This window comes from Thalia democratica, chromosome 3 (genome assembly GCF_965202585.1).
Source record: "Thalia democratica chromosome 3, ktThaDemo2.hap1.1, whole genome shotgun sequence".
In the NCBI taxonomy this organism is placed as follows: domain Eukaryota; kingdom Metazoa; phylum Chordata; class Thaliacea; order Salpida; family Salpidae; genus Thalia; species Thalia democratica.
In genome coordinates, this window is record NC_139167.1 from 53,451,592 (window position 1) to 53,512,539 (window position 60,948).

General features: G+C 26.0%; 2 protein-coding genes and 1 pseudogene across 3 annotated transcripts; all 3 read right to left on the bottom strand.

The window, feature by feature from the left end:
* Positions 1-31,229: 31,229 nt before the first annotated feature.
* LOC145831482 (ADP-ribosylation factor-like protein 3) lies at positions 31,230-37,691 on the bottom strand. 2 transcript variants are annotated; one of them, XM_082938753.1, is made up of 6 exons: positions 37,674-37,691; positions 37,353-37,379; positions 37,145-37,288; positions 36,489-36,656; positions 32,088-32,273; positions 31,230-31,657 (listed from the first exon to the last, which is right to left on the bottom strand). In XM_082938753.1, exons 2-6 carry the CDS (start codon positions 37,353-37,355, stop codon positions 31,598-31,600), a joined length of 561 nt encoding a protein of 186 aa, XP_082794879.1. In that variant the 5' UTR covers positions 37,356-37,379; positions 37,674-37,691; the 3' UTR covers positions 31,230-31,597. The 2 variants fall into 2 exon arrangements, with proteins under 2 accessions (XP_082794879.1, XP_082794878.1); XM_082938752.1 differs by lacking the exon at positions 37,674-37,691 and having other exon boundaries at positions 37,353-37,428.
* Positions 37,692-37,715: 24 nt separating this feature from the next.
* LOC145831480 (carbonyl reductase [NADPH] 1-like) lies at positions 37,716-42,237 on the bottom strand. Its single transcript, XM_082938750.1, has 2 exons — positions 42,194-42,237; positions 37,716-38,913 (listed from the first exon to the last, which is right to left on the bottom strand). The coding sequence occupies exon 2, from the start codon at positions 38,894-38,896 to the stop codon at positions 38,069-38,071; it is 828 nt and encodes a 275-aa protein (XP_082794876.1). The 5' UTR covers positions 38,897-38,913; positions 42,194-42,237; the 3' UTR covers positions 37,716-38,068.
* Positions 42,238-42,242: 5 nt separating this feature from the next.
* On the bottom strand, positions 42,243-43,408 carry LOC145831481 (carbonyl reductase [NADPH] 1 pseudogene; annotated as a pseudogene).
* Between the last annotated feature and the right edge of the window lie 17,540 nt (positions 43,409-60,948).

The following is a 60,948-nucleotide window of genomic DNA, read 5'->3' on the forward strand; positions in this document are numbered from 1 at the left end:
CTCACTTTAACAACTGCTTAATCAAAAACTACAACTATGTTAAAATAAATTCTTGTGGTATTTTAATGATTTTTTGAATAGTGAATATAGAAATAACACAGTATACAAAAATTCTAATGTCATAATAAAATCAGTTGTAGCTGGTAGAGCTTGAAATAGGGTTGATTAAAAGTTAGATGCTAAGGATAATTTGAAGTTTTAAAAATATCAGGATATTTTTTTATTTTAAGGATAACTCAGGCCTGTATGGTGTTATTCAAAGAATATCAGGGTAATTTAAACATTTTTTAACATTTATAAATCCTAAGTCTTTTTTTATATATCATGAATTGTAATTTCATATTTAAAGGTATATTATTTTATAGCCAATTTTTTTCAAACACTTAATTTTTATTGATGTTGAAGAGTTATGATAAAAAAATGTTATTTAAAAATTATGTATAGGACTAAAAATAATTCAGGACAACCTAGGACAGTTTTATGTCACTCAGGACAGATATAACTAGGTTGTTACACATTTAAGATAACTTTTTGATAAAGATTTACAAATAAAGTGTTTTAAGTTTTCCAACTTAAACAGGTATAATGATAACTAACTCAATCTATTAAATTTTAGCTAGTTATTAAAGAAATCATAGTTTAAACTATAACAGTTGTTTACAAACTAAATGTTAGGTATGGATAATGTAGATATTATTAGAGAGTACATCAAATTGTTTTTATTAATTTACAATTCTAATTTTTTTTTTCAACAAAAAAAATCTTACTTTTTTGAGTAAAACATTTTTAAACATTGAAGAGCAGTGAGCAACAACTTTGAATTAGGAAAGTTACAAACTCAGGGTTCTCAGAATATTTTTTCCCTATTTTAATTTTATAACTAGTCAGGATAATTCAGGCTAGTTTGAATTTTATAAGCCTCAGAATGAGTTAGGCAAGTTTGTAGTTTTTATAAAAAACTTAAAATAGATTTTAGACTTTTTTAAAATCTCAGTTTATTTTGCTTTGTTCACTATTAAATATGTTTATTATTTATAACCAAACTGTTCAAAAACTTGATATTTTTAATTGATTACTTATTAAACTTTTTTTTTAATTGTTGTAGGTGTTTTTGATAGTGTTTAAAAACTCATGATTACTCAGGACAGTTTTTTGAATCAAAGAATGGCAATCATGTTAAATATAAAATTGATAAAAGATTTGAAAAAACTGTAAAAATAAAGTATAGTTTGATGTTAAAAACAGTTGTTCTGATTTTTTTCCAAAAAAAAGATTAAAAACAAAATAATTTAAATTTTTCCAACTTATGAGAACTATGGGAATTTGAAGAATTTTGAAAAAAAAAAAATTAACAAAAATCACTAAAGAACCTGAAATTTTAAACAATTTTTACATGTTAAGTAGTAAAAATATAATTTGACACAAAAAATCAAACATATAGATAAAAGTAAAACTTTTGTCATCAATTTTTTTTTTTTTGTGAACAAATCATTTAGAGAGTTTTCCAGTATCTTTTCTATGTTGTTATACCTCTAACCCAACTTTAAACTAAGTAAACCCAAAAACCTGGAAGAGATTCAGAGAACCTGGAAGAAATTTCTCAAAAACCAGTGGCAACCCTGTATTTAGTGAGTACAAGAATCAAAACTTAAAAAATTAAAGTAAAAGACCTTGGGAATGTGATTTCATATAACCCATCTGGTTTAAAAGAATTTATTTAGTCAAGTTGATGTCAGGTTTATTTAAAGCTTAGCACAAAGTATTTAAAACTTGTTTCCTAGAGTCTTTGCTACCATTTTTAAAAAGAAGAAAAAGTATAAATACTTTCACTAAATAAGTTGTTTGGTCAAAAACTGCTCCTATGTTAAAAGAAGTGATTGTAGGTATTTTACAGATTTTGGAATAGTAAATAATGAAATAAGAATATATAACCTTTATGGCATAACAATCAGGGTTGCCAATTGTTTTATCAAAATTTTTCCTGGGATTCCAAATTTCTTCTAGGTTTATAAAAGTACACATGTTTTGGTCTATTTTTTTTTTTTTTTTTTTTTTTTTTTTTTTATGGTAAAAAAACATCAGCAGGGTTGCCACTCTTTGAGCCATTCAAATCTTAAAAAAAAAAATTTCTCTTCTAACATAAATTATTAATACCTCATTCTCATTTTTCTTCTTTAATAATAAAAGGAAGGTTGTATGTGTATGCTTCTGCATTAAATTTATGAAAAAAAAACTGTTTTCAAAAACTCAATCTTAAAAGGTTTAAACCAATTAAAAATTAAAAACTAAATTTTTGCACAACTTTGTGTAAATTTGTTAGTTAACTTTCTACATAAAAGAATGAAGTTTAATTTGTTTGACATTTTAATTGACAAAATTAAATTATACTATAATAATAATTTCACATGAAGAACTCACTTAAATGCATACATAATAACTTCATTATGACTTGTATGTCTTTCCTAGCAACTGTTCTGAATGCAGTAAATAAAACTTAAAAGCTTAACGTTATTGTAAAAAAACCTGAAAAAAGAAAGTTTAAAGAAATAGCTAAAGAAATATCTCATATCAAAGTACAACTTAATACCTAACAACTGATACAAAATAATCTAAAAATAAAATATTTTTATGTCTTTTATATGTTCATACACAATCTATTTTAAATAACTGAAAACATAATTTTGATTTTAAAACAATTTCACATTACCTAATAAAAAAATCTTAATACTGTTTTTTTAAGTATGCAATTTCTAAATCAATAGTTTTAATTTTATTTTCAAGTTTATTTGCGTTGTTCTTAGCAGCTATTCCTCTTGCTAATAATTCTTTCATTGCTTCTAAATCAGACTGTTTGTTGGCATCTGCAGTATATTTGTCATAGTCTTCATTCAAACATTTGAGTTGCTTTGTAAGTTTACTTTTTTGTTCTCCTAACTTGCTCAAAGCATCACCTATATTTGGAACATTTTTAGCAAAGCGCTGTTGCTCAAGATATGCCAAATATTGGGCCCTAGAAGATTTTACAAATTTTAACAATTCAGAACTTAGTTCAACTGTGCTTGGTTCTAGACTGTTTGCATATAGATGATCTTTGATCATCCTTATTGTCATTTCTCCTATATTAGTTGATATTACTTCCTTATTTAAGCTGAAGCCCCGTTCAACACTTGCCTGGCCATTGTGAAGCACAAAAACAGCCTCAAAGACTCTTGTTAAATCTTTATACTTGCTTGGGATATCGAGTGTGTCAAAATAAAAGGTGTCTAAACTGTGACTTTTTTCAAGAAAATTTTCAAAAAGTATTTGAGTGTTAGAAGAACTTAACAAACTAATGTATTGATTAATGCTGTCATCACCCTCTTTTGCTTTTAGTATCTTCATGCTGACAAGTTGTTGGACCAACCTTGTAAAGTTTCTGACACAACGGTCTTTACCCAATCCAATTAGACATGCCGGATTTAAAACAGCAGCCCTTCTTAAAAAGTTCAAACCAACAGTCATTCTTGTTTTAATTTTTTTATTATAGCAAATATAAAAAGTTTACATTCATTGTGAAATGACTTAAACAAAATGTTAGAAACTTTACCTTGATTTAGCAAATTTTGAATTAAAGTAGAAGCAGCACATCCTAACTATACATCTTTTTTATGAAAACTTTTATTTTGAAAATGCTCATTATTTAGTTTAAGTAGCTTTTTTCCATTTGAATGGGCTTCCATGAAAGAAGTAGTAAAAACAATATTCATTAACTTGTATACTAACTTTATTACATTAACTAATTCTAAATAACCACTTAAATAATAAAAATTACTACTTTTGAACAAAATATTGAAACTGGATTAACTAAACCTCATTCTAGATCTAGAAAAAAATTTCCCTGAGATTTTCAAAAACTTCCCTGAAATTTAGAGAAAAAATAAAAACTTCCCTGAGTTTCCCTGAGTTAAAAGAAAAATGCCAAAATTCCCTGAGTTTCCCTGAGATTTTCTACAGTTTGAAATTTCCCTGAGATTCCCTGAGTTCCCTGAGTGTGTGGCAACCCTGCATCAGTCTCAAACTCTACCTCTTAAGTCAAGTTTAAGGTACAAAACTGTGCTAAATAGTATAAAAAACATTGAAAAGATACTATAAAGCTTCTTTAAATATGTTTTTTGTAAAAAATTTTTTTGATGATGACAAATTTTTTTTATTTATATGATAAATTTTTTGAATCAAATTGAAATTTTACTAATGAAAATATGGAAATTGTAAAAGTGCCAGGTTTTTTTTAGTGATTTTTGTTCAAAATTCCAGGTTTTTTTTTCAAAATTTCTCAAATTCTAGGCTTTTTGCCTAAAATGTCAAATTCTAGGTTTCCAGGTAAAGTGGCAACCTTGTAACAATGCAATCAGTCTGGTAGAAATAAGAGTAAGGCCATTGAATAAGGGTTTCCACAAGTCCACAATACCCAAGACAACTTGAAAATTTTTAAACCCCAAGGTAACTTAAGATATTTAGGGATTGTATGAAAATTAAAAACAAACAGTCAGGATAACTCTTTAAATATTTAAAAACCTAAAGATCACTTAAGATATCTAAAAATAGTTTGAAGTTATAAAACACTCTGGAAAACTCAAAACAATTTGAAATAATTTTAACCTCATTGTAACTCAGGCTAGTTTGTTTTTATATTTAAAATGATTCAGGCTAGTGTGATGTTTTTATAAAATATTCAGGGTAATTTTGTGAATTTGAAAAAATCTCAGTCCTTTTTTCTTATTCTTGAATGAGACATTGTTGTTTAATTTTTACTGATATCATACTTTATAATCCAATATGTTCAAAAACTTCTGTTATATTGAAAAGTTGTTAGATTGTATATTAAATTGGGTTAGAATTATTCAGAGGATTTAAAATTTCAGGATGTCTCAGGACATTTCAAGATCAAACAGGATAGTTTTAAGCAAGGTTGCCACACAAAAAAGCTCAACAAATAGTAAATCACTATTTAAAAAAAAATCCCCGTTACTGGACTTTTTATTCTCAAAGATAAATAAACTCTTACAAAGTAGTTATAATAAATATTTTTTATCTTAAGATTGGTTATCTCATTTTAAAGATATCAAAAATTATTCAAACAAATATCTTTTCAATTTTATCATTAAAACCTTTGATTTATATTATAGCCACAAACTTACACCATGAAGATATTTCTTTTAAAAAAATCAGTCTACTAATTTATAACTCTCACTTGTGGACAAAACAGGCAAAAAACAAAACTTATTTTCGTATATCATTAATAAGACATATATTTCTATAAAAATGTTATTTAACTTTAATTTATTAATAAAAAAAATCAAACATTTAAGTTTGCTGTACCTTGAAGAACTTATGTATTTAAATTTTAAAAAATGTTGATTTAAAAATAAATGGTAGCCAATAAGTAACTATTTTTAAAAAAAAGGTAAAGTTAGAGAAGAAAATTATTTTAAACTTGTTGTTCTATCTTTTTAAAAGCTTTGAGCTAAAAAATCACTTTAGAAGAACTTCAGTTTTTATTATTGAAAAAAAAAGCTAATATGTAAAATATTAATTATAAAGTGTTTTCATTTTACAAACAAGATGTTAAAATGGTAGGTACATTGTAAATTAAAGTTTATGTAATTTAACATAATAGTTAACTTATAACAGCAAAAGTGAAAAAAATTACTTATGATATTTAATAAAATGTAAAATGTGAAAAAAAATAGCTTTAATTTGTTACTTATGCTTTTTGGTTACTATGGCGATAAAACAGCTGTAATTAAAAAATTTCAAATTTTACCATACCTTGTTGCTACTCTTTGAGTATAAAAAAATGTCCTGAGTGACCACAAACTGTTTTGAGTCATCCTAAATCTTTTTCAAATCATAAAAAATAACTCAAAAATAGTAAAAATCAATTTTTTCAACAAAATTGGCAAAAGAATAACAAGCTTATAACACTAAATCAACTAAATCTCATTTGAAATTAAAAAAAAACTGTCCTAAGCTTTCAGAAAATATTTTCTAAAAAAGCTATCCTGAGTTTTTTTTTTTTAAACCAAGCTATTCTGGGTCAGCCTTATTTATCCTGGTACTTTTGAAAAACTTTTGATTACCTTGAGTTATCCTGAGTAAATTGAGTGTGTTGCAACCGTTATGAAATAAAAAATACATTTAAATTAAGTAAGTTGTAGTTTTTCCGCCAAAAAAGTAAAATCTGAAGCATATCTACTTATTCTAAAAGTCAAAGGTTAGAGTAAAGATGTATAAAAATGGTTGATTTCAAAAGTTTGGTAGCAAGCGGGTTTTAAAATAGTTTTTTTTTTCCATTTCTATAAATATTCTATCTAATTCGAAATTTTATATATTTTTGTATTAGATTCTATTTTAAAACTATATAGAAAGATATAAGTTAATAAAATAAGTTTCTGCAAAATATCTTCGAAGTTGAAAAATACTAAATCTTGTTATAACCTAAGCTTGAAATGTCATATTTTTTAAAGTTTTTTGTATCAGAGGGATAATAATGTTTCAAAGAAACTTCTTTACACAAACTTAAACTCATCTAATTTTTAAGCTTATTTTTAGAAGTTCAAGTATTATTTGTGGTTTATTACTCAAGGACCTGGAGATCTTTTCCTACACGAAGTCAATTAAAGTTCAAAAACAACTTGAAAACTATCTAGTAATTTAACAGAAATATTTTACGTATAAAAAGTGTACTTTTAGTTCTCTTTAACTTTATTTATATTTAAGCTGTAATATAAACAAAAAATATCATCTAGTTATGTTTTTAAATTAGTTTTGTGTTCTTTAGAGCAACCTTTAGAGAAAGTTTTTTATGATCAAGTCATTTGCATTTGTTTTGCACTTCATAGACAAAGTAGCTTACAATTATTTAATATAAAAATAAGTGCTAAATATTTAAAAAAATAGTGTTATTTTATATTTATAAATAATGTTAAATAAAAACTGTTCGTTTGCTGTCAAATTTTCTAAAAAATTTAAAAAACCATAATGTATCAAGTGGTAGAATTTAAAATAAAAGTGTTTTCCCTAATATTTGCTGAATCATCAATTTTTTTTAATATTTCTAACCCTAACCTACCTTACCCAAAATTTTTCTATTTTATTTATACCCTTAACCCTAACCCACTTTACCAAAACATTTTAAAAACTAATTAAAGCATAACATTTTAATATTATTTTTACGTTGACTCAGCAAATATTGGGGGATTTCAGTCACATCAACAAAAGGACTCCTTTTCTATGGGCTACAACACCATTTATACGGACCCAAAGTCGAAGAAATAATAGTTTTGAAACTAAATACATTAAGCTAAAAGGTGATGTATAAAACATCATATAAAAAGAAAATATAAGGATGCGAGTAAGCGTGGAAACTGGTCGTCATTTTTGTTTCTAAAAAAAATTACACCAAAACTTCTTTTAGTTTAAAATTGAAAAAAATTAAAATATTTCTACTTACAGCTTTAAGAAATTATAACTATTTTAAGTTTTAATAAAAATGTTTGAAGAAAAGAAAATCGAACGTGAAAATTTTGATAGCATTCATGAAAGTTGTCACAGTTTAACAAACTTTGAATTTGTAAAACGAACTATTTCAAATGCTTCAAAAAGTAATAAAAGTAAAAACTTAACATCCTTGGATATATTCTATTCTAGGGAAGATTGCATCAAAGCCTTGATGATTAATAATTTTAAACATCAAACTAAAAAAACTACAAGGCAAAGTTCTAGCAGTATACCATCATATGACCCATTAGTTGGAGGAGGTAAATTTATAAACAACTTTATACTTTGAGCGTTTATGTTATTGTACAAATTAAATTACTATTTTGTATTTCTTGCCCAAAATTTAGTCTAAGTCCACATATTTTTATTATTACTAACATTTTTAATTGTTTAGAGGTTTAAAACCTCAAATTTTTACAGTGGACTAAAAATAAGTCAAGCTAAGATAGACTTTTTCAGTGACTAAAAACAATAATCAAGTGGTTTGATTGTACTGTATTTCTTGTTTTAAAAGCCGGTTTTTATTTTTTGTACTTTAATAATTTTCTTCAAGTTGTTTAATGTTAAATGGAATAAGTTTTTGTTTTTTTCAGTTAAAAATTTACTTAAACTTTCTCAATTTTTGTCAAAAGTGGCTTGAAATACTAAACAAAAGTACTTGAGCTACTTATTAATCCTTTTTACTTCATTTTTATATGGTTTTAATATTTGTTGTTACTTTAAGCTCTTCTTTAACTTGAAAATAAGAAAATGTTTGTCACACCTCAGCTTACTAACTTCTAAATTACTTAAGAAAAAAAGTTTCAAAACATTAAGTCCAGTTCTATTCAATTACAGTGCTTCCTCACTTATCCGGTCCTTACTTATCCAGTTCCGCACTTATCCGGCCGGTTTAAGTCATAAAAAGAATTTTATTTTCGATCAGCTAAAATAAATACTTTAATTTAAAAACATGAATAATTAGATTTCAATAACTATGGAAGCAATCATATAATAACATAATAAGTTTATTAAAAAAAGCTTATATAAATCTACAACTCATACAATTATAAGAATATCAAACCGGGGCTACTCCAAACATCAAGTTTTATATTGTGATGAATAATTTTTATTGAGATGAACAAATTTTATTGCAACAGCCGGGTTGTATTTAAGAACGTTGCATTACTTAAGCAATGGTACACAACCGGCCGGATGAAACAAAAACCATACCAGAAAGTTTTTAAAATTTATCCGATTCTGTGAGTTTTGTGCTAAGAAACAAAAAAGTTAAGTCAGACAAACCTTCATTCTTTCCTTTTACAGAAAGAGCTCTGATATTAGTTAAAATGACCATGATTTATCTTGTTTTCGTTGAAATAGTTTTAAAATTTACATAGTTGAGTTTCGTTTGTTTTTAGTCTTTTTTAATTCTTTGGTTCATTGAAAAAGTTAAAATAAATTTAAATAACAGTAATTAAGTGTACGTCTTATAATATGCATTGCCTAATATTAATGAGGTATGTTATTAAAAACACAGAGCCAAAGGATTATCTGGCTATATTTACAAAAAAAGCTTGCCAAACATGGCCGGATAAGTGGGTTAGCATTGTACTTTTAAAAATTGTAGATATTTAAGTCACTAAAAAAGTCGATGTTAGCTTGCAAGCCCACTATGTAGTAAAAGCTTCTCAGTAAAGTTTTACTTATTTCTTAGCTAAATTTTTAAATATATGACTACATGACAATTCGGATTCCGACAACTCTAATTCCTACAATTATAATTATTAGAAATTATTTAAAGGTCCATAACTTAGAAAGTAACATATTTTCTATAAAAATAAAAATTGCCTATGTAGGTCTAATAAATATATACAAATACTTCTTTTGATTTATAAGAATATTTATTTAATATGAAATTTTAAGAATATTGAAAATTATTACATTTAAATACTTATTATAATCATTAATCAAAAAATATTGTAGATTTTACAAAAAAAAAACGGATTGTAGGTATCAATTATAACTACCACTTTTTATTTTTACAAATTTTTGAGTTGGGGACCTAAGTATTATTTTTTAAGAATGTGAATTGTCCGAATTTGAATAGTCGTGCACCAAAAATGTTTGTGCAAGTTTTATTTTATAATTTTTTACAAATTATTATTTTGAAATACTTATAAAATTGAATGCATTGTGAACAAAACATTTGAAATAAAAATACACTAGTATTTAAAAAAAACAAGTTTAATATAGTTTAGGACTTTAGGTGAAGAAAGTTTGTTGTGAAGAACATACATTGTATGAAAAATAAACATGTGTACGTTGAACACTTTCAACAAAATGTTTTAGTAATAAAGGCAACCACGTAAAAATACTTTCTTTTAAGAACTGTTTACATTTATTTTATGATATTTTTTTGTTTTGTGTTTCAACAACTTTAATATGAGTTTTAAATATAATTAAAATTGTAATTGTTGATATTTATCTCAGTTAAAGTTTCTGTTTATAACTTTCGTTGTAGTTTAAAAAGTTACCTCTATAAGCTTACATTTCATGACATTTAGTTTGCTATAAATAATAATTTACATGTATATTTTTTTTACGATTGCTTTATTTTTCTATATTGTACATTGACTATATTGTACAAATTAAACGAATAAATACCTAATTTTAAAGGGGTTCTAAATAAAATATCTTAAACATTATTTTAAAATTGATTCTAAAATTTATCTTTTCTTAAATTAATCTATCATTTTTTAGTTTTTATAAGTATACAATCAACTTTTATGTGATCAACAAAACTAGTTATAAAGTTAAACCGTATATTAATTTTAATGTTATAAATTTTTGATACTATTGCAACAGCACTAAATAGTCTACTCAATAGTTTAAAACAACTGATTAAAAAAATCTTTAACATTTACTAGTAATTAATTGTGTTTCAAAATGCAAGTAAGCGATTAGAAATAAACGAAGTAAGGAAGAAATTTTTATTTACAAATTTTTAAAAGTTAAACTTTTTATTTACAAACCAATAATGATGTAATAAGTGGTTTTTCTTTTAAAGCAAGGATAAAAGTTAAAAATTTAGCTAAAATGTTTAAGTCGAAGAAATATCTCTTTTTTTTATTAATAATCGTAAATTTCAACGTTCTTTATCACTACTCAAGTGAATGAGATTTTTTAGATGATAGCTGTTTATAATGTTACAACCAAATATATTTACTAGCTAAACTAGTATATAAATGGTTATGCAAAAATACGATTAATAAATTTTGAATAAACCGTATGTTTTATCATTATTTTTTAACAACAATTTACTGCTACAATAAAGTACTTAAAAGAAGGTTTTACTCACTTTTATTTTCTATAATAACATTAGTTTCAACTTGAAAAACTGAACTAAAAAAATTATTTTTGAGAAATTTTTATATTGAAACTACAAAAAATAAAACACTTACTAAAAAATCACGAAAAACAAACTAAAATCTCCTACTGTGTTTAGTATAAAGTAAAACAGTCCTGAAAAGGACGTTAAAAGGTATCCTAGGTGTGCTAGTTGATACCGAAAAGTTCTTTGTACACCAGGTTCTAAAACAAAATATTTTTAGCGCTTTTATTGTCGCTAAATAAACATCGAAAAATGCCTTACTTATTTGAAAACAGCTTATTAAAAATGTATAATTTAATAAATTTATACTTTAATTAAGTTTAAATTGTCTTTAAAATATGGAAGCAAATCCTTTTAAAGTATACAATTATTTTTAGAAAAACAGTCGCTAGATGATTGCAATACAGAGGTTGAAAATGAAAATATTATTACTGAGTTTATTAAAAGAAAGTTGAATTTAGCCAACGTAGCCACATACTATCAATTATCAGGTTTTTTAAGACTAAAAAATCTTGAAAAAATGTCTTTGTGCTACATACAGCGCTGTTTTACATCTGTTTGTGAAACAAAAAATTTTGCAGAACTAGACTTCAATAGGATAAAGTTTATACTTTCCAGTTGTCAGCTGAATATCACTTCAGAGTTGGAAGTTTTAAACGCGGTAATTTCGTGGCTCGAGCACAAAGTCAAAGAAAGGAGCTGTTACGCGAATGATCTTTTATTTAAAGTTCGTTTTCCATTACTTTCCAACCACGCTTTAGAGCATGCTTTAAAAGCAATGTCTTCACTTTCAAGAAGTGAAGAATGTAGCACTACGATCAAAGAATATTTAAACAAAGATAAAGTAGGTACTACACGAATAGGTATTGCAGACAAAAAGAGTTTAGTTTTATATTCTTTGGAGGTTTTATCTTAAATGGCAGCAAGGTCAATTTGAAATGCTTTCAAATAGAAGGAATGAATTTCAGAAATGTCACGGCGCTCTCCCCACTGACAAGCGGGATGTCGAGCGCGAAAATCGTGAGCGTTAAAGGCCAAGGTTACGTGTTTCACCCGGCGCACTATCCTTACTGTCTGAACATAGTCGAAGAAGAAAACCTGACACTGGCAGACATAATCCCGCTCAGCATCAAAAAGTACACGCCTGCAAACAAAACGTGGGTTGACTTGCGACTGGAACGTCCAAAATATCTGGAGAATTTTGTTAGTTTTCACGCCTGCGCTTTCATGGATAAAGTGTACGTCGTCGGCGGTGAAGATGTGAAAAAAGAAGTTATCCAGTCTCACTGCTTGGAGTTCGATTTCACTGGCGATGATCGAGTGAAATGGAAAAATGTCTGTTGCATGAACCAGGGGAGACTAGACCTGTCTTGTACTGCATTTAACGGCAAAGTCGTCGCCTCTGGTGGAATGGATGAGCGCCAGTGTTTGAAAACTGTTGAAACGTACGACCATGTGGCTGATGCGTGGAATTACATGGCAAGCATGATCGCAGGCAGGTGTCTTCACAGCCTGGTTGCCATTAGCAACAAGCTATTTGCGGTCGGAGGAAGGTACGTGGAAGATAGCGAACCGCAATGTGAAGTTTTTGACGTTCATTGCAACAGGTTTGTTGCCCTGAAAATCAAATTGGAAAAGTTTGCAAGACCGTATATGGCTAGGTCTATCGGAAAAAAAGTTGTTTTAATGTGCGGTATGGAATCATCTGTGGCATTATATGACGTTGAGAGTGAGAAATGGTCAGAAGAATGTTGTGAAGAAATAGGAAACCTTATAAACTTTACTTGCTTGAAGCTTCCTCATTTTTAGTAAAACTAAAGAGAAAATTAGATGTCTTTTTAAACTTGTTGTTTTCGAATAGTTACAATATACAATGTATAATAAATGAATTTTCATCTATAAATTATATTGATATTATTCATTTTGTTTATGGTTATACCTAACCTAACAACTTACAATATTTCAAATGCATTATTATTAAATTTTATAGCTAATTAAATTTGTTTAAAGCTTTTTAGACTAAATAAAAGCCTAGTTTTATGCATATTTAGTTTTATAGCTAAAGTTTATAGAAAAGTTGTAAAAAGATAGTCTTTTTTGTTTGACCGTTTAATATAATTAAGACAAGGTTTGTAAATTAGTTTTTGAGTTGCTTAAAAAATATATAATTTTCTATTGTAGAGATGTATAATTTGTAATATAAGTGATGCTTGTTTTCACTATTTTAAACAGTTTACGCGATAGAAATGATCAACTTAGCTCAGGGTTTTCAAAAGTGGGCAAAGTGGCCCCTTAGGAGGCCATGAGGTCATAATTTAAAACTTACACTAGATATTCTGGAGTTGTTGATGAAAAGCAAAAAAAAAGGTGTTAGGTGCTTTTAATGGTAGTTTTTTGAGTAATCTTGTTGAAAGGGACCACCGCTTTCAATTTCCTTAAAGGGAAAAATAGGTATACCCTATAACAGGGGTCGGCAGGCAGTTGGTCCTCACAGGCCGAACTTTGAAGTTTTAAAATCTTCGCTGGTCGCAGTTTTAATTTTAGTGACATTTGAATAGTATGTTGGTTTTAGTCAGACACACAAAAAAAGTATTACTTTTATTAACTTTATAAAACTAAATGACTTTTAGTTACATATACCTAATAAAATTGTACACATTTATTCGCTTAAAACTTTCATTCGATAATATACTTTAATCTTAATAAAATGCTTACCTTTAGACCACTAAATAACTTTTATTTATTTAATTTTTTAGTTGCCTACTAACTTTCAATAAAAACCGAGTTTAAAAATATTTATAGGTCACTTTTATAAATATTTCATATAAAAAACTATTTTTTCATGTTCATTTTTAAATATTACCTATTGAAAATAGTCTTTGCGAACTAAATAACTTGCTTTCTTTAAAAAATACAGTAATCTTGTAACTAGTTTTAACTATAATAAATTTTTACCTGTTTGTATTGAAAGAAATTAAAACAAAATTTTTAACACAAGTATTGGTTTAAAACTATAAAATAAACTTTATTATCAATATAGTCTTATACACAGGGTTGCCATTAAAAATAGCTGAGTTACATCAAACAAGCCTAAGTTTATTGAAATTTGAAAATACTAAAAACTGATAGAATTGCTGTTAAATACCTGAAATACGATTGTCATAAAAAGTTATATAATATGTAGCTAGGCTAGAAAAAAATTACAGTTTATAAACTACAGTTTTTAGAATTTGAAGATTTATTTAAAGTTGTATAAATAGAAACTTTAAAAACACTTGAGTTTTTTCAAAGTTATTTAAGATACAAAAATAAAGAAGAATCGAAGTAAATTAACAGTTAAATAAATGTATACAGCGATACACAAAAGTTTAATTATCATAAGTTAGCTTTGAAAGGACAGATAAGTTTCTAATATAACTTTTCTAAAGTATAAAAATTATTAACCGACTACTGAAGTAACTTTTTTTTGAGCATTATGGACATTTTTCATTGCTTTACCTTTTATCTAAAATAGAATATGTGTAAACTATTCGAGTTAACAATATACAGATTTAATAAAATAAACATACCTAAATCAATTATACATAAAAAGTTATTTTAAAATAGTTACATCTATGTATGTTAGAGTGCAATGCTTAGGAATTAAATCAGTTTATATATTATTACAAAAAAAACGTATGGTTACATGACAATTAAAACTCCTAAAATTCAAATTCTTAAAAAGTTATATAAGAGACAATAGTTAAAAAGAGTAATATGTAATTAAAAAAATAAAAAATACGTATGTAGGTCTAAATAATTCTTTTATTGCAAAATTTTAAATAATTTTTTATATACTTCAATATTACTATATTTTAAAACTTATTTTAACCATTTCTCAAAATAATAAAAGATACTTTAATAAAGAACAAAAAAAAAGCTGTTAGTTATTAATAAGACCTACATACGTTTTTTAATATTATTTGTTTATACATTATTTTTTGAGTTGTTGCCCTTAAATTTTTTTTTTAGAATTCGAAATGTCGGAATTTGAATAGTTCGAACTAGTATAGTTGTGTACCTAAAATGTATATTGAACAAAAAACTATTTTAACTTATGTCATATACTGTTTTCGGTGTGTCTGTACACACTTAAATACTTTATGTAGAAAAACTTTTAATAGAAAATTTTACTTAATTACACTTAATCTATCTAAACTATTACAGGGTAGTTTCCCTTTAGTCAAACAAATATGCTCTGAGTGACTTAAGTCAGCTTTTTTTATTTTTAAAAACTTTTTTTTTCTATCCGATATCAATAAATTCAAGCTTTTAAACAATGTTGGCTTGAGAAACAAAATTGAGAAAATTACTAGTATGAAGAGTTTAGAAATCTTAAAACTATCGTGATCACTTTATAAAAACCTAAACTAGCCTGAGTCACCCTAAGATTTTTTAGATATTCGTAATATTCTGAGTCATCTTGACATTTTCAAAAGTTTCAAAATATCCTTAGTTTTCTAAGTGTGTGAAAACTTTAGTATTATTTAAGAGTTGTTTTCAAAAATTAGCATCAGTGTACGTACTTTAATGTGCATATAAACTAGCTTATGTGCACTGAAAGTTTTGTTTTTAAATTTAATGATGTATTCTAAAAAAAAAGTTTTACCTTATGCCATTTTCATACTTTGTTTACACACTTAAAATTAATAAGAAACTGCGTACATTTGAGTGCATAGAAATTAATTCAATTTGCACAAATTGAAAAAAAAATTAAAATGTATTCTAAACCAAAAAGTTGTTTATCTAATGTTTTTTTTTTATTTTGTTTAAATTGTGCCTGTCTGCACTTAAATATATAAAAGTAAAAAACAATAACAATAGAAAATTAGGCTAATTGACCTTACATTTAACCTAAATTAAGTAAAAGTTAAGTAAAGTAAGTAAAAATGTAAAAGTCAGCCTCTTTATTCATTGGTGTGATGAATAAATATTAGTTTAATGTTTACAATAAAGTTATTTTAAAAAGTGAAAATGTGTTTTCAACAAAAACTGTTGTATATATGCCATATTCTTATTTTGTTTAAAAAGTTTCTCTACACACAGAAATAACAATATACAGTAAATAAACTTATATATTCTTATGTTTTATTATTATGTTTTTTTAGATGTTTTTGTTCACACTCAAATATAAAATATAGTGACAAAAAGTCTATAAGAGAAACTTAAGTATAAATTACATAAAAAAAAAGTTAAACAAGAAAAAATATGTTAAATAATTACAGTGAACAATCGAATATACTTGCACTTAGTTTATCTATTTAATATGTATGTACTACAAAACTAACTTTTTCTAAGTAATTTAAAAACTTTATTTTAGTTAACCAGTTGCTATTGTATGAAGGAAGTTAGTATATTCTAAACAGATAACAAACATTTCTAGAAAGCTAACCTGTCTTTTACATAGTTTTAAGTCAAAGCAGTAAACTTATTGATGGTATCAAAATTTTATACAGGGACGTAAAACTAAATTAATCAAATTACTAGAAATCACCAAAAATAAATAAAAGTAAATTATATTTTGTTCAGCGAACCACATTTACATGCTCTCGGGTAGCTGAATTTTCTTTCGCGGGCCGTTGTTTGCCGACCCCTGCCCTACACTAAACTGTTTGTTACTAATGAAGCACTAAAGTTATTTATAAAAGCATAGTGTTCAAAATTCAAGAAGGGTCAATTTTGCACGAAGACACTTTTCCACGGGTTGAAAGTTTATTTTGTTATTATATTTTTTTATTAATTTAATTTTTTTTCTTTTATATTTTTTAACCTTGGTTGGTAACATTTTTTTCTTCTCGATTTTTTTGTTTATTAAAAAAAAAACACTATCAATGTTACTCCTAACCCTTACTCCGTTGGTCGGTATTTTTTACGTTATTATTACTTTTCTTGATTTTTAACTTATCTTTTATTTTACTTTTTACTAACACTGTTACTCCTAACTCTTACATTTGGTCAGTGTTTTTGAAATTTTGTTGTTATGTATTGATTTTTTTTGTCTTTTAAAACTTTATTTACATTTAACTTAGATAAAATTTTCATTCGTGCAAAACTGACTCCCTTCAAAGTATACAACAACATAGTTATAAACTTCACTAGTTAGTAGTTAAATTTAGAACATTTTTAATATATGAGTTATTAAAAACTGAAGATTTTATCTAAACTATAAGCAATTATCAGAAGAAAGTTATATTTTTTAAAAGTATATAGTTTTTTATTTTAATAAAATTTTGAACCTGTTTGAGTAAATTGTGTTCTTACTACGTTTCTTAAAGTCATAATCAGTCGTATAAACACAAATTTTTACAAGAAAATGAAGTACGAATATGAGAATCAGAGAAGACGATTTATATCCATTATATATGTTATTGTTAATACTAACGATGGTATGTGCTTAGTTATATGTATAACACGAGCCTGGTGGTTAAGTGAATATAACGCTTTAATATATATAGCACTGTCCTAAGTTAGTCATTAAACTAATTCCGTTATTTAATCTAATTGGTTATAAAGTGTTTATTTGACTTATACCGCTATTCAAACTGAAATCGAGCTTGTGATCAAAAAGGTGTATAATTGTGAACAGAAAGTAACGATAAACAAACACAAATAATAACAAATACAAGAATGTTATAACTACCAAATAAGTAATAAAATGCATAAAATTATATATACTAAACAAAAACATCTGCGTTAATTGTCCAAACAAGGTAGTTAACGTGTTTTCAACGAGTTCATTTTAGTTGTAAAATTTTGAACTATAAGAAACTATTTATTATTCTCAGAATTTATAGATGAAATAGTTCGTATTGCTGTTGCTGCTTTAAAAACAGATTAAACTAAACTAAAAAGTTAAAAACTAAAAAAACTTTTAAACCTCAAACAATTATTTTTTAAATGATCACGAAAAAAAAACATGCAACAATATTTTTACAAGCAGTTTCAAAGGTTATTACCGGTTAAAGTAAAATTAAAACCAATACTTAAAACAAAATCAAATTAAACTTAACAACTTTTTAGACAACATTTTAAAATTATATTTGACTTATACTATAATTTAATCTGAAATAAAGTCTATGAGAAGAAAGGTTTATTCTACAATGATTTATTGTGAACAGATAGTAAAGATAAACAGAAACCAAGAAACGAACAAAATAAAGAAGCAACTTCAATACAAACTGCGTTATCTAGATCTGGTTTAAATTAAGGCCATAGGGGGGGGGGTTCAACATTTATTATTACTAAAATTAACTTTAGCTTTTATATGAAAGCTTTAAGTACGAACTACAAGCCAGTTTTTCTAGAATTCAAAAATATCATTTAACTTTTGAGATATTTAATTTTTTGTAAAAATTTTCCAATATAAACGTATGGACCGCAAATTTTTTGGGGTCAATTTTCCCGGAAATTTTAAAATTCACTAAAAATCTATCTCCTCCTTCATTTTTCAAGCAATCTTCTTCAAAATTTTAGGAAACGTTCCTTATAATAAAAGTAAAAATCTTTACTTTAGAATTTTATTAATTTAAAAAAAAAATATCACAAAAATTAAAATCAAAGTGTTTTTTTTTCAAAAAAAATATATTAAAAAAATTTTTTTTTTTAATTCTAAAGTAGCGTTTTTTTGTTATTTTATAAAGATTAGACTGTAAAAGTTTGAAGAAGATTGCTTGAAAAATGTTGGAGGAGATAGATTTTAAATGAAATAGTCTTTTTTCGCTGTTTTAGTTTTCCCTTCCCATAGGGAACCTTTTATGCGGCCCGACTTTGACTGGTCATATTTCAAAAAAAAATCGAATTTTTTTAAACGATAAAAAGCATCTTGAAGCTTGGAAACAACTCTATAAAATAAGATCAACTTGTAAAAAAACATGGTTTAACCCCCTATGGCCTTATTTCCGACATAAAGCGTGCAGCCCAACAGCTTAATCTCTATATAGAACAAATTCAAATCGTTTTGATAATAGAAAGGTATTTAATTAGGGACATAAAAATTCACTTTTAAATGTAACGAATTCGATGGACCCAAATCCAAAGTTTTGTAAACTTTGTTTTTAAAAATAAGTAATCAAGCAAAAATCCCGGTTTAAAAAAGTTGAGTTACCTTTTGTAATAAAAAAAAAGTACCTAACTCAACTTTTTTAAACCGGGATTTTTGCTTGATTACTTATTTTACAAAACAAAAAGTATGCTAAAATAAGTTAGACTTGTACAAAATTTAGACCAGTGTATAAAGCAAATTTTCCAACCTAAGACCTTCATACCTATAATTTCGACTATTTTTTGTATTGTTCAAATTCGTTATTGAATTAATTATTCTTCAGTTTGCATACCATTGACTAGCACATGAGTCGGCACGTATTAAAAAAATCATCACTTAAAATATCAGTAAACATTAACATAAACAAAAGAGAAATGTAAGGTTCTAAAGGTTTAGAACAGTGAAATAATTGTCATTAGGAAACTACTTATATTACCGTTTATCATCTAAATTTTTCTGGACTAAGTGGAGTAACTTAATTTCACCCCTTACTTATATTAATAATAGTCTCAAATGAGCCACTGATGGTTCTACAAAACTTTTTATTAAACTATCTTTATTTGGATACATTTTTAGAAATACCAATTTCTATATAAAAAAACGAGCTTACTTTCTTTCCTTTACTCAAGATTAATTATCTTGGAACTTGGGAGAAAGGTTTAGAAGTTTCAATAATATGAAGCAGTCTTATTTTATGTCATAAAAAACGTGCTTATAAAACTATTGAGTTTAAGTAACGCATATAAACAGACGATGAATATTTTTTTTTAGATAATTTATTCTACGAATGACACAGGACAAGAAAGGGAAGCTAGGAGAAGTAGTGTTCAGTTTAAACACAATTTAAAGCATTTTAGAACCAAAATTTATAAAGAGTTAGTAAAGTATAGAAACAAAGTTGCAGGAACTGTTTAGTAAACAAAAACTAAAAACACAATTGTTTCATATAAAACTAAGAAGATGTAGAAGAAAATAAGTATGATCTCTTCTTTTGACTTTCATACGGTTTCAAATTCCTCCGTCTTTATCTTCATCAGTTTGCTTGGCTGTAAAAAATATAGTTAAATTTACTATTAAATTCATAATTAATTACTATTGTTAAATTTTTTGTAAAAACCAAGCTTTCATAATTACAAACAAATCTGAAAAATAATACATTATTCAAAATTTAGTATACTTTTTAATTGTATGAAGAACTTATTTCTAATCAGATACGTTACCAATAAAATTTTGAGTTTTTAAAAATTTAAAAACTAACAATAAAACAATAATATAAACTTTAAAATTAACGTGCATTGTTTAAAATAAAAAGCTTTGGAAGTCACCTTTTGCGAGGAGAATATTTTCTCTTTCAACCACATTGTCAGTCGGCAGTCCTGCCGATTCCTTTTCACCTTCCGCACCAGTCATGGGAACAATTTTTGCGGTTTCCAGGTTCATCTGCACAATGCCTTCTGTTAAATCATCAACTTTAACAGGAGTTTCGGAATTTGATTGACCTATTTTTTTTTTACTTATTGTTATGTTATAAAAATTTCTAAACTACTGCTAAAATTCTAAGTGTTTAGTTCAATAACATTCGCTTTCAGTTGCAAATAAGCTTACCTGCGGAATCACTTTTTTTCGTTGCTTTCTTAATATTTCTTCTCATGTTGACCTTTTTTCTGTCTCGTTTGGTTTGGGATCCATCACGGTAAGCAACATCATCTACTATAAATTGAAAAAATATCGGGTAGATTTTAATCGGTTAATCATTTATTAGTTAATAATAACACTTGATTTTTTTTAAATAGAAAGTATTTTTTAATTGGAAATAAGATTATGTAACATTAAGATGTAGACTAAATCTACAAAAAAAAATGTTTTAAAACATACCACATACACTTTGTTTAACTATTTAAGTTCTTTTGATGTACTAAAATCAAAACATAGCTAATTAACTTAAGATAGCTTTATTTAAATAATATTTAATCAATAAAATTGCGTAAAGATTTTAAAATAAAGTTTTTTCTTCACATATTATTACAAACAATGGGTTTTATTACTGTTTGCTATTGAAAACAACTATAAGAGTTTAAAATACCTCAGACTTTAAGAAATCTTTTATGTAGAAGTTAAAATAATTTAGACATCCAAGACTAAGATTTCAGTAAAATAAACATACCAGGGATACTATTTGAGACGTTGTTTTGCATGTCGCACAAGAAAAAAATTTCTTCAACAATATCATCAAGAACTTCTTGGATAGATTCGTCGTCAACTATAATAAAATAGTTGGTTACTATTTTTTTTTTACCTCAAGTTAATTTGTTATTAGGTTAAATTTGTTTAATTGCTTATATTAAAACCGACATTTAACTTGCAATACACATAGAACAATGCTATATATAGTCAAAACTCATATATAATCAGGTTTGCTATTATTTGAAATTTAGATTGCGAATTTTAAATGGCTAAAATAACAAAATAATTCTAACCTTCGCCGTTTCTGTTACTATTTTGCACTATTCCTTGAACCATTTCGAGGGCATTTTCTATTATGCGTTCGTTGTTGCTTATATCTGTCTGGTTTCCACCTGACCTTTCTGTAAAACGTAAGGAAAGTTAAAAACTAGTTATAATGCTTACTTAAAATTAACTTACTGCGTAGTCTGTCCATTACTTCTTTTCTTATGCTTTCCTGGTCGAAATTAGCAAACGTTACAGACCTTCTGCTGATTTCTAAAAACAATTTTTATAATAAGTTATTTTTATTAAAATTGTAAAGTACTCATAGCAATAAATGATATATTAAACTAACAACTTTTTATCATTTTTAGGTAAAACAACTGGACATTTTCAAATTAATTGTTATGTAACTAATAGTTCTATAAAAAAATTGCTAATGATGTTTAAATTATTTAAAAAAGTGTTGTTAATTTGCTTTGAATTAATAAAACTTAGTTAAAAATCTTACTTTTTGTACTTTTCTTTGAAGGTTTATAATCTTCATCACTACTATTATCATCAGATGGTGAGTCTATTAATTAAGCGCAATTGAAAATAAGTAGTATTATTTTCTTTATAGTTTTTAGTTAATTTTTATTGTTTATTTTAGAATTCTATTTGTCATGCTAAACTGTATCAATTTTATTTATTTAAATAAAAGTATGTAGTAAAAAATTCGCTATAACAAGTAAGAGATTAACAAATTAAAATTTGGAAGAAGGTGTTTAGCTATTTTTAGTGAAAGAACATAAAATTATTTTTACCACTTTCTTCCGAATTTCTTCCGGTTCGCCTTCTCAAATTATCCAAAACATCAAGAAGTGATTCTTCTGTAGCCAGTAAAATAGAAAGCGTCAAAAATTTATTAAAAAATACCTTTATTAAATTAGGTATTTATGTAGAAGTTATTTATAATGTTCAAACTTGTGTTAGTGTCAGGTTCACCATTTTTCTTCTCTATAAAGTCAGAAACTGTACTCGCTTCAACAGCACTTGACATTTCCATTTGGATAGTTTCTTCATCCGATTTTGTTTGAACTGTTTTTATACAATGAACACTTTTATTTTTTAAACTCTTAAAAATATTTATAAAAATACACTTAAACATAATGATATTGTTAAACTGTGTAATTATCAAAATTTTTACTATCATTCTTTTATTATGAAAAATTTAAATCACGTAGCATTAAAAAGTTATAATCGTTTATTTAAGCAAACACAACATACTGATCTGTCTGTAAGTTACTTGAAATGTTTAAAGTCATAAATAGTTAATCTCACCAGAAATAGGTGTTTCCCCAGAATCGGAAGCTGCCATCTGGTCAGGTTGGTCATCGGGTATAGTTTTTTCTTAAAATAAAGTCGTGTAAAATACCAAAATTATCTATTTATATTTCTTTGTTGAACAACGAACAGTATGATATTTTATCAGTTTTTACAGTCCTTACTTAAGTTAGATTTATTCAACGTAAGTTCTAATAATCAACGAAATTTAAACTATTAACAACATTTTCTTTCCTTTAATTTTTTATAAGTTTTATACTTAGTATTAAAACCTTGTGACTCACCACTAAAACTTTTATCTTTTATCATGTCAGGTTCAGATTGAGCTGCTTCATCGACACCAGCTGAATTATCAGGACCTTTATTTTCATTGCTATCAACATCATTGTTACGGTCTTCAGTTGATTTTTCATTAGATGCATTCATAACTAGTATAGTGTAAAGTTTTATTTATGATATTATTAAAAATTCTAAGTGGTTTAAAAAAGAGTTTTATGTTTAAAGTTTTACAGAGCTGTCTATAAAACTAGTCAATTACTATTCGAACTTTTAATAAATAATTTCTGACAATAAAATAGAGAAAAAACTTTCATAAATGGGAATTTACTAACTTATTGTTCAGTTCTTTTAAAGTTGAAACTAAATAAGCTATTAATTTACATTTTAAAGAAACTTAGAAAATATATACATATCTTAAGGTAAAGCATTTTCAATCTAATGAGTTATTTTTAAAACATACCTTGAAGATTGCTGTTTGCTTCAACAATTGATTTTGTCAAAAGAGTAGAGGAGCTCTGGCTAGAAGAGTTTAAGGGAGCCGGGTCAGGAGTCACTACCGGGTCTGAACGTTCAACCGAACCAGGATCCGGGCGACTAGAAGTTTTACTTGATCTCAGACCCATTGTTGAAGTAGAAGGTTTTTGTGGTTTTAGTTTTTTAGTACTTTTTATCTTTTTAACAGGTTTCTTGATCTGATCTTCCGGATCTAATTTTTTTAACGTTAGTACAATTAAGACATATTTAAAAAATATATAACTTACTCAGATTTCTTCCCACGAGACTACTTCTTGCTTTCGGCTCTTCTTTTGCATTAAGTACGTCGTACAATGCTTGCGTCCCTTCAAAATACATTTTAAGTAAAGTCAATCAAATTTATTATTTTATAACTTTTTTAGTTTCAATTCTAGGAGTGCAAGAGCTAGGAAAATAAATTAATTATTTAAGGTATTTTTTTAACATAATGATTGAACACCGTTTTAAAACTCTAGGTAAAACAATTTTGTAAACTTTCACAGTGCTTTAAAAGGTACATTTTTTAGTTATTGAAGTTAAACAAGTAGAGAAGATTATATAGATTATATACTTTCCATTTCCCCCTCGCTTACAGATGAGTTACATTCAGTTTGGTGAAGAGAAGATTCTGAGAAAAACATATTACTTTATGTATAACTAATCTAAGAAAAAACTAAATTGCTTAAAACAAAGGTTTTTTAGCTTTAATAACCAATATTGTTAACAAGCAGATGTCAGAAAAATTTTGAAAATATTTAAACACATGTAAAATGTAAAAGTAATATATTTTCAATCATAAAATACTTCTTATTTTTATTGTATTTATACAATTTAGTTTTTACCTATATAAAAGTTTATCAAAAACAAAAAAAATATTAAGTACGATAAAACTATTTTTTAAACTATGTTTTCAAGTGTACACAACTTTTTATTACTTACCAAGAAAAAATTTAAGCTACTGAAATGTATTAAGCTTAATTTAAAATACCTTCTGAAGGTGCTGCAGTTTGATCATCGCTGTCTACCTCAAGATTGGTATTACCAGCAGTACTACTCACGTTTGATAATCCACTTGCATCAGGATCGTTTGCTATTACCAAACTGATATCAGAGGATTCGCTTTCAGCTAAAGTTACAATAAGTATTCATTTCAACTTTAATAGTTAAATATATAAATACTTAAACTGAAGTAGTTACTAAAGACTAATTGTTCTAGACGTTCTTGAATTTATTCAATACATTATAATTTAATCAAAATTTTAAATAAAGTGTTTAAATTGTGAAATTAGACCGCAAAGTAACTAGTTTAATTAGCCTGTTTTTTTCGAAATTGATATCATTTACATATTTTACAAAACACATGTACTTACACATTTTGACTACGGTGATAACTTCTAGCTATAGGAGATAAATCAAAAGTATAACAGCTGAAAAAAAAGAATATCATATTTTAATATTAGTTTATAGTCTTACTGTTCTTTAAGTTATGTTATGAACCATGATTTTTTAACTTATGGTATAAAGAGTTTTATCAAAAAACTAAAAATTATAATGACATACTTTAAAATTCAAATTACTGTTTGTAAACTAACATTAAGATTACGTATTTGAACTGCACTAATAAAAAAATTTGACTTGTAATGCTGTGAAAGGAGGTTTATTAAGCATTATCTTAACCTTACTAATACTAAAACAATACTGCTGTACATCTTTTCAATTTCTAACAAGATTGGTTTAGTTTTATAGTATTTATTGTTATGGGCTTAATAAACATTTTTAAAGTGATCAAAGATAAATTTGATTATTTTATTTCAAAATAGAGTATAAATTACTTCAATTTTACACTATCTAGTTTTTCAAATTAAAATATGCAATGATAACATTATACAATCTAATTGTTAAGATCCAAAGTATATTTTTGGTATAATAATTTAATCTTTTAAGCAAACAATTACCAAACTTGACTAAATCTTTTGACATATATTTAAAGCCAGCTGATTCTTTCAGCTATATATAGAATTTACTTTCAATTAAGTTTGTTATTAACATTGATTTGATTGCGAAGATGAAGTTTCGCAGATATTCAAAAATAGACATATGTAGATTTTAAACACACTGTTTTACAATTTCGCCCAGTTTTAAATAGGTCATTCGAACTTAATTTTTTTTACAATTATAAAAAAGCATATTAAACTGTTTTAGAGTTTTGAAAATTTAATGAAATCCATTTAGATTAAATAAAACCGAAAAAAACACCTTCAATAAACCGTAAAACCAAGCTAATTTTTTTACTGATTGTTTGTTATAAAAGTAATTAGCTTTTTTTATAAATTTAAATATACTTACATTTCCTAAAAAATTTGTTAATGAACACTTTAAATTGTTATGAAAGTTTTTAGTGAATTAAATTTAAAACTACAATATATAATTAAAAACTTAACAAAACCTGATAAAAACTAGTGTAAAGCTTAAATCTTTTGTTTTAAATATTGTAAGAGATATTAGTTACTACTAAATTATTGAACAAACTTACTTAATAAGATCTGGAACAATATTGTTAATAAATAAACAAACAAACAATTTTTAGTTACTATTTTAATTGTTAATTCTGACTTTGCATTTAAAAATAATTAAGTTAAAAAGTTAAACTTACAGATTAAGTTAAAAACAAAAGAGACAACCGCTGATAAATACTATTAGTTAAAAATTTAAACCTACAGTTGATGAAACAATAAATTTAAGTTTTGTAATAAACTATCAAACAAACTTAATAAACAAGTTTTGAAATTTTTAAAATGAAAATGCTAATAATAATTTACTGTATTCATATGTACTTGTTTTAATTTTAAGAAATAAGTTGTAACAAAGATTCTTATTAAATTCATTGATTAACTGAATTAGAAATCCTTTAATAAAAAGGATTACTGAACAAGTTTGTACTTGTCTCCTAGGGTTCAAATTGAGAATTTTAATTTTGAATAAAAAGTATACAATAAACTTTGATAATAATTAAAGTACAAAAAGCACATTGTCCTGGGTTAAAAAAAATTATTTTAACATGAATTTATTGTTTTATAGGTAAGTATAATTAAAAAGCAAATACATTAACGAAGAATTATTAAATTTGAGCTATGTCTGTTGAGCTTTATAATAATCAATATCTGTAACACTCGTTCAAGTTATAGTTTTATTAATTTATAAAAAAAAACTTATAAGAATGTTAATAAAGTTATTTAATTGCGTAACCCTAGTTTTAAAACAAAAGTTTTCTGTTTGTTCAAGTTGTAGACTAATCGTATCATGTCTGTTTAAATTAAATAAGTTAACTTTAAAAATTGACTAACCACCAACAAATTTTTATTAACAAGCACACACAGTTAAATAAATAAAAACAATATAAAAAACAGAACTATATATGTACTAAGTTTTACTAAAATAATAAATTGCAATATTATATGTAAGTGATTTATTATTTACTAATATAATTGTATTTCACAGGATTTTAAAGATGTCTCTGTGGCACAAGTTGAAAACCATTAACCAACAAACAAAAGTTAATCAGTTTAAAACTTTGTTCAAAACAATTTGTTTTCGTCCAAAAGCTTTTACCGTTGCACTTTTTTTTTATACTTTAGCTCCTGCCTGCATTGATTACGTTGTAATCTTATGGGTTTTTTAAACAAGATATAAGTTAGTTATCGCATTAGAGTAAACACAACGTTCTACTTTAGCTTAAATTCAACCAAACAGCGTTATTTTGCTGTTCAAACTAATCAAAATATTTAAAACACAGTTTAGCAGCTTTATTTAAAAAACTATGGTTTCACTTTTTTAAGTACAGCATTCACTTTCGGAAACAAAGAAGAGACAAAAAACAACTAATTACAAATACAATCTATTTCATTCTTTCTATTTCTGATGTTTTACTTATGCCTTTTGAGGGTTTATCTATAATAAAGATGTATCATTTTTTAGTGTAACAATATTCTAAAGCTATTGCATCCGGATCTATTTTTAAAAGAAGATCCGGCCGGATTCAGATCTTAGCAAATAGTAAACAGATTCGGTAGATTACTATTGGTTAGAGAATTTTTACTAAAAACCATGGTCTTTAAATCTGCAAGTTTACTTTTTTTAAAGTTACGTAAAAAATATCTTTTTTGTGTGTAAAGATTTATTAAAAAGTGCAAAAACACTGAAACTTTTCAATCAACTTAATTTACTATAGGCTTTGCAACTTGGAAATAACTGGATTAAAAAACAAAGTAAAAGCCCATTTAAACATTTAAATTCTTTTAAACAAAACTATAATTTCGTGATCTTAGTAACATTCAATTTTTAGTAAACAAGTCAGTAAACTCTTTTTTGGAAATCAACGAGTGTGCACTTTGCAAAGCAACTCATACAGCGATATTAATTGAAAAATTTATAGCAAACTTTTTATTTGCAAATATCGCCTGTATGAAAGTCATACTAGAGAATCGGCTGCAGATCTAAGGTCGCTTCTGATAGGCTAATGTTTTACTAAGTTTTACTTTAAGTTTAAGGTAATAAAACTTTTTATTTTTATGTACTTTTATATATTTGGGTGAGTGGGTTAGGAAAAATGATATAGATGTTCTTAGTATTCTGCTGTATTATATATTTACCTTGTTTACATTTTTTTGCATAATGTTATGAATAAAAAAAGTAATAAAACTTACAACTGCAGCCGATCCGGGAATCAGGTAAACTGATTTGTCTTTTGTCGGTGTTTAGATTTAATAAAACATTATACAACGTTTACATATGACCTGTCTTTTGCTGTCATTGAAAACATATTAGTTTTAAAAAATGGCTAAAACCCTATATTAATTTTTTAATGAATAAAATACAACAGTTATTTTTATGAGTTTTTTAATCAAGTACATTCATAACTAAAAAAAAATATTTACAAGTAAATATTAACAAAAGTTTAAAGGATTTTTTACGCAAGGAATCGAATTACTGAAACAACAAAAAAAACGTCTTTAATACATTTAAACTGTAAATTATTTTATTTAGAAACTTTTTAAATTAAGTAGTATAAATACTTATACTTATTATTTCTGATTTAAAATTAACGAATTAAAAAATATTATGCAACATAATGAGATAAAAATCAGAAAAAAAACTATCTGGTAGTTAGTAAGTAAAACTAATTATCAATATTTCAAATAATTTAGATCTAGACTTAAGGCAGCTTATAGTTATAGTTATGTTATGAAGTTTATAAAACAACTTGTTTTTTGATAAAAATTTCAAAAGAAAACTCAGTATTTATTTGTAAAAAGTTACCTTATCACCTTTACTAATAAATGCACTAAACCTAGTTTAGTAGTTTTCTTTACAATGAATAAAAACTAATTTTGTATCAAATGAAACAAATTTTATCTAAATACGTTTTAAACTTAGTTATAGGTTTAATATGACCAGTCCTCGTAAATCTGGCCACTGAACTAAAAAAGCTTCCCTCTTTTGTTATACGTAATTAACAAAAAATTCAAAGTTTATTTTAAAATAAAAGTTTTGTTTTCTACTACATATATTATTAGAGAGTTATTTTTTTTTAAAACTTAAATATATTATAAATTAAACTATTTTTACTTACTTAAGCTTTGACATTTTTTTTAGTAAGACACCTAAAAACTACGGTAGCTTTTTTCGCTTCTTTTTATCTGATCCGTAGAATTTTGACATTAAAAGCTGTCAGAAATTTTGAATAATAATGTAAATAAAATCTTGTTCTAAAATAGATGCTAGTACTTTTTACTTAAACCAAATAAGTTTTAATGCTATTTAATAACGTTAAAACTAAAAATAAATGACAAGAAAAGGTTTGATATTGTAAAATAATGCTTTAACCACACTAAATTTTAAAAAACAAACCAAATCTAAAATGTTATTTCGTAGCCGTATTTACCTATAAACTAATACTTTAAAATAAATACTAACATTTTTTTTCCATAAAGTTATTTTTTTAACAATAACCGTTTTTTTGTTTGGTTTAAAACAGTAGACTTTACTTAACTTTATTTTGTGAACAAGTGTTTTTTTTTGTTTAAGCTATCAAGTAATATAGTTGTTATATTAAAATTTAACTTAAAACAAATATTGTGTCGGTACATGTTGTTATATAATTTTTTAACTTAATGTTTTTAAAGCTGTTTAACTAATTAATGTTCTATATTTTAACATACATAACTGTTATACTTCAACCGTAGAAATAATTTTACTAGATACTACTTTACCTTATTATTATAGGGTTTACAACTAAATTAACATTAAATTGTATTTTTACAATTTAAAAAGCCATTTTATTATGCGACTAAAAGTATACTATTTTTGTAAAAAAGAGTCTAAGTTTTATGCTAAAGACAAAGCGTGTTTTAGATAACAAAGACTAAACATCAGTTTTTTGATAACTATACAAATTATTATTTTAAGTTTAAAATTTTTAGCATTACTTAAATGAAAAATTAAACTTTAAAAGCTAGATAAAACAAAACTAAAAAATTATTATTTAAAATAAAAGTTAATCATTAAAAGACTAATTTAAAAGATAAATCACTTTTTACTTTTGCTAAAAACAAAAAAAAAATCTAAATCAAAATAATAATTTGTTTTAAATCTGGAGTTAGGCTCTTTTTAGTTTGAAATATTGTTTTCACACTATCTTTTTTTTTGTAAAAGAATACGTTTTTACTTTAGTATAAGTCGACTATAGAACAAAAATTTGTAGAGTTTACAATAAGAGATAAATAAAATTCAAAACAAATATAATTCTTATTAATTTTGTAAGTCTAAACTTTGAAAAAAAAGAATAGATCGTTAAAGCACTTAAAAAACTTTAGATAAATAACAAAACATTATATATTATATTCGTTTGATGTCACTTTCAAGAGCTATCTTACGGGAACAGATTCTAACTTTTATGTTAGTTTAAAATTAGTTTAAAATCTAATTTCAATCTTGATAGTTTGAAAACTCACTTTTAAAAATATGCTAAATCATTTATAAAAATGCAAGCTAGAAGTAGCTGCTTAAAGATAAAACTTCAAAATCAAAAGTAATTACATTTAGTATAGAAAAAAGTGTTGGTATGCTAATATAAAACCATTTGTATCAAATTTTGACTCATTCTTGAAGTTAATATGGTGAATGTCACTTTTATTTAACTGCAAAAACTATTTTACTATTGTAATTTGTTCAGTTTGTTTTGTTTCAGTGTACTATTGCAAATACATGAAAAGATTTAAATATTTTTTTGTTTATTTGTTGACCACTGGGTTTTGATCTTGCAATGTTCAACTCAGAGTCAATAAGACCCCTTCACCATCAGGCCACAAATTGTAAAATTGCTTTTAAGAAAAAAATGGAATTTTGGAATATGTTTTGAATTGTTTTTTTTCAATTCCTATATATTTAATAAACAGGTTTTTCCGGGAATCCAGACTTTTGGCAACCCAGTATTTAAGACTACATATTAGCTTTTTATCAATGCGTCCTGTTAACTAATCATAACACAGTACTTTTAAAAAGAAACAATTTAAATAAATAAAGTCTAGCTTTTAACTTATCAGTTTTACAAAACTTAATATATAAACTAATACTAAAATGTAACTTTCAAATCATTTTATTAATACTAAACCTCACAAACTTTTTATGTATTTTATTACAGTTCAAAAATCAAATAAACAACAGAACAATTTTAAAGCAAAAGTTAAAGGTAAAAACAATAACATTTTTAATATACATATATATATATATGAAATTCAAGCAAAGTCTTTGGTAAGACAGTCAAAGCCACGAAAACATCAAGGCCCGTTTATAATCAGACATAACCTATTTGAAGAGCTAAAACCCGGTGCAAATTGGTAAAACAGTTGAAGAAAATCATGCAACAGTTTGAGATGGAAAATATGAATTAGTTTGAAAAAAAAAACACAGTTAATCGTACGAAATGTGTAGAATGTCTAAAGTACCGTTTGATGGTAAAATACATTGATGTTTCGGAGGTACAACTAAGCTTTTTGCTTCTTGTTTTTGTTAGCACACGTTCTCATCACCCACTGAAGACCGTCCTGTTTTTGTTTATTAATTAATTTAAAAAATTTAATAAAATTTATAAAAAAATAAGGTACTGAAGATGTAATTAGGCTAATAAAATATTTTTTATGCATCTATAAAACTATTATTTCAAATTCAAAATGTTAAAATTGATAGATCTCTAAAAAAAAATTTAAGTACACTTTCCGGCTTTTTGCTAACAATTAATCAAATCTCTAAGATCCAACTGTTATAAAATTTTCATAGTAATTGTTTCCACACCTAAACCAAAAAAATTTATTAGAGACGTTACAACCGCTGGACTTTAAAAGAAAGTTAAGTAGATTTGTGTGTTATTAACAATTACTAAATCAAAAGCAAAAACTAAATAAAACATCGGCGAATGTGTCTACAGAGCCCGGACTTCTCATCACGTGATCAACAAGCTCAAGTCAAAATACAAACCTCCACGCCCTCGTTCTTCTTGGCGCTGCAAGCTTGTATCTGCCACGTCCTCCCGCGCAATTGCGCCAACTGCAACCCGTCGGCGATGTCCGAAGCCTTGGCCGCGCTGAACAGGTCCTGCTTGTTGGCCAGCACCAACAGGGGAACCCCCGACAGCTTATCGTCGTCCAACAGTTCCTGCAGCTCCTTTTAATTGAAAGTTTGAGATTGAAAAAATTGCTTAGTGGTTATATAAAATTTTGAAAAATATTTATAATAATTTTATCATAAATTGTATTGTAAAGTGATAAAAATGTTGAGTAAAATGCGTTTTTTTTCTTAAGAAAACATTAAAATGAACAACTTTTTTATCATTTATAACTTGTGATTTTAATATTAACCTTTGTAATTTAGTTTTTTTTTTATCAGTTTTGGTGGTTATTGTTATAAAATTTATAGTTACATAGTTACTTTATGATAAAAAACCGTCTTAGAAAATACAATCATAAGAAATTGAGTAAAATGCGTTTTTTATTAATTAAAATTTAAATGATAAAATTTTTCTTTTGCCGAAAGATGCTTCTTGTATTAGTTGTTTTTTTTCTGATAGTGCAAGGAGCATTTCTTGAGGTCATTGCTTAAAAAATGAACGCATTTTAGTAGGTTTTAAATGTCCGAGAAAGTTTAAGATGAAAAAGTTTTTACAAACTTTAGAAACTTTTTACGAAAATGACAATCATTAAAAAAAACTTAAACTAAAAAAGAAACTATATTTTTTTATTTTAGGCTTTCATACAACAGCCAGTGAATTTTTTATAAACAAATGTTATTCTTTTCACCTTAGTATAGTTTAAATATCTGTTTAGTAAATACTCCAAAAGCCAAAACAGACTACAGAGCATACCAAAATTTGCTAGGAACTATCAATGATTGATTAAAAAACTAAAAAAGTACTTAAACTATCAAACTTGTAAAACAATTACAGTGTAACAATTGCTAAGCACTAAACTGCATACGAACATTTTAAAGCTTATGAATAAATCATAATTGTTTATTGTACTTGTTTCAAAGTAAATGGTATACTGTAAAAAACTAACACTATAAATAATAAAACAAAACAAAGTGCAGACTTTTGGTTACATTACAACTCAAATTCTTCTGAATTGTTTAAAGGGTTACATCTCGAAAATTAATTTGAAATTAAACATGATAAAAAGTATTTCTCAAGGTCTATTCAGTAAGATTATGACGGTAAAAGACATTTTAAAAAATTCTTAAAAGAGATAATTACTAATAAAAATATTCATACATTAGTTATTTTTAAAGGTTCTTTTAACATTATCTCAGAAAGTTATGTAAATTAAAAAAAAAAAAAAAACTTTTATGTATGTCTAGTTTATAAGATTAAAATTGCAAACTTTATTTTAAATAGATAATAAAAAGAACTCAGAACTATTAGAACAGGGGTTGGCAAACTGCGGCCCGCGGGCCAAATACGGCTCTCGAAGCAAAAATCTGCGATCCGCGAGGTACTTTTTAGTTAAACCAAAATTTTTTAAAACAATAAAAATAAAAGTTTTGTAATAAAAACTTAGAGTTAGACTCTTATTTTATTAAATACTCTTACTAGAGCTTTTTTATTGCATTTTTGTCATGTTTTTGCTTAATAACAGTATTTTAATATTGATTACTACAGTTATTTCAAAAGAACTGCGTAAGAGTTTTACTAAAAGGCTTCCGACCCCTGTATTAGAACATTAAATGTCAGAATTTAAATAGTTTTGCACTACAGAGCATTATACCTCAAAACCAGGTGGCTAAAATCATACTATTCAGGGTGTCCACTGGTTTTTTAGAAATTTCTTCCAGGTTTTCTCTTTTCTTCCTGGTTTTTGGAAGTACTTGTTTTTGGGTCTATGTTAGTTTAATACTAAGTTTAAGGTAAAAAACTGTTTTATATAGTATAACATCATTGAAACGATACTGTAAAGCTACTTTAAATCTGTTTTTTTAGTAAAAAAATGTTGATGACAATTTTTTAATCTGTATGTAGCTTTGATATTTCAAAACGTGTTTTTTATGTCGTATTGAAATTTCATTATTTATGATGAAAAAATGTTCAAAATTCCAGGTTTTTCAGTGATTTTTCTTCGAAATTCCAGGATTTTTTTCAAAAAATTTTTAATTCCAGGTCTTTCAAGATTGTTTTAGTCAAAATTGTCAAATTCCAGGTTTTTTTCAGGAATCCAGGTTTGGTGAACACCCTTAATTATACCTTTCTACAAGAAGTAACTGTATATAACTATATATATACATAATTGCATTCTTTACACCAATCATTTGAGAACTAACAACCAAGTAAATTACTGTAAGTTGTTCTGGTAGTTTACACATCCAAATAAACAATTATATGTCAATAAGAATTTTTTGTTTTGCAATCACTGACGAGCTCTTTGATCGAAACATTGTTTGCGAAATAAAGTTTTGAAAAAATTGATAGTATATTTGAATACATAAAAACACATGTCATCTAAACGACGAACGTAAACAGTAAGCAAAAACCAAAAAAGCTAACAAATAACCAGTTTCCATCAGCATATTCAATAAAAAATCATTACATATTTTCTGATAAATGATAGATAAGAAATACTCAACATGGTATATTCAGAATGCACTACATAACAATCATTTGAATTAGTTTTACCAACAATCTATAGCAACAAGTATGCCAAATCATTCTATAAAATACCACAATACTCATAACAATGAATACCATAAATACTTAAGTAAGCACTTAAGTTTTTCCTAAAACTTATTAAAATTATTAAATACGTCAACATTAAAAAAAAAAAGTTTATATTTATAATAAACCTTCTTTATGAGTGGCCAAAAGTTTTTGAAACTTTTTTAGTTTTCTGAATTAAAAAAAAAATAACTTCATTTAAAAATCCTATTTATAGCACGGTTTAAATTTAACAAATAAGATATGTTTTTGTAGTTAGAAATTACTGAAAAAATACTTATTTGTTAACTAAAAAATTTTAATTAAATTTTGGTTTTTTTCACAAAGTCCTTCTAAGTCCTTGTCAAAAGACTGTTATACATCCTAAGCATTGCTACCTTGAAAAAAAACTTGCAACCAAAATATAAATAGAGTAAAAATAACTTTGTTTTCTGGATCCCAAAATCTTAAAAAAAACAATTGAAGTTTACATAGAGGGTCATAATTTTAATTTTGATTAAATAGACTAATATCTAATTTATATTGATTTTATGGAAATTTCACATCTTCAAAAAAAAAAGTTTAGTTATACATATAAACTGTTTTTTGGTAAGTAATAAACCTTTTCTTTATTTTATAAATTTCATTTACTTTATACATCTGTCATATTAGTAACAAAACGTCAATGTTTTTAAACCTCGACTCAAAATAAAATATTACTAATTAAATAATATAAATATCATTCGATTCAATGTACTATAATTTACTAGAATTTTTTGTATGCGTTGCTTCTCATTTAAATTACAACAGCAGCTTTGTATTTTAAGAACATTACTATATTGTTTGATGTTTCAAGCAATTTTAATGTGTTATTTCCTTTACAACAGAATTTTCCAAAGTGGGCAATACTGCCTCTTTGCGGGCGATTTTGGCTATCAAGAGGCCTTAATTAGTAAGGCAGCGAAAAAATTAATGGGAAATTAACTAGTAAAGTGGCGATGTCTAATTAATGGGGGCGATTATTATTTAAATTTCTGCCAAAGGGCACTAATGAGAATATTTTTTTTAAACCTGCTTTAAAAAGTATAGTAGTTTTTAGCAATATCAAATTAAATAACATCTATACTTAACTTTTGCATAATACTAGCTAAAACGAAAACAATTAAATTAATTTGTGAACCTTAGAATAGTTTAAGACTCATTTTATTGATTAGTTTACTGTAGTACCTAATTTTACCAAAATCAATTATAAATCAAAACTAAATAAATATATTAGATAAAAAAAATTATACAAGTCAAATATCCCATAAATTAAATAACTTTTTTCTCATAAAGTTTTTTAAACTTCTAGGATTTCAATGTTTTTTCTAAAAAATATCTAATTCCATGAACTTCTATTATTTTTACCCTAAATTTTTCCCTGAACTGCACTTACTTATTTTATACATACTGTAGAAAACAAAAATATAAAGTATTCACACTGTTAAAAGTTAAAACTGAAATTTAAACATAAATACAATCAGCACTTTAACAAACGTGTTAAATCTTTCACAATCTATTCATACAACACTGATTTATTAAATTACTCACACTACTGCTTAAAAAAGTTAAAACTAATAAATTTCAATATATAAAGATACATAAACAGTTCAATAATATATGAAAAATTTCAAACTCTATCCACACAACCAACACGTTACCTGTCCGGTTTCGTCGAAGCGGTTGCGGTCAGTGGAGTCGATGACGTATATCAGCACGTCGGTGTTTTCGAAGTAGTTCCTCCAGTAAGGCCTGATCCTCCTCTGACCCCCGATGTCCCACACGTTCAGCTTGAAGCCAGACGACTGCACGCTTTTTATGTTGAAGCCCTGGGTGAATTATAAATGCTATTTTTTATTCAATTTATTAAATTTTTTTCGCAGGGTTTCAACATAAAAACGTCCATTTTCAGATACTGAAAATTTTCATACTAATTAATGAAAGTTTATGCTTTAATTAGTCCGAGTCAAAACAAAGTTTTGGAACTTTTAAAACTTTAAAGTCAAAAAAATAATATTCAAACAACTAAAACTAGAAGTTTAGCTTAAAGATTGAATGATAAAACTTCGATTTGATTTATGTACTTCACAATGTAAGAAAAAATCAAGCTATTAAAGTTGTATTTGAAAATATATACGTGAAAAGTTTGAAAATACAAAATCCCCTTAAGTTTTCATTAACTCAAGTTACAAGAACTACAATATTTAAAATCAAATAAATAAAAATAAAACAAAGTAATGTGAACATATTGTTCAAAATTCAAACTTACTATTTATTTTATTAGTATGAGTTTTTGAACATGTGAAATTTAAATAACCTGTGTAGGAGTTATTTGATTGATATCTTCTGATGCAAGTGTTCTGAGAATTGTCGTCTTTCCTGCATTGTCCAATCCAAGCAGAAGTATTCTCAGTTCTTTGTTGCTTTCCGACTTCAGTTTTCTTAAAAGACTTAGAAGACCCTAAATTTCAAAAGTATATAAAAAATGCAAGATGTAAATTAACAAATAACCAAGTATAACTCACCATTTTCAACTAGATTATATTTTGAAGCTGAAATAAAACACTATATACAATATTCTGAAATAAGGTTAATATTGAGTTTCACTTATAACTAATAAGATAATCCAATAACAAGGAATTTTAATTAAATATTTTTTATCTTAATTGCTACATCTTTACAGCAGTAGTATGTTCTGATTAAAAAGTTAACAAATACCAATTTATATTTAAAATTACAAAAAATAAAAAATAAAAATTAAATATCTAAACTATATACCATACAGATATATTATTCATGTAATTCTAAACAACCACGAAAAACTGAAGACTTTTTCATAAACTTACCAGCTGACTGTAGAACGTATTAAGTGCAATAAATATAAAATCTGAAAAAAGCAATATATAAGTATGTATACAATGGAAAATTAACTAGGATTAATATTCTATAAACTCATGTGCAACAAAGTAGACTTATGGTAAAATGTGTGGTCAAGATAAAACAGCAACATGTGTAATATACAGTTTAACTAGATACAAGATTAGTAGTGTTTCATGCAGTAAAGTTATAAAAGTTATTTGATTGTTAAGTATAAATGCTACATTATCTTAATGAAATTCGATTAAACTTAATATTCTAAATGAACATAAATCTCTTTTCAGTGTAAAGTCAATATAAATTTTAGTTATGCTTAAAGCATCATGCATTTATATGTACATTTATGTACAAAACTGTTCAACAATTACCACTCATGTACAGTCTTGTCAGACAAGTACTTTCCGTGGGGCCCAGTAGATCCCTGGGGTAACAAAGCTAGATAAACAGGGGTTTCTGCACCTTCATCAGGAGTTTTTGGTGCTTTTGGACCAGCCATATCAGTGCGTACCCATCCTGGGCAACAACAATTCAACAAAATGTCATTCTTTCCTTGCTCTTTCAACCTACGTGCATGAATAAACGTCATCACTGTCACTCCAATTTTGGACACTCCATATGCAGTATTCGGATATCCAGCATCTTGGTGAGTGCCTTCTTTGGCATGCTCAATAAACTCATTCATTTTTTCACTCAACTGATCTTCAGTGATTGTACTTGAACGGAACAGTTGTTGTAACTCATTACTGCATTTTTTTATGTTCCATGCACTAACCATACTGGAAACGTTGACAACTCTTCCACCGGACTTTACTATGGGTATCAGAATGTTAGATGCGTCTAAAGTGCTAAAGTAATTAGTTTTAAGAGTGACTTTAGCTTGGATACCAAAAGGAGTGGTGTCTGCGTTTTTAAAAGCTATTCCAGCATTGTTGATCAATACATCAATACCATTATAAGCTGACACCATGTAGTCTCTCAACTTTTCAATGCTAGCTTTGTCATCTATGTCAAGCTGATGGAACTTTGGTGACAAACCTTCACTTTCGAGCAGTTTAATTGCTTCTTTGCCTCTCTCCTCATTTCGAGATGTCAAGTAAACGAGTCCTTCATACTTTTTGCAGAGTGACCTTACAATGGCAAGTCCAATGCCTTTGTTGGACCCTGTAACTACAGCAACCTTATTTGTAGTCATGTTTGTAAATTTAAGACCTGTTTTTATATTTAGTTAAGTTAAATTTATTGTATAATCATAATCAACTTAGTTAAAAAATAGAACTTTAATTTAATTAGTGATTATAGATTTTTGTTTAGCTTAAAACATCTGAATATAAAACTTTTATAAAAGTCCATTTAATAAGAAACTTTATTATACCAATTTATACAATTTTAACTTTACTTCAATTTAGTTTATTTTTTGTGCAATTTATATTATCTGACAAAACTAGTTAATATTTTTTTAACTTATATTTATATTAACTAACAGATATATCTCATATCTTAATAAAAATAAAATAAACTTATAGATGACACATCAAAACTGTAGAGTATATCAAGTTTATTCAGAATTGCCACAGATCAAGCTGAAAAAAACTTCCAGACGTTAAAAATCAAATTCTTCATTCAAACCCATATAACCAAAGACTTAAAATTATGTCAAGTTTTCAATCTTATTTTTTACAGGTTAAAAGAACAGTTCTTTTGCTGGATTGAACCATCTAACTTTCATTGCACCATTTAAACCATCTGTGCATGACATATTTTTTACAAATGTACTCACAACAGCTATTCTGCTCAAAAGAATTTTCACCACTTTTACAAAAAATATTCTACAATCTTTGTTGAAATCAAACACTGTTTCATGGTCAACTAGGTTTTTTTCTTCTTAATTTTGCAAGCAAGTTGGTTGTAGCACAACCAAGTTCAAAGACAGGTTTTAGGGAAGTTCGATTATTTAAACCAAGCATGCATAATTGGCAAAGGCTGAGGTTAGAAACCATTTTACCTTTCATAATAATGCACGTTTGTTAACAGCAAAAACTTGCCTGGTTTACATGTTTGAATGCTGTTGCTCAAACAGTTATATTGGTCAAACCTCTGGACACCTTGAAACTAGAATTAAAGAGTACATTCACAAGTGTGTAAAAGCACTTATTAAAAATCAACCAAAGACAATAAGTATAGCAACTTCAAATGTCATGAGTAGATCTTCAATATCTGAACATCTAGTTTAAAACCCAATATGTGGAAAAAGTTGTAATGTAACAAGACTCAAAATAATTAAAAGTTGTATAAAAAAGATTGACCTAGTCAGATTGAAGCTATCTAAATTCTTTAAACAAATCAAAGTTATGTAAGCAAAAATAATTTGATTATTCATTATCCTTGTTTAGTTAACTAGTTGCTCTTATGTTGTATTTAACTGTGTTTGATGAGAGTTTTTAATTTTGTTTCAACTGTATCCCACTAATGAAAATTGTTGAAATATATTTGTTAAAAATAGAAGACTTAGTTTGTTTTTAATCAAGTAAAATAGCAGACTAATGTTAAAAATTACACATGTACTGAACCACAATATCCATTTGTACGTTTTCATCAAAATATACACTGTACCACCTGGATTTATTGATTGCTTCGAGCTAGGCGTTTTGGAAAAGTGGTGTAATATTGTGGTGGAAAAGCTAATATTTATCATATATGTTAATTTGGTTTGGGCTATGTGGCAGGAGTGTGCTATCGCACAGTCAAGATAAAACTTTTTCTTAAGCTCTGTCACACAAACTGGCTGTATAAATATGCTTGACAGCGTGTAAAGCCAATGAGATTTCAGCAGTTTTGGTTTGTGATTTACTTGTAAAACTTATTGATGAGTTTATACTACTTTTATACAAAAAATAACATTAGTTCTACTTGAAAATTTAAAAGTCTATATAAGGTGCCTTTTTGTAGAACAAAAATATAACTTTTGAAATATAGCTTGTAAATAAAAAGATACAATATGAAATAAAAAGTTTTTGTGCGAATTTTCTATGAATTTCGAAAGTTTTACTAAAAATCTATCTCTACCTTTATTTTTAAACTAATTTACTTCAAATTTCAAAAAAAAATTTTTGAATATTATAACAACTTGGAAGTGGATTTATAAAAAAAATAACTAAAAAAACTTTAGGAACAAAAATATCTTATAAACAAGAAAATAAATTTATAAATCTGTCTCCTACATATTGTTCAAAATTCAAGCCATAGGGGAGGTAAGGCTTTTTTTTACATGGTGAAAGTTTGGGGTCTTTAGCTCAAAAAATGAAGGAAAAGATAGGCTTTTAGTGATTTTTTAAATTTCCGGGAAAATTGAATCCAAAAATTTGCAATCCATATATTTATACTGGAAAATTTTTAAAAAAATTTTACAATATCTCAAAAGCTAAAAAAGATTTTTAATTCTATAAAAACTAATTTGTAGTTTGTACTTAAAGCTTTCTTATAAGATCCAATGTTGTTTTTAGTAAAAAACAATGTCGGACACCCCCCTATGCCCTTAATTAGATTTTTAATAAAATTTTCTACAACAACCTTTGTAAAAGTTAAAGCTGCTAGGAGTGTAACATTTTTGATTGCAGTATCTCATAGTTTTTTTTTTAATGACCATCAATTAACTTTCTTTTGTTATACTTTTTTCTAATTTTTTTTTACATTTCTTTACTAAAAATTCTTTTTAATTACTCTTTGTGCCTACTTAAAGCAACCTAATAAATATATTAAACAATTCACTAAACCATAAAAATTACTTTTAATTATTAATTAAAATCTTTAATAACTTTTTTTAAGTTGAAAAAACAACTTTGAGTTTTTTTAAAAACTTATAAAATAAGACCCTTTGTACAAAAATGACACTCTGTGCAAAAGTGACCCTCGCGCATATTGACCCGTCTCCATCCTGAGTCAGCTCGAGTTTAAAAGACAAATCCAATATATCCTGACTTATTCTGAGTTTCCAGGATATCCTGAATGTGTGGCAACCTTGATGATTATGTTGTTTTGACAAAAAGCTCAACAACCTTTTAGATATTTTTTCAAAAGTCTTTTAATATATCAAAATGTTCCTATTTTTTTAAACCCCAGGTAAAATTTAACTTAAAAAATAATTTTTAGGCAATCATGATATTTATTATTGAAAATAATAGCTAAAAGTTTTAAAGCTTCGTTACAAAGCTATATAGTTTATCTATTTTAATTTTATGTCTTCAAAACTTTTCAAGATGTTTTTTTCACTATTGGCAGTAGTGCTTAACAATATGTTTATATTTAGATGCAATAACTTGTTTTATATAATGCAGTAACTCTTAGTCATTTTTAATTTATATAATTATAAAATTAGTATTAAATTAACTTTTTAAACAAATAAAAGTAAGTATTAGAAAGTTAAACTTTTTAATTATAAATTTTATATAACAGTTTTTGCTAAAAAAAGTTTCAATCTACAATCACGACTTACTTTTAAAGTTTTTAGCCAGAAATTTTGGTTGTGGATATCTTAATAAATCTGAAAAATTATTATTAGTGACAATAATTAAATTACTAAATTACACAATGAAATAATGATAAATTGCATAATATATAATACAATTTTCAAACAAACAACAAAAAATATTGGCTCATACCACAAGATTAGTAAAAAAGAGTTATCAAAAATTGCATAGAAAAAAAAGAGTTATCAGTAGCAAAATTATGAAAAAATGATTTAATATTAAAACAGTTAAGATAATTAAATGTGTATTCATTACAGCCTTATTTTTACATTGTACTAAAATTACTGCATTATCAAGTATTGCTTTGTAAACAGCTCTACAGAATTAAATGTTTTCTTTTTTACCACTCATGAACAGTCTTGTCAGACAAGTACTTTCCGTGGGGCCCAGTAGATCCCTGGGGCAACAAAGCCAGATAAACAGGGGTCTCAGCACCTTCATCAGGAGTTTTTGGTGCTTTTGGACCAGCCATATCAGTGCGTACCCATCCTGGGCAACAACAATTCAACAAAATGTCATTCTTTCCTTGCTCTTTCAACCTGCGCGCATGAATAAATGTCATCGTTGTCACTCCGATCTTAGACATACCATATGCAGTGTTTGGATATCCAGCATCTTGATGAGTGCCTTCTTTGGCACATTTAATAAACTCATTCATTTTTTCACTCAGCTGATCTTCTGTGATAGTACCAGAACGAAACAACTGTTGCAATTCAGGACTGCACTTTTTAATATTTGATGCACTTGTCATACTTGACACATTTACAACTCTCCCACCAGACTTTACTATGGGAACTAAAGTGTTAGAGGCATCTAAGGTACTAAAGTAGTTAGTCCTTATGGTAACTTCAGCTTGAGTACCAAAAGGAGTAGTATCAGCACCCTTAAAAGCTATTCCAGCATTGTTGATCAATACATCAATACCATTATAAGCTGACACCATGTAGTCTCTCAACTTTTCAATGCTAGCTTTGTCATCTATGTCAAGCTGATGGAACTTTGGTGACAAACCTTCACTTTCGAGCAGTTTGATTGCTTCTTTGCCTCTCTCCTCATTTCGAGATGTCAAGTAGACATGCCCTTCATACTTTTTGCAGAGAGACCTTACAATGGCAAGTCCAATGCCTTTGTTGGACCCTGTAACTACAGCAACCTTATTTGTAGTCATGTTTGTTATCCAAATGTCTGTTTAAAATTGAACTAAGTTTAAACTTAATGTAAAATTAAATTTAGATTAGTTTAAGAACTAAACTAGAACTGTTAAATAAATATTTATTATCAACTTAAATACATAACCTTACTTATAAAGTACATTAGTGGTCTATCTTTATCTAATAGAATTTAGTTTTTAAATATTGAATATATATTTAATTCTGAGTTTTTTTTTACATATCAGACATACTGCTGAACAAAACTTAAATGTATAAGAAATTAAAATTTATGGAAGGGAAAATTGACAAATTTAATCAAATTATGTTTTCTTGAATTTTCAAGCAACTGTCTTCAAACTTTTACATTAAGTTTTTAAATGAATATTGTCATAGTACTAAAAAAATATTGATTTTAAAACCTTTTTTTTTGTTTTATTTATGTAAAATTTTTAATGTTTAATATACTTTAATTACAAAAATAGATATTTTTTAATTTGTTAAAAGAAAAGTTATTTGAAAATTTTAGGTCTTTTACTGAAAAACAATCAAGGAGATATCAAGGAAAATTCAACTTTATCATTGAACTTAATGAAAAATAAGTTTATTATTTACTAACAAAAAAAACTACATACTAAAACCTAATTTCATTTTTAATGTTCAACTAAAACTAATTATTTATTTACTTTGAAGTTTTATTTAAAAGTCTTTGTTATTTTTTGTATATAATCTTTGATTCTGTATGACCTTTAACAATGTTCTGATTTTCTAAATTAAGACTTTATAGCTAATAAAGTGGTATATCAAAACATAATCTCAACATTACATACATTTTATTTATAATTTAATTTGTTAGTTTACAAATATTGCAGAGAAGTTTAAGGCCATAGGGGATAAACACTTTTTTACATATTCATCTTATTTTAGAGATCTTTAACGTAGCTAGTAGTTGCTTTTTAACTTTATACCGCTTTGTACAATTTCAATGAGTTTTAGAGATATGAGGGTAAAAATAGAACAACTCAAAAGGTTCCTTATAGAAGGGTTAAAGTAAAAAGGCTAAAAAAAGACTACTTCATTAAAACTCTACACCCTAAAGATTTTAAGCAATCATTTGGAAACTTTCTCTGTTTAAAATTAATTACATAATAATCCATCTATATTTAATAATAATCTTTTATGGTGTTGTAAAGTATTCTAAAACTTTGAGTAAACATTTTTTGCTAAAAAAAAATTAATGAACTTTTTGATATGAAAATTTAAGATTTTTCTAAACAAAGCAGTAGAAACTTTTTGACTAATGCACCGAACATTTCCTAAAAACTTGAGGTGAGTAGAATAAAAAAGATGGAGAAGATAGATTTTATGTATAATTTTTTTTTAATTCAAAGAAAACTTACAATGTAATTTTTTTCTTTATAAGTTTATTAGAAACTTTTCACAAAACTAACTATATTTCAAAATTTTTTTAGTAAAAAGTACTTTATAGTATTTTATTTTAGCTTAAACACAAATACAAGAGATCTTTTTGTGTATCCAAGACCTAGAACCAAAAAAATTTTGAGCAATTTTTCGTTTTTGTTCAATAAACCACTATGGACAAATGATAATTTATTGTAAAAAAAAACCATGGACTTCCCTTTATGGCTTAGAAAAAAATTGATATCATAGATTCTTCTGGTCTTTTTATTTTTTATTGAAGTAAAAAAAATCCTCATTTTTTTAGCATATTGTTATTTCAATAAAAATTTAAGTAAATTTGTTTAAAATATACTAAAACAAAAATTTTTAACTCAGAAGATTAACGTGAAAATACTGCAAAACTTTAACATGCAAAACCTTTTTTTTTATTTTTTTATAATAAGAACCTATAGATTAACTACTTATGTTATGAAAGTATAAAAAATTACAAAACAATTTGACATTGTCCTGAATCTGTTTTTGAAATGTAAGTATATTATATATAACCTTGATAAAACTCGATATTCTTAAATTAATTTGTAAATAAAATTGAAAAGAAAACTTTTTGCACCTGCTTCTACCCATATTAACATTAAAAACTATAATATACAATGGGCTACACATTGTCTCATCCATTAGATTTATACTTCCACTCATATACATTCACATATTTCTTGATGCCCTTCCTATGATAACAACAACAAATCAGTGATATACAAGAAGGGACCAGTTTTGATGTCATTGTAAACAATATTTAAAGTATAAAAATGAAACCTTAGCAATTGGTATTTAAATGTAGTTTCCATAAATATTTATAATATATGCTTGTAAAATTGTAGTGTGAAGTATATTCTTTCTTTCTGTTGTTTAGCAATAGTAAGTCACCAAAACATGTACTACTTGTGAAAAAATGTTTAATTGAATTACTTTGTCTTCTTAAGACTTCAGACTTCAAACAATGTACTTATTCTGAATAACTTAACAGGTGTAATTAATAAAAGTGGTATTTATTTGAGTAAATATTAGCTTAATCATTTAAAATAAGCATTATGGTAACAACAACAGTAAAAATTTTCGATAGTTACTCAAGCATAAAAATATAGTTAGATTTTCAATGAGAAGCACTAGCGCGAAGCAAGGAATTTAATTTTAAAAAGTTGCAAAAAGTATTAAATAAAATAAGTATTTTTAAGTATTTTTGAAAATATATATGGAAAAACATTTTTTGATTAATTAAAAAAAAGTTCATTGTAAAAATAATCATATACTAGGAACTATAATTTAAATATATAACGATATCTAACGGTGTCTGATGCTCAATAAATCGTCAGACTGAAGATATTACTTTTTTAATAAAACAACGCTTACCTAAACTAACATTTTTAAAACTTTTATGACTAAACAAGTAAATAAATCCAAAAAAAAAGTTATATTTTTGTTTTTAAAACAAACAAATCAATAAGGTTTAAAAAAACATTTAAAGAAAATTAAAAAGCTTTCTATTTTTTTACTTTTAAATACAGTTTATTTTTTAGCTAAATATTGCTTACAACTTATATAAATATGATGTTTGTTTGCATTGAAAGTTATTAAACTAACACTTACCTTTAATGAATTTTTTTATATAAAAATTTAAAATTAAAGATTTTTATAATCATAACAGTAGAAACTTTTTGACTAATGCACCGAACACTTCCTAAAAACTTGAGGTTAGTAGAATAAAAAAAGATGGAGAAGATAGATTTTAAGTAGATAAGATTTTTCAAAATTCCAAGAAAACTTACAACGTAAATTTTTCCTCCATAAGTTTATTAGAAACTTTTCACAAAACTAACTATATCTCAAAAATTTTTTAGTAAAAAGTATTTTATAGTATTTCATTTTAGCGAAACACATAGACAAGAAGTCTTTTAGTGTATCGAGGTCCTTGAACCAAAAAAATGTTAAGCAACTTTTCGTTTCTGTTCAATAAACCACTATAGACAAATGATAATTATTGTAAACTGAGAAAACAAATTTTTATAATAATTTAACATCTAAATTACTAAACTTAATTTTTATAGCTTTACCAGTATTGTTAAATTGAAGGCATTCAAATATTTGTTTTCTGTATAAAAAAATGTTCCTTCGTTTTTTAAACTAAAAAAATAAACAATAATTCAGATTTATTTTTAAAGCTCATATCTTTTTTACTCTAAGAAATTATGACTTAAAAGTTATAACTAATAAAATGTTAAAGAAGATAATTTCGAATATAGTAATCTTTTTTTTTATTGCCAAGTGATTTGATGCGTTTTAAATTATTACTTTAGAGTTTAGAGTTTTAGACATTTAACTTTTAACAATGTATTGCAAAACAAAAGAACAAATTTCGACCACGTATTAAAATAGACAACCTGATTAAAGATTATAACTTAGTAATTAAACAAATTAAGCTATTTAATTTAAAAAAACTTTATTTTAGTTGATATCACTTTAAACCAAAAATATCATACTACTTCAATACAAAAAAAACTAATTATTTATAACGCCATATATATACAAAAAGAATGTATAAACATAATAAACATAAACATAAACTATATAATAAACATAAACAGAGCACTTAGATGCATACATTAAAAGAAGTACGATGATAGTGTAAGAGAATTAAAAATTCAGAAAAAAATATTAGATGTTTAAAGTCTGTATCTATATGAAATAGGTCGGTTTATGTTTAAGTTTAACAATAACTTGCTACCAGATAACTTTTTAAATAGAAATGTAAAAAATGTCCACAATTATCATACGAGGTCTTCAGAAACAAATTTTTTTTCTACCTAGACTCAACAGCAAAATAGGTCATAAATCGCTATCCTATCAAGAAACTAAGTTATGGATTAAGCTACCATTATGTTTAAAAAATATAAGTCATTTTGGAAAGTTCCAGGATAAACTTAAAAGTTATCTTTTAAATAGTGATTCTCAAGGTCATTAGTGATCATTCCTACTCGTCTGTTTATTTTTTCTAAGGAGTTAATAGTATTTGTCATTTAATATCCAACATTTTATTTTTTTATGTTTTTGTTCGAAAGTTGATTTGTTTGGTTACAGTAATATTGGTTTTAGCATTTTCTATTTGGTTATATATTAAGATTATTATTTAAGATTACTATTTTGAATTAAGTTCAGAATATTAAGAATTTTTTTTTCGTATGCTTACAATTTATTTTTATTTATTTTATTTTTGAGCATGTAAATGTAAAAAAATAGTTATAGATTTTTTTACATTAGCAGAAAATAAAGTGTTTAAATAGGAAGCTTTGATAACTGTTCCAAGCAAACTTAAGTTAAATTTTATTTTTGTTATTTTGAGAAAATTATAAAAAAAATTCTTCTTTTTATATGTGCAAATGTTGCTTGCTTTCTATTGTTACAGTTTTAGACTTGGACAAGTATTCAAAAAAAAGAGAATAAAAAGATTATTTTTAAATAGAAGAAAATATGTTGTTGTTAATATCATTATTGTTAAAACTATTATAGTTTTTTATCTGATTTTCTTATTAAAAGCATAAATTTTACATTATTTATCTTCATATTTTATAAAAGTTAAGTTCAGCTATTGTAAAAATCACTTCTTTAAAATTCTTATAAAAAAATTTACTATAGTTTATTTAACTGTTCAAACGTAAAATTGTTTTTACTGTTCAAGTTAAATTACTAAATAAAATAAAAATTACCTTTTTAACAAAAATACTTATAAAAAGATATTTTCGTAAGAAAGTTTCAGCGTATTACATTTTACTTTCTTTAAAGAAGTTGTAACCTATAATTCAAGTACTCACACGTTTCTTATTAGTGTTGTTTATCTACTTTTAAAAGTTAATTTAAAGTGATATACATATTTTTTGTTCATATGATACTAAACAAGAATCATAGTACATTATTAAACACAAAATTCAGTTAATTTTCGTTTAGTTTATTTTCTTTCATTTTTCTTTTCGTTTAACTGATTATTTATTACTAAAGATTTAAATGTTTAAATGATAAAAAAAACTATGTTTAATAGCTCGTCAGAAACTTTATATGCATGTGAAGTACGAATTGATAACCGAAATGTTCCTTTGTACACTAGGTCCTTAGACCAAACTTTTTGGGCGCTTTTTTTTTATCGTTCAATAAACAATATATATATAAACTTAAAATTTGTTATACTTATACATCCGTTGAACTTATTTTTTAAACGTTCACTTGATAATATGGCTCATTTCTAAATTAACTAAAGGGTTTTTAAAAACATTTATTTAATAAAAGCAGAAAAATATCCATAGAATTACTTTTTACAAGTTTACTAACAATTGATTATTTAATCGAAACCTATTTGTAGTTGACAAATCCCTTTGAAAAAATTTCGTCTCCTTTTTTAAATTAGGAATATGTAGCATATTTTACAAAAAAAAAGTTATATAGTTGTTTTAAAATTGGATTTTGTTCCTTATTGTTTAAAATACGTTTTTTTTTGAGTTAATATGCAAATATATAAAAGGATTGTATTAAATCATATTATTATTTATTATACCTACCGACCCCTGCTTCCTAAAACTTTAATATTCGATAACATTAACTTTTGTTTTTTTTTCTATTGAAGTTGTTAAACTATTACAAAAATATATATAGCTTAAGATTAAAACCTTATATGAAACTTATATTTCTAATTCTAATAGTAAAATTATGTTTTCTTTATCTTACAAGTAAAGCTCTTAAAATATATGATTTTAATAACAAAACAAACAGTTGCGAAATAACGATAGTAACTTAAAAACTGATACTTTTTATAATCGTATAAACATAAATTCGATTGTAAATACTTTAGTTATAAAATTAAACTAAGTTATTTCAAATAATAGTCATAAATATTTTAACTTGATTTTCCATAGTTAAAAAGTCCTACATAGTTTTTTAATTTACCACAAACCTACCTGTTTTTAGTAAAAATGTTACAAAAATGCTAGAGTTACTAAACTATCTTACGAAATTTAGTTTGTTAGAGAAACTTTGCATAAATAATTAAATATCTAAAAAAAAACACCTTTTACTTACACTTGATTGAGGTGTAATGTTTGCCATTGGTTTAAATACACTTTTTAATAGGTTTTGATAGTTATTAAAAGTATGCATCCCAGAAAAGGTGATGAATAATTTTGACAAAAAGTAGTTTTGTAATGTTATATAACTTAATTCAGATTTTGTTCCTTTTCTTAAGTAGACTAAGGTTTTTTGTATAATCTATATTAAAAAAAAATTTTCTCTTAATATCCTTTCTAAAATTTGTTTAAGCTTTAAATTTTAAATTTTTTTGAAATATTTAAATTGTCTCAAAAGATAGTAAAACTGAAAAACTAACTTCTTAAAAACTAAGTTATTGTTTGTGGTCAGTTTTGAGCAAAAATGTATATTCATGTTTCAATCAAAAGTTGAATGAATAATTAAAAAAATACTTTTTTAGTGTAAACAATAACTATTTTTTTGCTAATAATCTGTGGCGATAGTTTGACAAAAAGTTATATATCGTATCTACAACTGCTTTACTTAATCCATCCGCAAAATATAACTTAGAAAAACGAACAAAAAATATTTGTTAAGTATTTGTTTGCTGTAAGTTGAAAACTGTTATTAAATTATTCTAGCTTTTATACTTCGAATCCAGCACATCAAACTTCCTATGCTACAATGTTTTACATTAAACTAAATAACAAAAAGCAACTTTCAAAATTAAACATTTCTCTAAACACAGTAAAATTGATTTAAAAAAATTATATAATATATTTAAGTAAAATTTACTTCGCAAAATAAGTTTTGTTATACCTTTACGTTTTTTTAGTAATAATAGACAAGGTAAAGTTACTCGTACAATTTTATTGCATACAAGGCAATTTCATTCAAACATATATCAATTTATTAGGCAGGCTTTGTTACAAACAGATGTTTGAAGCAAAGCTTCTTCAAAAGAGCTCTTCTTCAAGGCTATTTAGCCTGGGAATTTTACTTCCAAGACTTCGAGCGTTCTTATACACCCAATTAGCTCGTTCAGGGTCTGTAGAACGTACATTTATACCGTCCCATTTTGGTATCTTGGAATAACTGTAGCCATTTTGATTCAAGATAACAGCCTTTTTTCCAAGTTGACAAACTCCTTCGAGCGCAGTATTTTCAATCATATCGACTGCCGTGTGGGCCATATTGAATGTGACGCTCTTCTTTGTTACTAGTTTTGGTGGCTGAATCATTTTGATTTGGTTGTTTTCATTGGTTTGTGATCTAACAGGTTTGCCGTACTTTGCTCTTAGTCTAGCGCGAAGAGAAAGTTCATTTGGTTTAATCAATAAATCAGCGTCATTTACTTCTGATGTTTTCGGGTGGTCAGCTTCGACAAACTTATTATGGTCAGGTGTTGATAACTTCAGAACTGCAAAACTATCATCTTCATTGAAGGTTTTCCTTGGGCTTAGTGGTTGTAATTCTTCAGCAGGTTCCGTTTCAATTTCATCATTGCTTGTTTCAACATTCACAATATTTTCTATACCTGAGTCATTTGAGAATTCGAGCTGGACTTGGACTGTTTCATTCTATTGAATAATTGCTTAATGAGTTATTTTTCTTCAAAATATCTAAAGTAATTTACACTAACTTTATGATGTTTAAGAAGTTTTAAATGCTATACTACTTATAACTTTTGATAAGTTCATGCGAAAAATCTACATTTATGAAGTTGAAATATTTATAGTATAATGAAAAGTTGAATAAACTATATGTTTTATACCTTTTTACCAAAATTAAAATACTTTCTCAGTATTGCCATCAGGTTTCTAGGAGCTTTGACAAACGCTGTCCTAAAATTTGCTATGATGAGTGAGGTGAAAGATATTGCAATGAACTTCAAAGCAATAAAGGCACAGTTGAAGATTTTTGATACAACAACTTTGGTCAGTTGAAAAATTGTTTCTATTAGCTGTTTCAGGCTGTTGAAAGCTTTGTTCATTTGGGACTTTATGAGCTCAAACAGCAAAAACTATTGAAGCTATTAAAGGCAACTTTTATAAACTTTTTAGCGGTACTCATCGAAGTTGCTAAGCCTTGATACAATTTATAAGCAATTCTTCGAGCAATTTCACAAGTCAAACAAAAGAACCAGCTGAAAAATTGAACTTCCTTTAAATATACATTATTTCACTGCTTTAACACTGTTTGTTAGTTTTAAATTGTAATTTTGAATACATTTTTTTGCATTAAAAAACTTAAAATTTTATATTAAGACACTAAAAAAAATCCAAGTTCTTAATGCGTATGACAATTTATTTAATACAAATAAAAACAAAGAAAAAAAATTATCTTTAAATCCAGTATAGAAACTAACGTTGTGAGTATTTTAGATACCCAAAGAGCGGCCAACCAAATTAAAACTACGTGATACTTGTTTAACTTATATCCATAATTTGCAGCAAAGTTATAGATATGAGAACTTATAAAGTCGTATTTTTGCTGCAAGAGTAAACTCAGCAGACAGGGAATCCTGTCGTCACATACATTTATTGGTTCCGGTTCTTTCCACGGGTTCATGGCAAACAACATTTCTGTGATCGTCATTTCACTAAACGTTTTAGGCTGGATGTCCACGACTCCAGCCTGAAGCTTTAGAAAGTCTCTAATGCTTTTTTCATAAACGGTAGCTTTTGAGTACTTGAATTTGTACTCGTCAGTAGTATTAACATCAGCTGTGTCTGATGCAGGCGTGTTATACACGCTGTAAAGCGGATAGTAGCATACAAGGACTATGAATAGAATTCTCTTCTCCATAGTCGTTACTTTAGATAATATATGAAGTTTGAAAAATTAATGTTTTCCAAAACTTAGTTTTGTAGTTATTATGACGTTTAAACGTTGCTTGGAAACTTTTTACCGAAATAAAAACAAAGTTGATAATTGGCTAATTTTTTTGCGTGAGTTGAATAAGTTTTGCAACATTTTTTTATACAAGCGTTTTTTGTTTTCAAGCTATTTTCAACTTTATTCTATATTTTATCTCGTAGGATGATCATCAGCTTGTGGTCATGTAAGTCTAGACTTAGGCTCTGTTAGACTTTCGCCGATGTTATTGATTATTTTATTTATCTAGTTTCAACTTTACACAATCTTGTTCAGTGTGTTGTACATGTTAAATAAGTTTTATTTCTTATACGCTCTAGACTTATTCACAATGAACACAATCATGCAGGTTATCTAACTAATCTTAGGTACTTTAGTCTCAAAAGTTGTGTAGTAATTGAGGCAGGGATCGACAGTTGAGAAATTTTACCAACTAGTACGAATTAATCAAGTTCTAGTTTTTTAATTATAAAAACTGATACAAATTCTCCTTTTTTGTTTAAATTGAGTTTTAACATATTCAAATATGCTAACAAAAAAATAATTCACTTTAAAGCCTAATCAGTGAATTATTTTGTGTCGTGAACAAGTTTTTAAAAGGTATCCGTGGTGAGCGACTCGATAACCGAAAGGTTTTTTCGTCAACCAGGTCCTAGGACCAAATATTTTAAGTGTATTTTTGTCGTTCAGTTATATAATTTTATATTTCTCTAAAGCTTACAAAAACTTAAGCTAAATTGCTAAATTAGTTTTCGAATTAAAAACTGTTTTCATTCTGTTTTTAAAAACACATTTGTTAAAAATTAATCAGCTACTTTGACATAAACTTCTTTTTTTAAATACTTTCTAACATTAGAAACATTACTACTACAAGTAAAATGTTTTATTTCCTCAATCTCAAAAAATCAGCTTTTAGTGCAAGTTGTAGAGGTAGTATAACTATTTCAAAGACCATTTTATAACTATTTTCAATTAAATAAACAATTTTTAGTGTATACTTTAAAAACAATCGAACAACTTAATTAGAATAAAAGTTACTAATATAAAATATATAGCATATTCGAGGTCAAAGCTCCTATACAACAAGGTTTTAAAATAATTAGAAAAATAATTTGATGAAAACTAGTTGATGAAACAATTAAAACTTTGAAAAAAAAAAAAAAAATTATAGAAAAAACTTGAAAAAATAAAAGTTATCATGGTTATATGACTAGCTTTTAAATTGTATACACAGTCTTCTTGATATTAATGCTACACTCATTTTTTATATGATAATATCAACTGTTGAGAACGATACGGGTCAAATATGCACGTAGGGTCACTTTTGTACAAGAGGTTACTTTTGCACGAAAGGTCATGTTTGCACGACAGTAAAAAATAGTATTTAAAAATTAATAAAAAAAATTACCGAGTTAGGGGTAAAAGTGATAATAAAATAAATAATAAGAAAAAAAGAAATAAATACAAACAAAAAAATATAGATGAGAAAAAATATATCGACTAAGGGTAAAGTTTTTGGGCAACAGTAATTGTAAAAATAGAAAGAAAAAAACTAGCTAATAATATAAATTAAATTAAAATAAAAACTTTTCAACCCGTGTTAAAGTGTCATCGTGCAAAAATAAGCCATTCTGAAAGTTGTCCCCTCGGAAAAAAGTGCCGTGCAAAAGTGTCCTTTCGTGCATATTTAACACCTACCTGTTGAGAACACCTAATATAGAATTTGAAGTTTTGACATTCAGTTCTGATGCTAAATTAAAAAGCTGAAAAAAAGTAAGTTAGAAAAAAATTTAGAAAATATTTAATCTATATTCCAAAGTTGTAAATGAAAAAAAAAATTTAAATAGTGCATATATTCAAGATGGAGAAAACCATAAGAAGCGACTAAAAAAAAAACAAATCAGACAAAAAACTAAAACGAATTAAAAACGTTAAAGAATGTTGAACTTTATTGCGCTTTCAAAACTATTTTTTGTATAAAAATTTGTATAAAACAAAATTTTATGGCTTAATAGGATGTTATTTCTTTAAAAAAAAAATTATTTTAAATCCTTATTTTTTTTATTTATCAAAAAACCATTAAAAATAATCTGAAACAATTTACTTTATTTTAAAAACTCTTGACAACTTGTTTATCGTGTTTTTTTTCTAACTTTGCAGTTATAAAACCATAAAGTAGTAAAAACTAAACAATACAAATCTCGTTTTATATAAAGTATAGATTACATACATTTTTTAAGTTTTTTTAACTTGGTAAACCAAGTTTGAACAAAGTTCGTAGTTCTACTTTTATCTAAATTATATAAATCTGAAATCTGAAATTTATGATTTGTTTTTACTTCTGATAAAAAAGAAATACTCAAAATATTTAAAAGTTAGACATAACGTAAAACCAACTGTTTAAATTTTTACTATATTTACCTTTATAGTTACCTTTATTTTCAAAGATATTTAAGGGCTAATATAAAAGATTTTTGTGGCCCAAATAAAACCTTAACAGTAGAAAATAAATTGCATTACGGTTTACATTTTCAAGTTATCATCAAGTACTTTACACATTACTTATTAGCAGGTTGTTTATAAATTTACAAGATAACAGTTCTTTTTTATCGTAAGTTTTTAATTTTTTCTTCACTGCTGCCTAAAGTAGCAACAGTAAAAAACACTTAATACTTTTTTTCTATTGACATGGAGTAGAGCAATACTTTTGTATAGTTAAAATGTAATGTATTTCAAAATAACCTGTTAAACTTTTACAGATCCATCCTCTAATAGTAACAAACGTGTTTAAGTTGTGGATAGAACTGGTTTTGAATATAAAGTATTGAGTAGAAACAAATCATTTTGATCTAATTATAATCTAAAGCGTATGTAATTGTAATCGTATATAAAAGTAAAAGAATAAAAATTAGCAATTATTGATTTATATTAGAAGCAGACTTTCTAATAAGCTTAGTCCTTATTTAGGCGATGACCATATGAACAGACCATACAATTATCAATTTATAAAGTAAAAAAAAATGTTTTATTAAATCTAGCGATTGTATTTTTTTAATTTTTGCACCTAATTTTTTAAGGTTAAATGTGGCTAAAATTGGCGTCAGTTACATACACTTTATTTAATTTAAATACATAAGAATAATGTACGATGAAAATGGGTTTTTCTTTTTTCTCATAAAAGTATTATTATGAAACTTTTAAAAGAAAATTTTATTTAGTTTTTTTTTACATATTCTTGTAAATACATTTAAAGCTTAATTTATTTGTATAACAAGCCAATGATTAGTGATTGTGTTTTTTTAATGAATATTACAGTTTCTAAATAATTTAATTATCAAATTGATTTATGATAAAATTGTACTACTTCTACTTATTGCAAACAAAAAAATAAAACTTCATATAATCAAAAAAGTCTAAAATGTTTTAGTAGGTAAATTAGTTTTTATAATGTTCACTATAGCTTTATAGTGTAGTTTATAGTTTTTTTTTTAATTTTATTTGGCAAACAAAGTTTTGTTCAAAAAAAAATTTAATGTTTAAAACTAGCAAAAATAGTTTCTAACATATAACTAATAGCCATGGAAAAGGAGTTTTTAATTAAGCAATTTTAAATTTTGAAGCGAAATTAGTATTTTTTTTCCTTTTAAAAAGTAAAGTAGAGAAAGAACTCTAATTGTTTTTTAACTATCAAACTTATAATAACTCATAAGTTATAAGCAGAGTGATTATTTTACTTTACAACCAGAAATTTATTTTGTTAGAGAAACTTAGATTAATTCATTAACTATCTGAAAAACCATAACATTTACTACTAACACTTGATGAAGGTGTAATGTTTGCAAATGGTTTAAATATATTTTATATAGGTTTTGGTAGTTATAAAAAGTATGCATCCCAGGTAAGGTGATGAATAATATTGACGAAAAATATTTTTGTAATATTATAAATATTAGTTCTGATTTTTTTCCTTTTCTTTAACTGGCTAAGATTTTTCGTAAAACTTATATTGAAATCTTTTATTCAATCAAAATCATTTGTGACATTTATTTAAGCTTTAATTTTTACATTTTCTTTCAAATATTTGAATTATCTAAAAGATAGTAAAACTTAAAAAAATTACTTCTTAAAAACTTAATTATTGTTTGTCATCTGTTTTGAGCAAAAATATATATTCATGTTTGAGTCAAAAGTTGTATGTTCAATTTTAAAAGTAGTTGTTTAGTGTAAATAAAAACTACTTTTTTGCTAATAAGTTGTGGTCGATAATATGACAAAAAGTTATATATCGTATTGACAACTGCTTTACTTAATCCATCCGCAAAATATAACTTAGAAAAACGAACAAACAATGTTTGCAATATATTTGTTTGCTGTAAATTGAAAACTGTAATTAAAATTAATCTAGCTCTAGTACTAAATCTAGCATATCAAACTACTTTTGCAACAATTTTTTACATTAAACTAAATAACAAAAAGTAACTTTCAAAATTAAACACTTCCCTATACATAATAATATTAATTTAAATTTTTTAATACATTTAAGTAAAATTTACTTAGAAAAATAAGTTTTGTTATACCTATACGTTTTTTTAGTAATAGTAGACAAGGTAAAGTTACTCGTACTATTTTTATTGTATACAGGGCGATTTAATTCAAACATATATCAATTTTATAGGCAAGCTTTGTTACAAACAGTTGTTTGAAGAAAGGCTTCTTCAAAAGAGCTCTTCTTTAAGGCTATTTAGCCTAGGAATTTTACTTCCCAGACTTCGAGCGTTCTTATACACCCAATTAGCTCTTACAGGGTCTATGGAGCGTACATTTATACCGTCCCATTTTGGTATCTTGGAATAACTGTAGCCATTTTGATTAAAGATAACAGCTTTTTTTCCAAGTTGACGAACTCCTTCGAGTGAAGTATTTTCAATCATATCGACTGCCGTGTGGGCCATATTGAATGTGACGCTCTTCTTTGTTGCTAGTTTTGGTGGCTGAATCATTTTGATTTGGTTGTTTTCATTGGTTTTTGATCTAACAGGTTTGCCGTACTTTGCTTTTAGTCTAGCGCGAAGAGAAAGTTCATTTGGTTTAGTCAATAAATCAGCGTCATTTACTTCAGATGTTTTCGGCTGGTAAGCTTCGACAAACTTATCATGGTCAGGTGTTGATAACTTCAGAACTGCAAAACTATCATCTTCATTGAAGGCTTTTCTTGGGCTTAGTGGTTGTAATGCGTCAGCAGGTTCCGTTTCAATTTTATCATTGCTTGTTTCAACATTCACGACATTTTCTATACCTGAGTCATTTGAGCATTCGAGCTGGATTTGGACTGTTTCATTCTATTTAATAATTGCTTAATCATTTATTTTTTTCAAAATACTAAAGTAATTTAGTCTTACTTTAAGATGTAAAACACTTTTAAATGCTATGCTAATTATACCTTATTATAAATTCATACGAAAAAACTACATTTATGAAGAAAAATATTTATAGTTATATGATATATTGAAAAAACTATATGTTTTATACCTTTTTACCAAAGTTAAAATACTTTCTCAGTATTGCCATCAGGTGTCTAGGAGCTTTGACAAACGCTGTCCTAAAATTTGCCATGATGAGTGAGGTGAAAGATATTGCAATGAACTTCAAAGCAATAAAGGCACAGTTGAAGATTTTTGATACAACAGCTTTGGTCAGTTGAAGAATTGTTTCCATTAGCTGCTTCAGGCTGTTGAAAGCTTTGTTCATTTGGTTCTTTATGAGCTCAAACAGCTTGTTAAAGGCAATGCTTATAACCTTTTTAGTGGTACTCATCGAAGTTGCTAAGCCTTGATACAATTTATTAGCAATTCTTCGAGCAATTTCACAAGTCAAATAAAAGAACCAGCTGAAAAATTGAACTTCCTTTAAATATACATTATTTAACTGCTTTAACACTGTTTGTTAGTTTCAAATTGTTAATTTTAATAAGTTTTTGACAAAAAAAAAATAAAATTTCATACTAAGACACTATAAAAAATCCAAGTTTTTAATACGTATGACAATTTATTCTACTATAAATTAAAACATACAAAACAAAATATCTTTAAATTCAGTATTGAAACTAACGTTGTGAGTACTTTAGTTACCCAAAGAGCGGCCAGCCAAATTAAAACTACGTGATACTTGTTCAACTTATATCCATAATTCGCAGCAAAGTTATAGATATGAGAACTTATAAAGTCGTATTTTTGCTGCAAGAGTAAACTCAGCAGACAGGGAATCCTGTCGTCACATACATTTATTGGTTCCGGCTCTTTCCAGGGGTTCATGGCAAACAACATTTCTGTGATCGTCATTTCACTAAACGTTTTAGGCTGGATGTCCACGACTCCAGCCTGAAGCTTTAGAAAGTCTCTAATGCTTTTTTCATAAACGGTAGCTTTTGAGTACTTGAATTTGTACTCGTTAGTAGTATGAACATCAGCTGTGTCTGATGCAGGCGTGTTATACACGCTGTAAAGCGGATAGTAGCATATAAGGACTATGAAAAGAATTCTCTTCTCCATAGTCGTTACTTTAGATAATATATGAAGTTTGAAAAATTAATGTTTTCCAAAACTTAGTTTTGTAGTTATTATGACGTTTAAACGTTGCTTGGAAACTTTTTACCGAAATAAAAACAAAGTTAATAATTCGCTAATATTTTTGCATGAATTGAGTAACTTTTGCAACATTTTTTTATACAAGCGTTTTTTGTTTTCAAGCTATTTTCAACTTTATTCTATATTTTATCTCGAAGGATGATCATCAGCTTGTGGTCATGTAAGTCTAGACTTAGCCTCTGTTAGACTTTCGCCGATGTTATCTATTATTTTATTTATCTAGTTTCAACTTTACATAATCTTGTTCAGTGTGTTGTACATGTTATATAAGTTTTGTTTCTTAAACGCTCTAGACTTATTCACAATGAACACAATCATGCAGGTTATCTAACTAATCTTAGGTACTTTAATCTTAAAAGTTGTGTAGTAATTGAGGCAGGGATCGACAGTTGAGAAATTTTACCAACTAGTACGAATGAATCAAGTTCTAGTTTTTTAGTTATAAAAATTGATACAAATGCTGCTTTTTTGTTTAAATTGAGTTTTAACATATACAAATATGCTAACAAAAAAATAATTCACTTTAAAGCTTAATCAGTGAATTATTTTGTGTCGTGAACAAGACGTTAAAAGGTATCCGTGTTAACCGAAAGGTTTTTTCTTCAACCAGGTTGTAGGACCAAATATTTTAAGTGTATTTTTGTCGTTCAGTTATATAATTATAAATCTCTCTAAAGCTTACACAAGCTTAAGCTAAATTGCTAAATTAGTTTTCGAATTAAAAACTGTTTACATTCAATAATTAATATCTTATATAAATAAATCAGCTACTTTGACATAAACTGCTTTTTTTAAATGCTTTCTAACATTAGAAACATTACTACTTTAAGTAAAATGTTTTGTTTCCTCAATTTCAAAAAATTTAGCTTTAAATGCAAGTCATCGAGGTATTTTAACTATTTCAAAGATAATTTTATAGCTAATATCTGCAATTAATAAAGAATCTTTAATGAATACATTATAAACAATCAATGACACAACTTAATAAGAATAAAAGTCAATAAAATAAAAATAAATAGTATATTCGAGGTCAAAGCTCCAATACAATAAGGGTTTATAATAAAGATTAAGTGACTTTGATTAAAAGTAGTTGATGAAACATTTTAAACTTTAAAAAAATAAAATATATATAGTAAAAACTTAAAAAAGAAACTTCAAAAAGTTTAAAAAATTCATGGTTAAATAATTAGCTTTATAATTTTATACACAGTATTCTTAATACTATTGCTACACTCATTTTTTATATGATAATATCAACTATTGAGAACGATACGGGTCAAATATGCACGTAGGATCACTTTTGTACAAGAGGTCACTTTTGCACGAGAGTAAAAAAAAGTATTAATAGAAATTAATAAAAAAATAATTACCGACCAAGGGTTAGGGGTAAAAGTGATAGTAAAAAACGTAATAAGAAAAAAAAGAAATAAATACAAACAAAAAAAATATTGATGAGAGAAAATAAATCGACTAAGGGTAAGGTTCTGGGGCAGCAGTAATTGTAAAAAAAACTAAATAACCAAAATAAATAAAGAAAGAGAAATAAAAAATATTTTTTAAATAAGA

Bases quoted from the DNA above. Each gene is read 5' to 3' on its own strand.
- LOC145831482 (XM_082938753.1), bottom strand. The intron at 36,657-37,144 runs GTTATTTAAATT...TAATTCACCCAG, and splicing joins ATCAAATAACTCCTACACAG to GGCTTCAACATAAAAAGCGT. The intron at 31,658-32,087 runs GTTTGTATTTTG...AAACAAAAACAG, and splicing joins AGAAGAACGAGGGCGTGGAG to GACGGTCTTCAGTGGGTGAT.
- LOC145831480 (XM_082938750.1), bottom strand. From the start codon at position 38,896: ATGACTACAAATAAGGTTGCTGTAGTTACAGGGTCCAACAAAGGCATT.